At 44.9% G+C, this 72,089-nt stretch overlaps 2 protein-coding genes across 2 annotated transcripts in view; both read right to left on the reverse strand.

Moving 5' to 3' along the window:
* Window positions 1–4,836: 4,836 nt before the first annotated feature.
* Window positions 4,837–39,505, reverse strand: LOC309546549 (uncharacterized protein). Its single transcript, XM_082246298.1, has 5 exons — window positions 39,195–39,505; window positions 23,352–23,500; window positions 20,811–20,979; window positions 12,532–12,667; window positions 4,837–5,248 (listed from the first exon to the last, which is right to left on the reverse strand). The coding sequence occupies exons 1-5, from the start codon at window positions 39,241–39,243 to the stop codon at window positions 4,966–4,968; spliced, it is 786 nt and encodes a 261-aa protein (XP_082102424.1). The 5' UTR covers window positions 39,244–39,505; the 3' UTR covers window positions 4,837–4,965.
* Window positions 39,506–67,813: 28,308 nt separating this feature from the next.
* Window positions 67,814–72,089, reverse strand: part of CCNB1 (cyclin B1) — a gene marked incomplete at both ends in the record, with an annotated part of 16,757 nt that continues 12,481 nt past the window's right edge. The window contains 5 exons of the mRNA XM_082243133.1: window positions 67,814–67,915; window positions 69,296–69,406; window positions 69,692–69,832; window positions 70,177–70,413; window positions 71,383–71,541. Of these exons, the coding sequence (XP_082099259.1) occupies window positions 67,814–67,915; window positions 69,296–69,406; window positions 69,692–69,832; window positions 70,177–70,413; window positions 71,383–71,541 (750 nt within the window). The remainder of the gene's footprint in view (window positions 67,916–69,295; window positions 69,407–69,691; window positions 69,833–70,176; window positions 70,414–71,382; window positions 71,542–72,089) is intronic.

Here is a 72,089-nt window from a genome sequence, read left to right on the forward strand (position 1 = left end):
AGTTATAGTATCTGAAAACTATGGGATATTTTTGTTTATTGATTTATTGTTTTAGTAGTAATGGCGGTGATCAGCGACTTATAGCAGGACAGCGATATTGCAGCGGACAGTCAGACACTAATACAGTGATCAGTACTAAAAATATGCACTATCACTGTACTGTCTAATGACACTGGCTGGGAAGGTGTTAAACATTAGGGTTGATCAAAGGGTTAACCGTGTTCCTAGCCAGTGTTTTAAATTACTGTGGGAGGTACTTTTACTAGAGGAAGGCATGGATCCATGTCCTTGCTTTGCAGAGACAGAGGATCCATGCCTTCCCTCCTGTCAGAATGGCGATCTGCCTTGTTTACATAGGTAGGCCGCAGTTCTGCCTCTGTGCTGGATGATCAGTGGGTGCCAGTGGACATCAAGTCTGCAGTATCTGCAGATCAGCTCCTGCTGTGTATAATCACAGCGGGAGTGGGCTGCCGGCAGTGTGCATTTGCACCCCCTACCCGGACGTGTCGGATCACTTACTATTTACGTGATCCAGCGCAGTAGTGCCACCTTGCCGCTGTATATGTAAGTTATATGGTTGGCAAGTGTTTAACCACTTGCCGACCAGTCACTGGGACTGTACTGCGGCAAAGTGGCTCGATTCCGTCCAGCAATGTAGACCTACGTCGCTGGACTCCTCCCCCTGCAGGCGCGCTCCCGCTGTTTTCAGTCACAGCGGGAGTCGGGCCAGGGGAGATGCGGCGGCGATCGCTGCTGCTCTTTCCCGATCATCGGGGAATCTAGTCTGGAGATCCGCCTGCTTGTGTAAATAGAGCGGGGCGGATCTCCCAAGTGACAAACAGTGACAGATTGCAGTGTTCACCTCCCCCCACACACATTAGTAAGCACCAGGCATACATTAACCCCTCCCTCTCCAAAAAAATTAACCCCTTCCCTGCCAGTGTCATTTTTACAGTAACAGTGCATATTTATAGCACTGAATACTGTAGAAATGTCACTGGTACCCCCAAAAGTGTAAAAAATGTCAGTCAAGGGTCCGATCTGTCCGCTGCAATGTCGCAGTCCCACAAAAAAAAATCGCAGATCGACGCCATTACTCGTTAAAAAAAAAACACCAAAAATGACAGAAATCTTTCCCTTAGTTAGTAAACGCAATAACTTTTGCGCAAACCAATCAAAATATACTTATTGCGATTTTTTTTACCAAAAATATGTAGCAGAAAACAAATTGGCCAAAAATTTAAAAACATTTTGATTTTTACATTTTTTTGGGGGGGAATTTCATATAAAAAAATGTTAAAAATATTGTTTTTTTTTTCAAAATAAACGCTCTTTTTGTTTATAGCGCAAAAAGTAAAAATCGCACAGGTGATCAAATACTACCAAAAGAAAGCTCTGTTTGTGGGGAAAAAAAAGGACGTAAATTTAGTTTGGGTACAGCGTCGCACGACCGCGCAATTGTCAGTTAAAGTTGCACAGCGCCGAATCGCAAAAAGTGGCCTGGACGTAAGACAGCAAAATCCTCCGGTGGTAAAGTGGTTAAAGACAGAACTCTTGATCTACATACAGTGGGTACGGAAAGTATTCAGACCCCCTTAAATTTTTCACTCTTTGTTATATTGCAGCCATTTGCTGAAATCATTTAGGTTCATTCTTCTTCCTCATGAATGTACACATAGCACCCCATACTGACAGAAAAACACAGAATTGTTGACATTGTTGCAGATTTATTAAAAAAGAAAAACTGAAATATCACATGGTCCTAAGTATTCAGACCCTTTGCTCAGTATTTAGTAGAAGCCCCCTTTTGATCTAATACAGCCAGGAGTCTTTTTGGGAAAGATGCAACAAGTCTTTCACACCTGGATTTGGGGATCCTCTGCCATTCCTCCTTGCAGATCCTCTCCAGTTCTGTCAGGTTGGATGGTAAACGTTGGTGGACAGCCGATTTTAGGTCTCTCCAGAGATGCTCAATTGGGTTTAAGTCAGGGCTCTGGCTGGGCCATTCAAGAACAGTCATGGAGTTGTTGTGAAGCCACTCCTTCATTATTTTAGCTGTGTGCTTAGGGTCATTGTCTTGTTGGAAGGTAAACCTTCGGCCCAGTCTGAGGTCCAGAGCACTCTGGAGAAGGTTTTTGTCCAGGATATCCCTGTACTTGGCCGCATTCATCTTTCCCTCGATTGCAACCAGTCGTCCTGTCCCTGCAGCTGAAAAACACCCCCACAGCATGATGCTGCCACCACCATGCTTCACTGTTGGGACTGTATTGGACAGGTCATGAGCAGTGCCTGGTTTTCTCCACACATACCACTTAGAATTAAGGCCAAAAAGTTCTATTTTGGTCTCATCAGACCAGAGAATCTTATTTCTCACCATCTTGGAGTCCTTCAGGTGTTTTTTAGCAAACTCCATGCGGGCTTTCATGTGTCTTACACTGAGGAGAGGCTTCCATCGGGCCACTCTGCCATAAAGCCCCGACTGGTGGAGGGCTGCAGTGATGGTTGACTTTCTACAACTTTCTCCCATCTCCTGACTGCATCTCTGGAGCTCAGTCACAGTGATCTTTGGGTTCTTCTTTACCTCTCTCACCAAGGCTCTTCTCCCCCGATAGCTTAGTTTGGCCGGACGGCCAGCTCTAGGAAGGGTTCTGGTCATCCCAAACATCTTCCATTTCAGGATTATGGAGGCCACTGTGCTCTTAGGAACCTTAAGTGCAGCAGAAATCTTTTTGTAACCTTGGCCAGATCTGTGCCTTGCCACAATTCTGTCTCTGAGCTCTTCAGGCAGTTCCTTTGACCTCATGATTCTCATTTGCTCTGACATGCATTGTGATCTGGAAGGTCTTATATAGACAGGTGTGTGGCTTTCCTAATCAAGTCCAATCAGTATAATCAAACACAGCTGGACTGAAATGAAGGTGTAGAACCATCTCAAGGATGATCAGAAGAAATGGAAAGCACCTGAGTTAAATATATGAGTGTCACAGCAAAGGGTCTGAATACTTAGGACCATGTGATATTTCAGTTTTTCTTTTTTAATAAATCTGCAACAATGTCAACAATTCTGTGTTTTTCTGTCAGTATGGGGTGCTATGTGTACATTCATGAGGAAGAAGAATGAACTTAAATGATTTTAGCAAATGGCTGCAATATAACAAAGAGTGAAAAATTTAAGGGGGTCTGAATACTTTCCGTACCCACTGTATTTGTTTTCAGGATACCACAAATGGCAGCCTACATGTTTCTTTCAGTAGAGATTAGTAGTGGTTCCACTGTATGTAGGAGCATAGCCACCCTTTTTTTTGTTTGTTACCCAAATGCAGACTTGTATAAAGTACTCAAAATTTCTACTTGAGTAAAAGTACAAGTGCTCGATCAAAAAGTGACTTGAGTAGAAGTGGAAGTGCTCGCAGAAAAAGTTACTTAAGTAGAAGTACTAAAGTATTCAACATTTTTTTTACTTAAGTATTGCAAGTAGTTTTTTCAAAAAAATTGCTACTTAAGTACTAAAAGTAAAAAGTACCAGTAGTTTTGAAAAAAAATTTCTACTCAAGTACTGAAAGTAGAAGTACAAGTACTGTGTTATGTAGTTATTAACGAAAGAAGTCAAAAGTTTGAACATCATATTGTTTTTTATTATTTCAAATGATTTATTCAAATGATTAACCTGTGTTTGTTAGTAGTTTCTTGATGCACTTTAAGCGCTGTAGCACCATTTATTTGTTTGTTTCATATTTTCTTTTTATTGGAAAGATTTGGTATAGCAGCTTTTATTATACACAGCCTTTATTTTCGTATGCGCTGATTTACAAATGACATTATACACATTTTTTGAGCTTTATGCAACCTGCCATCTACTGTTCTGGCAGTGGTAATTTTTTTAAAAGTAACGAGTAACTATGCAGCACAAAAAAAAAATACTTGAGTAGAAGTATCGAAATCATCGAAAAAATGTAGTGAAGTAAAAGTAGAAGTAGGAGAAAAAAATTCTACTCTAGGAAAGTACAGATACCGCATTTCGGTACTTAAGTACAGTACTTAAGTAGTTCTACTTCGTTACTATACATCTCTGCCCAAATGGGAGAAGGAGAGGTTTGGGAGCACATGGAGGACATAGGACATGAAACACAGTAAGAAATTATTTCATAAAAAATTGATTATAGGGCCATTTAGTAGTGGCTATATATAGATTAGATATGGAGAATAAGGTTATTGTTTAATGCCTTTTTACTTTCAGGTTTACATTTTTGTATACCATTGACTTGTATATTTGTGCCTGAGAGAATAGTGTGTGTAGTCATTAAGGCCCCGTTTACACCTGAGCGATTTTCTGCTTGAAGCTTGTAGCTCTAAAGCACTCAATAAGCCAAATCCCATTTTATTCTATGGCCCCTGTTCACAGCTGAGCATTCTGTCACCTAAAGCAAAACGCCTGTCGCTCAAAAAAGTACAGGCGCTTCTTTTTGTTTTTGGCCCCTTAGACTTAAAAAAAATGCGTGACTTGAGCGTTATACGAGCATTTTCTGCTCCAATAGCAGCTCTCCACCCCCAATTTCCTCTCCCTATCCTCCCTCTAGTGCTTTCTATTGGCTAAACAAAAATACCTGAAGCTGTTAAATCCTTGTAATACACTTCTAAAACGCTTTAAAAATGCTTGTAAAAAGCTGCAAACGCTTTAAAAAAATGCTCGAAAAACACTAATAAATCGCTACGCCCAGTTGTGAATGGAGCCTTAAGGGATGGCAGCAAGATAACAAGTGGTACATGTGCAATAAAGAATTATTTATTTGTTAGAAAATAAGTATTCTTTTTCATGGCAAGCAAAAAGATACCATGTCCTGTATAAAAGAGTTGTGCTTGATGGACGTGCTGATGTAAAGTTCTTCAAGGATTATATAGCTACTAGGTTGTTATATATAAATCCAGCACTGCATTTTATGTCACATCTCTCCTTGGTACATGGATTCACCTGTATACAAGACCTAAGTGTGTATGTGTGTAAAATTTCCTGGATTTTTCCTCTAAGTAATCGACACTGAAGCCAAGGTCCATTACTTGGGAGCGGAGAGTCCTGTGGTCCTTTAGGTCAGACTCAAAGACGGTTTCTTGTAGTCGTCTCACCAAGGCCTGGAGTTCAGTGTTTAGGTTCTGCAGAGCTTCGTTTTCACTACATAGAATATTTCTCTCTCTGATGGCAAGGTCACGCTCCCATTTGGCTATAGTGATTTTCTCTTCAAGTTCCTTCAAGCTGTCAAGACACAGTTATACAAACATTATAAAAGTGCAATCTCCCTGTTGTGCTCCCCGCAATGAAGAAAAAAAAAAAAATCAGTATGTATTCCTTTTTTGTTTTTTGTTTTTTTTATTTCAAAGTGTCTTCGGCCAGGTTCCATGACACCATGGGTCCTCTTCACTCTTTTTTTCCTACCACAATGGGTTGAATGTAAATTATTTGAGTCCAGGGTGGGGTTTTAGGCTTAAAGCGGAGTTCCGGGCACAGATGTCATTTTTCAATAAGCATACCCCCGGGACAGTCAGGGCTAGCACATTCCACAATGGCTAGCCTCTGATCTGTCCCGGTTCGCACTTACCTTTTAGAAGAAATACTTACTTATAAAATTTCTTCCACAGCGTTTCCATCTCTCTTGTGGGCAGCTGAAGCCGGCGCGGTCCTCTTCTGCGTCTTCTTCCGCGTCTTCTTCTCCCAGAATGCGCCGCACCGGTCCCTCTCGTCACTTCCGGTGCGGCGCCGCATTCCTAAACAGCTTCTGGGCATGCCCAGAAGCTGTTTAGCAGGGGAATGCGGCGTCGCCCGGAAATGACGCGCGGGGCCGGTGCCGTCGCATTGATTCCTGGGAGCTATGACGTTCAGCTCCCAGGAATCATCGCGAGGCAGGAAGTGACGGGGTGAGCCGCGGCTCCGAGGGAGGAAGTACCCTGAGGTGAGTATTTACGATCTACAATTACAAGGTGAGTTTTAAAAAAAAAAAAACCTAACTATCCAATTCCTTTTCAGGTTATCCAGAACTAGCGGACGGGCACAAAAAAAAACATTGATTTTGTGCCCGGAACTCCGCTTTAATGCCCTGATCTTAGAGGAAGTGGAATGAATGTCCTGGGTGTCATTTAACCAGAGCAGGAGAGGTGAGACTGTAGGGCTGATTTTTTTAAATTTTAAAGTAGATCCCAAGTCAAATACCAACTGTACTTAAACCTGCTCCCACCCCCATTCTAATAGCTTTGACATACCGTATTTATCGGCGTATAACACGCACTTTTTCCTCCTAAAAATGGAGGGAAAAATACCAGTGCGTGTTATATGCCGATCTAGGGCGGGCCGGGCAGAGTATAAGGAAGGACGAGCGGTGTCTGTTATAGGAAGTCCCGCCTCCTATGATAGACAGCACAGTGGTCCAATGCAGGGACGTGGGACGTGTGACGTCTATCATAGGTAGACGCTGGGACTTCTGATGACAGCGGCCGCTCGTCCTCGCTTCCCCTCGGTCTGGCCCGCCCCCCTCCTCTGCTTCTCAGCGCTGCCTGGACTGTTTTTAAAATACCGGTATATCGCTGCAAGTACGGTGCATGGCTAAATTCTTAATAGCTTTTATTTTATGGACTTCTTCTTCCATGAGTTCTTGTTCCAATAATTGCACACAAGTGTATTGATTTTTAGATATTGGTTATACTATTGTCCTGGCAGTCATTTATGAATTGTCATCGGCACATCTAGCACAGTGTGCCTGGTTAAATATTAATGAATGAAGACTATATGCTTTATATCTGTAGGGTATATCCTCTTACTTCAGCTTGTTCCTTTACAGTGATTGTAAAGTCATATACAGTGCCTTGCGAACGTATTCGGCCCCCTTGAACTTTGCAACCTTTTGCAAGTAAAGGGGCTGAATAATTTTGCACGCCCAATTTTTCAGTTTTTTATTTGTTAACAAAGTTTGAAATATCCAATAAATTTCGTTCCACTTCATGATTGTGTCCCACTTGTTGTTGGGACAATTTATTCACAAAAAATTACAGTTTTATATCTTTATGTTTGAAACCTGAAATGTGGCAAAAGGTCGCAAAGTTCAAGGGGGGCGAACACTTTCGTAAGGCAAAGGGAACTCCTGAAATCTGTACACAGTGCACCCCTGAACCCTGCACTCTGTACACAGCGCACCCCTGAACCCTGCACTCTGTACACAGCACACCCCTAAACCCTTCACTCTGTACACATCGCATCCCTTAACTCCGCACATAACGCACTCCAGGTATTTATTGCGTGGCTGAGTACTGCACCTATTCTCTGAGAAAAAAAGCCGTGGATCAATTTATATAGTCTTACAGATAAAACCGGCTCTTTGAGGTCATTTATAATGCTGATGCAGCCCGTCATGAATTTGAGTTTGACCAGTGGTGGCTGGTGAAGTTTTAAGGTTGTGGGGCGCAAGACCCCGCCCTTCCATTTGACCCCTCCCATTTCTCAGAAGTCCCACCCCTTATAGACTCCTCTCATTTTGTCCCCTGTATTTTGCTTGCGTGAACAAATTCTCCCAATATATCACATATTAAGGGGTCCATCAGTACTAGTATATCCCATAATAGGGAGCAGGGGCCCTATTATGGGATATACTGTGAGAGACACCCTATTATGGGGTACACTGACTGAGAGTGACACAAACCCCACAGTACAGGCCCCCTAGCACAAACCCCACAGTACAGGCCCCCTAGCACAAACCCCACAGTACAGACCCCCTAGCACTAATCCAACAGTGCAGGCCCCCTAGCACAAACCCCACAGTACAGGCCCCCTAGCACTAATCCCACAGTACAGAGGGCGGCAGCGGGAGTCTGAGTCACTCTCGGATGCGGATGGGATGCGATGCGGAGTTGCTGACTCTCTCGCGCGGGCTCTCCTCTGAGTCCTCTCTGCTGGCGGGCGGAAAGCTCTCCTCTCTGCTAGCAGGCGGGCGGGACTGTCACACGCACTGCCCCCAAGCATTCACGTCACCAGGTCCCGGGAATCTTGTCCTCCTGTGTGATTGGTCCAGGCTGGAGTCTGGACCAATCACAGCCAGGACATCACAAAAGTGGGGAGTGTCGGAGCACATTGCTCTATGCCCCGATGACCCCCAGAAGGCCGTCAATAGGAGCCTCTACACCGCCGCACGTGGGGTGAAAAACCCCACACCCCCCCATACCCACCACTAGTCCGGCGCCCCTAGTGGGCTGAAAATTGTAAAATTTTTATATTTTTTTTATGCTTTTTTTTCTGTGGCCACAGATTGGGGGGGGGGGGTTGTTTTAGGTTTAAAGGCCACATTTTATTAGGAAAATGATGTGCATTTATTATTATTTTCACACAAGCCTGCAGATCATTGCACCCGTGATTAGTGTATCACGTGTGCATGGTCAGGCTCCTGCACACACTGCCTGCAGCTCTGTTGCCCATACCTCTGTGTGGGACTTTCTGTTACAGAGTTGTAGGCAGTGTGAATGGACTACAAGCGTGCTGATCAGCACACTCACGGTCCACTGAAACAACAAGTCCATCTGCCGCAGTGGCAGATGGGATTTGTAGTTTATTAATTCACAGACTGCTGTAATAGGAATGACTCAGCTGTGCAGGTGGAGCCCCGCACAGGGGCAACAATTTTCAAAATGTGACAGCTTGTTCAGGGAATCCCTGCCCACTGTCACAGGGAGGGTGGTTCTGACAGTGGGAATCAGGTGAATAGGAGCATGTGAAATGTTACACCCTAAACTTCACTTCTCATTGTTTGGTCGTATAAGTGTCCTTAAAATGGACATTTCACTGAAATTATTATTTTGGTCCATCCCAATCCATTGGTCCCCCGTCTCTTGGTTTTTTCCTTTCCCTGAATAAAGCTATCCGTGCCTTCATATGGAGCCATACAGAATTTATCAAACTTTTCTATCTTTACCTAAGAGCAGGGGTGGGTGGCTTTACCCTAGATGTTACTATATTTTCGTGCGGCCTCTCTGCTCAGAGTAGTTGACTGGTATCATGGTAACCATAACAAGTTGTGGACTCATTTAGAAAATGACCTTCTCTCCCTTGACCTTACATCCTTGCCCTGGACGGAACCTGGTCAGCAGCCCCCAAAAGACCTGTTACCCCTCACGGTTGCAGGTGTAGGATGCCTACTTACGTAATGGCTTACTCTCTTTCAGACCGAGCCCTTTGACCCCATTGTTTGGGCTGCTTCCTTTTCTCCGACTGCTACAAGCTCTCAATTTCTAAGCTGGCAGCAACAAGACTTTTTTGAGTCAAACCATTTGTGGTCAGATTTTCTAGGATACTCCTGACCTGTCATAGCTCATCATGTGCATGGTTAGAGTATACACAGTTAAAACATTATTTACTTACACTGTCATTCATAGACTTTCTGACGCAACACTTTACAGAATCTCTGCTATCCTAATATGATGACACACTTTCACAATTTCAGATATACCAGATCTTGTTGAAAGAATAATCCCCGAACCATCATCATCTCTTTCGAAATGGGAACAGGAACTGCAAGTATCGATGGATGCTATGGGCAAGGACAAAATACTGGCCATTTCATACCTTCTCATGCACAAGAGTGTAACTAGCATCATTTATCTAGGTGGTATTATTGCCCTACACTTTTGCATAAAATGGATTCATCTGTTCCTGAAACTTGGTGGTGATGTTTGAAGGCTTCTGGCACCATGACCCATATTTAGGGTACCTGTCCAGAATTCTCCCATTCTGGGATAAATTATTACACCAGTCTGAGAAACTGGTTGGAGATAAAATCTTAAACAAACCGTAGATTACTGTATTGTCCATATTACCATCTCCAATAAACAAATTAAAAGAAGCTTAGTTAGGCCCTTTATCACAGCCGTCCTTTCTGTGATATCCAGACATTGGCGACAGGCCAAGGTTCCATCGAAGGCAAAATGGGCTTATAAAATGGGAAAGATTGATTATGTAGAACGTATAATTGCGTGGGTTGGATATAAATCTGACTCATACAAACTTATGTAGATAGTATGGTCTAATTTTATATATTCCTCTGATTTGGGCTACTTTATCTCCACAAAGCTCCGAAGATCCAGTGACCTCCCGGATCCTCACATTGTTCCTTTTAATGATCACCCTTCCCCCATCTCCCCCCACCCTTTTTCTTTCTTTCTTTCTTTCTTTCTTTTTTTCTTTCTTTCTTTCTTTCTTTCTTTCTTTCTTTCTTTCTTTCTTTCTTTCTTTCTTTCTTTCTTTCTTTCTTTCTTTCTTTCTTTCTTTCTTTCTTTCTTTCTTTCTTTTCAGCTTGTTCTATTGAAAAAAAACCAGAAACACAACAATCTTGAAAGATTTCATAGGGCCCTATCATACGGACAGACCAATTGGGCCTGCCTGTCAGTTTTTCAGGGGGACTCGATCGGACTCTCTAGTCTCCTCTATAGAGCGTGGCTGTCAACGGACACCCGCTGACATCCGATCCAATCCTGTCCACTAAAAACAGACGGATGGTAAGGGCAGTCAATGTAAACAGACAGACAGTCTGTTAACATCTGACCGCCCATAGAGGAGAATGGGCTGCGTCTGTGTTCGCTCTGCATAAGCAGAGCAGACATGGATCCTCCTGCTCAGCAGGGATCAGCAGACACATTCGATCAGCAGACACATTCCCTGCCGAGCAGGCAGACTCTGATGGAGCCCATCTCATGTGTAAGGGGCCTTACTGATTATTATATGTTATCATGTGTTATGAATTTCCATTTGCCCAAATAAATAAAGATACATTTACGGTCAGCAACAGAATGGATGAGTAGAAGGCTACCCCTTAAATTAGTGGGCGGTAGAATGAATGTTCTTTTACATTTGTGGTCAATAAAGAGCATGTCGTACTTACACATAAAAAGACTGGTGCCAGTGGTTATTTACCTAAGATGAAAGAAGGCTCGACTAGTCTCACACCTCTGCCGCTCAGAGGCATAACTAGAACCTTCAGGGCCCCGGTGCAAGAAACCATGAAGGGCCCCCGGACCCCTGGCCGGGGCCCTTCCCTTCAAGCCTAGGGCTCTCCCCACTGATCCTGTGGCCCTTTACTCTTGTTGCGGGGCCCTTTATTACGGTCCCGCAGCGGGACCCTTTCACAAGTTCTGCAGTGGGCCCCCTTCCTGCCATCTTGGGGCCTCCCCACAGTGGTGGAGTTCCAGGGCCCGGTTGCAAGTGTGACTTTTGCGATCCTGGAAGTTCACCTTCTGGTGTCAGTAGTTTTTATTTTTTGGTATTTTAAATGTATTATTTTTTTTTATCATTTTACAGTATTTTATTTTTTTACAATGTCACTGACTATGACTCTGTCCATTCAGAAAAGGAAGGAGCTGGTAAATGACATACTTACTGACCCCTTCCTGGTTCTCTATTGTGACACATCCCCTGCAGCAGCCGGCAAGAGAGCGGGGGGGGGGGACCAGGGGAGCACAGTAAGGGGGGGACCAGGGGAGCACACAGGGGCCCAGAGACAGCAGAACACGAGTGAACTGTATAGGAGGAGTGGTGGGGGCCGGCATACAGAGGGACCAATCTCCTCCATTTTCCTCCTGCAGCTACAGGAGGAAAAAAGAGGACAGTGATTTCTCTACATGCTTCCCCGGCCACTCCTTCTATCCAGGTGTACAGGGGAGCCGCACAGGCCCCCTGGAGCATGGGGCCTGGTTGCAAATGCAACTCCTGCAACCCCTGTAGTTACGCCCCTGCTGCCGCTACTCAAGGAACCTCTAGAAACCATTGCAGGAACCCTAGTTGAGAAAGACTGCTCTAGACCAGCCTTTTTCAGCCAGGGTGCTCAGAAACCCTGGGGTGCCTTCAGGTTTCTTCAGGGGTTCCTTGGTCTGCCTTTTAGTTACACAAAGCCGCAGGATTTCATTGTGCACAATAATATCCTTCTAGCCACCGGCATCTTATCAACCAATGATGTCATTCATTGATAAGGAGGACATCAGGTGTCTGCACAGTGTCCTTGTTTGTCGTTCTCCGCCAGCACTGGGGTCACATTTGCTGAGTGAGGGAAGGAAACTGAGAAGAGAAATGTTGGAGTACTAGTCAGCATCAGTGTGCAAAGGTATATTTGCTTTAGAATAATAAGTCACTAACTTTGGTTGTTGCTGGGTTTTGGTTAGTTCATAGTTTTTCAATAATTTATAATGGGGTGTCTCGAGACACAATTTATAAGGGTGCCTTGATTTAAAAACGGTTGAGAAACTCTGCTCTAGACAACTGTGTATATGGAAAAGTGTCAGGCAATACTCAGACCCCACTTAAGTTATTTTTCATATTTGTGATATTTTTCCCTATGAATATTATAGAGCCCTCCCCCCAGGTCTTTGGAATTTCCACACCAATATCCAGAAAAGACTAATACAAAAAATATATTTGAAAATGTAATTTGTAAATGAAATGTCCTTTGGTGATGGTAAAGGAACACCTTCTGATAAATACAGCCATGGGAAAGATAGTTAACAACAAATACTTACTTGCTCATGTATTTGTTTTTCATCCTTTTAATTTTCTTTCTAAGCTGTTCATTTTCCTGCTTGATTGTCCTGTCGTATTCCTGATGTAGTAATATTGCTTCATTCATGAGTTGCTTACTTTGAGGAACTGGCATAACTGGGAAACCGTACATGAATACAAAGTTACATGTTAAAGATAACATTTCTGAAACCCTGAAAATCTCACCATTAGTACACCTACTAGAGCAATATGTACTAGGCCTGCTGAATATAATCGCCGAATCGATGCATCGCGATGCGACCCTTCACGATTCTGCATCGATTTGGGGTGATTGAAAAATCGATTACTAATGACGTCAGTTCTGGGGGCGGGGACAGAAGTGACATGGCGGCGCTGGCCGGGCTTGTGGAACACGGAGCTCCTCCTTGCGGCGCGGTAGAGGAGAGTGGAGCTATCGGTGCTCTCTCTGGCCCCGGAATACACACGGCATGTCCACTTAACACGCTGCTGCCCAAGGGGCGTGGCTTCCGGCGGAGTGAATGGCGGCTTTTTAGCTCCGCTCTGCTGGCCATCGGGGCACTGACCTCTTCTACGACCCCCTGACACCATCTACAGCCTCCATCTGCACCGCTCGGCTCCCCCTACCACCGCGGAACCGATGACTCGCCGCAAAAAGGACCCCGGTCAGCTAAACAAGCTGGAGGGGTTCTTCCTTCCGCACGGCTCCAGGCTCCAGAAGCATGGCTGCGGCGGACCGCACCATAATATGACTGCTCAACCACGGACATCTCTGCAGCTCTGCTTCCTGGTAAGTCGGGGCACTACAGGGCCCAGCATTCCTCCTTACCAGGGCCTGCTATAACTAGGGGGACTACTACAGACTCTGTACTGTAGTCCCCCTAGTTGTAGTATAACAGGCCCTGGTAAGGAGGAATGCTGGGCTCTGTAGTGCCCCTAGTTGTAGTACAGTAGGCCCTGGTAAGGAGGAATGCTGGGCTCTGTAGTCCCCCTAGTTGTAGTACAGTAGGCCCTGGTAAGGAGAAATGCTGAGCTCTGTACAGAGCCCAGCATTCCCCCTTACCAGAGCCTGTTATACTACAACTAGGGGGACTACAGAGCCCAGCATTCCTCCTTACCAGAGCCTGATATACTACAACTAGGGGGACTACAGAGCCCAGCATTCCTCCTTACCAGAGCCTGCTATACTACAACTAGGGGGACTACAGAACCCAGCATTCCTCCTTATCAGGGCCTACGGTACTACAACTAGCATCAGGTAACTCTTCTAACCTGATGTGGCCTGCTCTAAAGGGGGATCTATGGGGGGACCTGCTCTACTAAAGGGGATCTCTGGGGATGCTGGCCTGCTCTAAAGGGGGATCTATGGCGACCCTGCACTAAAGGGGATCTATTCCATAGATCCCCCTTTAGAGCAGGGTCCCCATAGATCCCCCTTTAGAGCTCAGTTCCCCTGGATCCCCTTTAGGGCAGGCCCAGGCTCCCCATAGATCCTCCTTTAGAGCAGGGTCCCCATAGATCCCCCTTTAGAGAAGGGTCCCCATAGATCCCCCTTTAGAGAAGGGTCCCCATAGATCTCCCTTTAGAGCAGGGTCCCCGTAGATCCCCCTTTAGAAAAGGGTTCCCATAGTAATCGTGATGCATCGCGGAATCGAATCGTATAGAATCGCGACCCTAATAATCGTAATCGCATCAAAACGTGAGGTAAGTGAAGATGCGCAGCCCTAATATGTACGGTATGTATGACTAACATAGGCCATGGACAGTGCACAGCCACCCACATTGCATTTTATACACATTATCTGTGTATAATAAAAGGTCCCAGACAGGTACTCTGCCTGCATATGCAATTCATCCGGGTTCTTGTAGTTGCAGCCCCTGCACAGTTTTTTCATCTTACTTGGTATTTAGTGTACTATATCTGTATTCCAGGTCTTCAAACCTAGAACCAAACTGCTAAGGCAATCATTTGTCTATTCTTTTAGTCAACAGAAGAAGGTTTAATGACACATAGTGGCTAATTTGACTCTCTCAGCCTTCTCTACCCTCAGACTAAAACTGGCCATACACACAGACTTTTTTTGTTCAGCCCATGGGCTAAACAAAAAAGAATCTAACAAATTCCTCTGCATTATACTGTGAGGATGGATGAGTTTCCTGCTGCAGCATCTGCTGCCAAAATGCCCGAGCAGCGGTTGCATCTAATTCACTGTTGCTCAGCTGCACAATTTTCCACTTGGCTGCTTACATTTCCCAATTGAAAGATGTCAGGCGGTAGGGTGGTGACGCAACCACTGACTGACTGAATTTCTGCCAACTCATTTGGAACCAGACAAAATTTGCACAGTGTACATCCAGTTTAGGTGTGCCTTCAGTAGCTATGATTTCTGATTCTGATAGGCAGTCAATCTGGGTGCAATGAAATAGCACAAAATAATTGGCTTAAACTTGAGGTTTACATTTGAAACCAGAAAATGCTCAGTTTACTCTGACCACAAGGGCCTGTGTTGATGGGCTTTTGTTGACAACAGAGATGTTTCTCTCCCCATCTAAGTCAATGGAAATGCAAAAGCAGCTTGAAGCAGGTCAGATGCAGGTCCCATACACCTGTCAATGAACTGTGAATGGTCTTAGAAGTGGTTCAAACTGATGTCAAATGCAAGAAGAATGCACCTGAAAGCACACTGTATTTGCCCTTTGACACAAGCCAAAAGCCCATCAACCACGGACCCAAAGCAGTTCTTAACAGTAGGAGGCTGATTCATGAAACAAAAATCAGGAAAATTAGATAAATTCCATAAATAAATACATTTCATAATATAATAATGAATAAATATATCATAATTTAAAATAGCTTAATTCAAAATTGTATCTGTAAATGTAGACTTATATTAGAATACAAAAATCTCATATACAAGAGAGGAATATAACAAATTTCTCCAAAAATATATTAATATAAATATATTATATTTATATATTTTTGGAGCAATTTGTTATATTCCTCTCTCATATATGAGATTTTTGTATTCTAATATAAGTCTACATTTACAGATACAATTTTTAATTAATCTCCTGATGAGTGGACAGAGAGCCACAAAATGCATAGAGCTTATAGATATGAAGACATACCATTTGGAGACTGACTATGTGCTGTCCATTATATATAATTTTTATGATATATTTATTCATTATTATAATATGAAATGTATTTATCTATGTCAAGTTCTCTATTTATGTATGTCTATATTTTATCTGGATTTTATATAATTGTGTCAATCATGAAATATCCAATAAATGATTCATTATTATTCTGTGACTCTATACAATCTTGATATTTAGTAAGTTACCTACCTCATATAAAGTCCCATGACCACTGTTTCTTTTCTGTGTGTTCAAGGAATGGAGGTTTGTCACCATGTATACTTCAGATCATATCTTTTTTACCTTTTATAAATTGGTTCCTAATGAGACTAACTTCAGAGACTTTTAGAAAGCCACATGTTCACTTGATGCTGCTGTAACCCCTGTTGCTACCCACACTGTTTTTGCCATATATACACCAACTGCACCATACTGATGTTAAAAGATAAGTATACTTAAAACCAAAGACTCAGTTCTGGATGCATTTAAGTATGTTAAGCCTCCGTTTCCACTGCCGTGGCTACGAAGTTGTGCTACTTCTAGCACGACTTCGTAGTGAAAGTAAACTGCGGCTTTCAGTGCGACTTGTCCCTCATTATAGAGGGAAGTCGTACTGAAGTCGGCTCAAAAGTAGTGCACAAACTACTTTTGAAGTCGCCGCAACTGAAGTCGCGGCAGTGAAAACGGCTGAATTGAAATCAATGGCTTTTGACTTGCTGTGCGACTTGACATGTGTCAAGTCGCACAGCAAGTCGCACTAGTGGAAACCGGCCCTAAATGTCTAGTGATGTGTTTTAAACACATAGTTCCCAACCAGGGAGCTCCCATATGTCCCCACTTAAACATTTCTGAAAGTGGTCTTGCTATACAGGTGCATTCTTATAAAATTAGAATATCATCAAAAAGTTAATTTATTTCAATTAAATTCAAAACATGATATATTTCAAGCATTTCTTTATTTTAATTTTGATAATTATGCCTTACAGCTAGTGAAAATCCAAAATTCAATATCTCAGAAAATTAGAAAATTACATAAGACTAGGGATGGGCCGAACATCCCCCTGTTTGGTTCGCACCAGAACATCTCGAACAGGGAAAAATTTCTAGCGAACACGCAAACTCTATTAAAGTCTATGGGACACAAACATGAAAGATCAAAAGTCCTCATTTTAAAGACTTATATGCAAGTTATTGCCATAAAAAGTTAGGGGGACCCGGGTACTGCCCTTGTGGACATGAAGCAATGCAAAAAAAAATTTTTAAATTTAAAAGAGCTGTGATTTTAATGATGCTTAAAGTAAACAATAAAAAGTAAAAATTCCTTTAAATATCATGCCTGGAGAGTTTCCTAATGTGCCTGTAAAGTGCTGCATCTTTACGATGTATGTAGCCAGCTACAGCATTACTGACATTTCTAAAGGAAAAAATGTTATGTAAACTTGCTTGCGGCTGTAATGAATTGTAGGCTCCGGGCAATACAGATGAAAAATAAATAAAAAAACTAGCATAGGGCCCAGTCCATATCAGGCCCTTTGGGTCTGGTATGGATTTCAAGGGGGAGTCTACTCCAAAATGTAAAAAAAAAAACAAGACACGTGGGGTCCCCCCAAAATCCATACCAGACCCTTATCCGAGTATGCAGCCTGGCAGGTCAGGAAAGGGGGGATAATGACCGAGCACCCCCTCCTCCTGAACCATACCAGGCCACATGCCCTCAACATGGGGGGGTGGGTGCTTTGGGGCAGGGGGGCTCAGCCCCGCACCCCAAAGCACCTTGTCCCCATGTTAATAGGGACAAGGGCCTCTTCCCGACAACCCTGGGCTTTGGTTGTCGAGGTCTGCAGGTGGGGGGCTTATCCGAATCTGGAAGTCCCCTTTAACAAAGGAGACCCCAGGTCATGGTCCCCCCTATTTGAATAGGCATGGGTACATCATACCCGTACCCATTCACCAAAAAAGTGTGAACAAGTAAAAACCACAGGAAGCAGTTTTTATTAAAAAGTAAAAAAAATTAGTGTCCCTCAATGTAAATCCATCAGCAATCACGGCGCCTGCCGAAACCGAACAATAGAAAAAAATGTTAAAAACGCTTCACCCCTTAAGAGGCTACCCACCGTATGCCCGATCTTCAGTTTTGACAGTTCTTTTATAGGTGAGAGGCAGGACCACCTGGCTACGTCAAACGGTGGCACCGCCCCTTCTGATGTCACATGACGTCATGTGACGCCAGAAGGGGCGGTGCCACTGGGTGACAAAGCCAGGTGGTCCTGCCTCTCGCCTATAAAAGAACTGTCAAAGCTGAAGATCGGGCATAAGGCGGGTAGCCTCTTAAAAGGCGAAGCGTTTTTTAATTTGTTTCTATTTTTCGGGTTTGGCGGGCGTCATGATTGTGACAATGGATTTACATTGAGGGACATTCATTTTTTTCTTTTAATAAACTTGTCAAAGTTGACAATAACTTGTCAAAAACTGCTTTGTGTGGTTTTTACTTTTTTATACCTGTAGCACCCTCCCAGGTAGGTGCTAGGCAAACTATAAAGGGGGGCCTTGTCTGCTTATCAGATGGGCCTTGATTGTTCAGCTAGGCTGTCATGTGTTCCTAGGTGTGCCTGTTGAGCTTGGGGAGTCTCCCCACTGTGTTCAATGGGGGCTCTCATTGGACAGCGGAGGAACCTTGACCAATAGCACACCAGGGCTTGTATCTATCCCAGAGGGCAGAATATGCTGCAATGCGTAATGGGATGGGGGTATAAGTCTGAGGGGAGCACATGAAAGCAGTGTCGTGAGTACTGTAAACTGCCCCGGGGTCTGCCTAGGATAGGGGACTACTCCGGAAGGTCAGAGGGATCCAGGAGCCAGCTAGCCTTTGTAGAAGATTAGAAAGGGGGTGCCAGTGTGAGCCCTGAAGAGTTAAGAGTTGCAGCAGTATTCACAGTTAAGCTACCTCAGCCGGGAGGGCTAAAGGGAGCAGTGCAAAGGACTTTTGTATCACTGGAGAGTGTAAGAAGTCAGTTCAAGTTTACAGACAGCAAGTCAGAGCTAAGTAGCGCCAATGGGCGTTGACCGGCATTCAGCCAGTGTCAAGTCAGCCTCAAGAGGCATTTTTCTCAGTGTCCCATTTTATTGTGTATAGTTAAACCTTAGCTCACACTTGGAGAACATGCTTAAATGTGCTGTTGTTGCTAGCGGTAACCCTGGCGGACCCACATCCAGCACAATGGTTGGGAATCCTGCTACATACTTTTTTGTTGAATGAGTAGGGGTACAATGTACCCGATATCCATTCAAATAGGGGAGGGGAACCGGGATTTGGGGCCCAGATTCCGATAAGTCCCTCACCCACAGACCCTCACAATCACAGCCCAGGGTTGTCGGGAAGAGGCCCTTGTGCCCATCAACATGGGGACAAGGTGCTTTGGGGGGCACCCCAAAGTACCCTCCCCATGTTGAGGACAAGCAGCCTGGTATGGTTCAGGAGGGGGGGGGTGCTCGCTCCTCCCGCTCCCTTTCCTGGCCTGCCAGGCTGCATGCTCAAATAAAGGTCTGGTATAATTTTGGCAGGGACCCCACGCTGTTTTTTTTTTTATTCAGTCATAAGGTTCCCCTTAATCACCTAAATACAGGGCACTTTCACCCCCTTCCTGCCCAGACCGATTTTCATCTTTCAGTGCTCATTGGCGTCTATGGGAAATCTTGGTAAGCTTGACATGGCACTGTTCCTGGTCTTTAACATTGGCATCTATGGGAAATATTGGTCAGCTTTACATGGCACTGCTTCCTGTCTTTAACATTGGCATCTATGGGAAATATTGGTCAACTTGACATGGCACTGCTCACTGTGTTAAACATTGGCATCTATGGGAAATATTGGTCAGCTTGACATGGTACTGCTCCCTGTCTTTAACATTGGCATCTATGGGAAATATTGGTCAGCTTGACATGGCACTGCTTCCTGTCTTAAACACTGGCGTCTTTGGGAAATTGGGAAATATTGGTCAGCTTGCTATGGCACTCACGAACCATAAGTGATAGGGATACAAAACTTGGGGAGCATGGGGAGGGGACCCAGGACTATAACATATCCATACATTTTAAAAAGTAAACCTGTATACTACACTGACTGCACTAAACTGACTGAATTCACTATCCACTAACTACCTGCCTAATCTCTATTGTCACACACTATACACGGCTGCCGTGTAAGCAGCTGCCTTATATTAATATTAATTTATTACAAATATTAATACAAAAATGTTGGCTTACTGAAAAGTATGTCCATGTACAGTATAGTATGCACTCAATACTTAGTCAGGGCTCTTTTTTGAATGAATTACTGCATCAATGCAACGTGGCATGGAGGCGATCAGCCTGTGGCACTGCAGAGGTGTTATGGAAACCCATGTTGCTTTGATAGCAACTTTCAGCTTCTCTGCTTTGTTGGGTCTGGTGTCTCTCATTTTCCTCTTGACAATACCCCACAGATTCTCTGTAGGGTTTAGGTCAGACGAGTTTGGTGGCCAATCAAGCACAGTGATACCATGATCATTAAACCAGTATTGGTATTTTTGGCATTTTTCCAGCAGGACATTTCTCCCCAAATCATCACTAACTGTGGAAACTTCACACTGGACCTCATGCAACGTGGATTCTGTTCCTCTCCACTCTTCCTCCTGACTCTGGGACCTTGATTTCCAAATCAAATGCAAAACTTTCCACAGTCTGTGATGTTTGGGGGAGCCATGTCATCTGCTGGTGTTAATCCACTGTGTTTTATCAAGTCCAAAGTCCGCGCAGTCTTCCACCAGGAAATTCTAGAGCACTTCATGCTTCCCTCTGCTGACCAGATAAATGGAGATGCTGATTTCATTTTCCAGCAGGACTTGGCACCTGCCCACACCTGGTGTTCATGAGAAACCATAAGATTTTGAATATGTCACAACATTCTGTCCAAATGACAATGCAAAGGCTACAGACAGAAATAAAAAATCTGATTGGGGTTTTAATAATTTCCTACTCTATTTAAAAAGTTTTTGGCTGTAAATACACTAAGTAATTTATCCAACGCACTTTTTTAGAACAGCATTTTTGGTAGAGGGAACCAATAATAACACACATTCTATGCAAAATGCAAAAACCTTACCTTCAGGTATCTCATGGGTTTTATTGTTTATTGCCTTTTGAAGGATATGGGCTAGGTTATGGTGATCAGTCTCATGTAGTATAGCACAGAACGTTGTGAAAACGTGGTGGTCTGCTCTTTTCAGTATATCAATTAGTTTGGAAATCTTCTTCTCTGGAGAGTCTTCTAGCTGCATTTTTTAAAATATTATATTTAATGTAAGAATGTGCATGCAACATTGCTGACAATTACATGGAATTTACTTGTAGCAAATGTAGATTTATTTAAACAACTAATACCGAAGTGCTCCTCAAGCTAGCTGACACCCTTATACAGTGGAAGGTAACTATCCAAGACCTCATTGTACATGGAGATTAACACTATTTTAAGACCTAATGTGTTTTGCTTCATACTTTTTCCATCAAGTGAGGGAGTTTGTTTTAAGTGTGTTGCATTTACTTGGTTTTGTCATTTTTGTTGTAGAGGGATATAACTTTAAACCTAAAAAGTCCACAAGATATAACTTATTGACCAAAAAAATAAAAAAACTGTAGACAGAACAGCAGCTTTATTCTCCACAGAATGTATTATAAAAACATGGTTGGTTAAACCTTTTAGTTTTGCATTTGTACCCTCTGTATCCCTATAGTCATGCCGTATTGTAATATATACAGTACATTTTGCCTGGACCTTAGTGGATTCTGTCATTTAATGCAGCCATTGTCATCCAGGCAGGGCTGGTGCAAGGATTTTTGACACCCTGAGCAAAACCTTATTTTGCAGCCCTTCCCCCTCCCCCATTGGCTCCACCCATCCCCTCCACCCATCAACAGGGGGTTGAGAGAGACAGTGGGGTAACAGAGAGAGGGGGCTGAAAGAAAGAGTGGGGCTGAGAGAGATATTGGAGTGAGAGAAACAGCGGGGCTAAGGGAGAGAGTGTGTGTGTGTGTGGGGGGGGGGGGTTGTTGGGGTTAAAAAAACAGTGGAGCTAAGAGAGAGAGGGGGGTAAACAGAGAGGGGGGCTGAGACAGTGGGGTGAAAGAGGGGGGCCATAGAGAGAGAGGGGGATGAGAGAGACAGTGGGGGTGTGAGAGGGGGGCTAAAAAGAGAGAGGTGGGATGAGAGAAAGAGGGGGCTGAGAGAGACAGTGGGGGTGGGAGAGGGGTGCTGAGAGAGAGTTAGGGGTGAGAGAGGGGGGGTTAAGAGAGAGGGGGGCTGAGCTAGGGAGGGAGGAGGGAAGTCTGGAGGGGGAGGGCTGAGGGAGAGGGGTGCTGGGAGAAAGAGGGGCTGAGAGAAGGAGGGCTGAGAGAGAGGAGGGCTGAGAGAGAGGGGGGCTGAGAGAGGGGGGGGCTGAGAGAGAGGGGGGCTGAGAGGGAGTAGGGTTGAGAGAGGGGGAGGGGCTGAGAGAGAGGGGGGCTTAGAGAGAGGGGGCTAAGAGATCGGGAGGCGAAGAGATAGGGGGGCTGAGAGATAGGGGGCTGAGAGATGGGGGGCTGAGAGGGAGGGGGCTGAAAGAGAGGAGGGCTGAGAGAGGGAGGGCTGAGATAGGGGGCTGAAAGAGAGGAGGGCTGAGATAGGGGGCTGAGAGAGAGGGGGAGGGGCTGGGAGAGAGGGGAGCTGTAAGACAAGGGGCTGAGAGAGAGGAGGCTGAAAGGGAGGGGGTGGCTGAGAGAGAGGGGACTGAGAGAGGGAGGGCTGAGAAATAGGGAGGCTGAGAGAGAGGAGGCTGAGAAAGGGAGGGCTGAGATAGGGAGGTCTGCGAGAAGGAGGGCTGAGAGAGAGGGTGGCTGAGAGTGAGTGGGGTTTGAGGGAGGGGTTTGAATAGGGGGGCTGAGCAAGGGAGGGCAGAGAGGGGGGGTTGAGAGGGGGCGCTTAGAGAGAGAGAGATAGCAGTGAGAGAGAGACCCCTAGCCCTGTCCCTATCTGCAGTCCCTCCACTCTCTCATTGTCCAAGTCTCTGTATGCAGATCTGAAGGCCAGGTCTGTGTATGATGACCGTACCTTCCATGATGCCAGTCTGTCTCTTTCTTGATTTGCTTTGATCCTTCCAGCAGCCTGCGCCTCCCATCCGCCCTCTGTGCCCCCTGTCAACCTGTGGTCTGGGCCTCACGATAGAGCACAGGGGATGTTTTAGGAGTCAGTGTTCTGGAGGCACAGGGTACGCTGTGCAGGTTTATAGAGGTTACTAGGGGTTCCTTGATGTGTGGATTATTTACCTAGGATTTGATGGTGTCTGCATAGTTCTGGGGCCATTGCCACTTGGCAGAGACAGTTAGATGACAGTGACAACAATGATCATTTTAGCTGTCTATAATGGTAGAATTCTGACTACCAATGTAAAAGGGACATGCTTTCCACTGGCCACCAATGCAAAAGGGGCATGCTTCCCACTGGCCACCAATGTAAAAGGGGCATGCTTCCCATTGGGCATCAAGGACTAAGTTTTAGCAGGGGTTCTCTGTGACCTGAAAATCATTTTAAGGGTATAAACAGTCACAAAACAGATACCATATGAGACAAACATTGTAACGTGGCGTGTATGTAATGGTTGAATGTCCATACCTCTAATAAACCTATCTGCTCAGTTGTCAAGATCCCATTTTCTTTAAGCCTTCTATAGACAAGAGAGGTGAGAGAAATGTGCTTCACGAGGACTTTGTGGTAATGCTGGAGAATGCCACTGTGGATGTCTTTCCTTCCAGCAGAACCCACTAAAATTCAATATACATACACAAAATACACACAGTAAGTAAGACTAGTAGACCGTGCAACATAATAATGAAAAAAATGCAGGTATATTTATCACAGAGATCTAAACAGTAGCTTGCTTATCTCTTACACTCACACTGACCATTTTTTTTAAGTACACTCTTATGTCCTGACTGCTGGTCAATAAGAATAAAACCATCCTGATATTTACTTTGTTGGAATAAATTAGCTCTGTGTCTCAGGTATAAAAAGAAAATTCTGTATTCTGCAAAAAAAAACTGGTTGATCGTGCTGCTCTCTATTTCCATCTTCTGTCCATGTCCCTAATTTAGCTAGGAATTTTGCAGCTGTGGAGAAAACTCTGCACATGCACATGCTTTTCTATGCTGAGTGTTTCCTCACCTATCAAATCTGAGCAGCCCATGTGACTATAGAGTCCCACATGTGGGTGTTAGCACAGTGGTAAATGAAAGCCCACTCCCTCCCCCATGCCTCCTAACCAGCTAAACGTAATGGGGTCAGGATATTAGATGTAGATTAATGGAGGATTCACTTCCCTCCTATTCTAAGACACAGGATGGAGAGGCGTGACAAAGCCTTTGACTGGCGGAAATCTGCCCACACAATGGTATTGCCAAAATATAACAAATGGTTGATGTCAAATATATATTTATATGACAATTTAAAACAGTTTATTGATATACATTGGATGGCCTGCTGCCATCCATGCTTTTGATGTCCTCAAGTCTGCTTTCGCTTCGGCTCCTATTCTACCTCTTCCCAATCCTAGTTTTCCCTTTGTCCTAGAGGTGGATGTATCTGGGACGGGAGTAGGCACCCTCATGTCTCAGCGTCGGACACCTGATGAACCCTTACTTCCTTGTGTGTTCTACTCCAAGAAGCAAAATGCAATTATGAGATTGGAGACAGAGTGCTCTTGACCATTATCCTGGCTCTCAAAGAGTAAAGACACTTGCTCGAATGTTCTGTGGTTCCAGTTCTCATTCTTATTGATCAAAAGAATCTGATGTCTCTTGGAGGCCAAAAGGCTCACACCCTGTCAGGCCAGATGGGCCTTATTCTTGTCTTGTTTTAACTATGTGGTCTCCTATTTGCCTGGCTACATGAATGTTAAGGCTGATGCCTTGTTTCGCCAGTATTCTGAGTTGTCCAGGGAGGATTCCGTGCTGACACCGGTCATACCGTCAGATCATATCCTGGCTGCCATCCGCACCAACTTAATCTCTCCTCTTGGGGAGCAGATCTTGGCTGCTCAACCTGATGCTCCCACAGAGAGACCCGCTGGGCAAATGTTTTTGCACCTGAGGGGTTGCGCACATAACCACGATTCCAAGACTGCCGGTCATCCTGGTAAGAAGCTATTTCCCGTCAGTTCTGGTGGCCGTCTCTCCGCACTGATGTTACGGCGTAAGTGGCTGCTTGTTCGGTCTGTGCCCAGAACAAATCTCCTCGGCACCTTCCCTTGGCCCTACTGCATCCCATTCCCAATGGGGAGAGTCCCTGGTCTCACCTGGCCATGGATTTTATTGTGGAACTTCCGGTGTCTCAAGGTTATAAGGTTATCCTCATGGTTTTTGACTGGTTCTCCAACATGTGCCACCGTGTTCCATTTAGGAGGCTGCCTACCGCTCGGGAGCTTGTCTTGGTGTTTGCCAGGGAGGTCTTACATTTTCCCAGGTTGCCTAAGGAGATTCTCGGTCTGTGGGTGCCAGTTTGTCTCTGTGTTATGGAGCACCTTTTGCGCCCAGTTGGGTATTCAACTTGCCTTCTCCTCAGCCTACCATCCGCAGTCCAATGGTGCCACTGAGCATTCCAACCAACCATTTCTCTGCTGCTATGCTATATCTCTGACCATTAGGACAAATTGGATTGATCTGCTACCCTAGGTGGAGTTTGCCAGGAACTCTGCCATCAACTCGCCCCCTGGAATGTCTCCATTTATGACTAATTATGGGTTCCAACCCGCTGTGTTGCCCAAGTCGTTCTCGCCACAGGACATTCCCGCTGTGGAGGATCATCTTCATGCCCTCCGTTTCTCTTGGTGCAGATTCAAGAGTCTTTACAGGTCTCTGCACAGTGTCAGAAGCTCCAGCCAGACCAGAGACGTTTATCTGCTCCTTGGTACCAGGTTGGGGCGAGGGTGTGCTTGTCGACCTGTTACCTCAACCTCAGGATGCCCTTCTGCTAAACTGGCTCCCCATTTGTTTGGGCCTTTTTGCATCCTCTGTAAGGTGAACCCAACGGCCTATGCCCTTGGTCTTCCTCCTGGCATGTGTATCTCCAATGTCTTTCATGTGTCACTTTTGAAGCCACTGGTTTGCAATCGCTATAATTGCTCACTTCCTCGTTCTCATCCCATTCCTGTGGACAATCATGAGGAGTATGGGATTAGCAGCATCTTGGAATCTCGTCTGTTCCGAGGTCAGGTTCAATATCTAGTGCACTGGAAAGGTTATGGTCCTGAGGAGCACTCCTGGGTTCCCTCCACGGATGTTCATGCACCAGCCCTTCTCCACACTTTCCATGCTCTCTTTCCTCAGAAACCATTTTTTTGCTCTGCGGAGGAGGGGCCGTTGAGGGGAGGTTACTGTCAAAGACTTACCTTGCCCTCCTGTTGGCAGCCATCTTGGACATGTGCAGACTGCTGCCTCTTTTAAACTCTGATTACATCATCACTTGTTTGCTGCTTGGGTGTTGCATAGTGATGATGCTGCACACCTGACTATATCAATCACTTCATGGGTTGCAGTCCTTGCCCTTGCGTTTGTGCTTCAAGGTGCATCACTGCTGGCAGTCTTCTGTTCTCTGTGTTCCTCCGTGTCTGACCGGGCTTAGCTGACAACTTTCCTGGCTCTCAACCCTGCATTGGCAGACGACCCTCTTCTGGACTTGACCCCTGCTGTTCCTGATCTCGTTCCTTTCTCTTGCTGTGCGTTTATTGTTGTTTGCTACAATAAACTACCTTATTTTACTTGCATCTCCTTGTGGTCTGGTTTCCTGACATCCTGACAGTTGGAGTCGGCTGCCAAAAACATAATTACTTACCAAAGAGAAACAGTTCTGCTTGCAATTATTACAATGCTAGTGCTGTTATCAGTGCTTAAAGACACATTATCCTGGGCGTTTTGACAGAGGAGTTGGACCCCAATGAGCTGGTCAACAGAAGAGAGATAGGGTATATTACAGACTGCTGAACTGTTAGGACTCTTTCACATGGGCTGAATCAGTTTTTCTCATCAAGGGATCCATCCGCTGATACCCTGCTGAGCTGAGCTGAGCAGAGCAGCTAGATGACAGGTCTGTGTCCGCTCTGCTTATGCAGAGCGGACATGGACACAGCCCACTCTGCTCTATGGCAGTCAGATGGAAATAGACCAGCTCTCCATTTACACCTGACTGCCCTCTGTTCCAAATCAGCCAGACGAAGGGGAACAAATACCCTTCCATTTGGTTTTAGTGGGTTGGTGGTAGCCTGTATACATCCAACTGCCTATAGAGGAGAATAGAGAGTCTGATCGGGTCTGTCTAAAAAACAGACAGACGGACCCGATCGGACCTCTCGTGAAAGGGGCCCTATGGTGGTGTAACTCTTCTTAGAATTGCCCCAGTATAGGGTCTAGGAGGTGTTGCTCTCTACTCCAATTGTTTGTTTTGCAGTATATTTCTTGCTACTGATTAAAGCGGAGTTCCGGCCACAAAATCGACAGTCGATTTTGGGCCATCCGCTTGCTATAGCTCACCTGAAAAAGAAATGGGTAGTTACGATTTTTTTTTTTACTTACCTTGTAATTGCAGAAAAATATACTCACCTTTCTTCCACTTCCTCCCTCGGCGGCCGCGGCCCGCACCGTCACTTCCGCTTTGCAATGATTCCTGGGAGCTGAACGTCATCGCTCCCAGGAATCAATGCGCCTGCACCGGCCCCGACGTCAGTTCCGGTGTAGGTGCGTCATACCTTGCTAAAAAGCTTCTGGGCATGCCCAGAAGCTGTGCAGGGATGATGCTGCAGACCCGGAAGTGACGACAGGGCCGGCGCAGTGCATCGTGGGACCGAAGAGGATGGAAGAGGACGCAGAAGAGGATTGCACTGGCTTCAAGCTGCCCACACCTGAGATGGGAGCGCTGGAGAAGAAATTTTAAAAGTAAGTATTTCTTCTAAAAGGTAAGTGCGAACCGGGACAGATCAGAGGCTATCCATTGTGGAATGTACTAGCCCTGACTGTCCCGGGGGTATGTTCATTGACATTTTTTTTCTGTGGCCGGAACTCTGCTTTAACTAATTTGCAGCATATTGTTCACTATTGTTTAGCTTTTTGCCACGTCTTTACTGTTGTTTCATATCTCGTTTGCTACCAGGTTCATATACTGTTTGCCACCAGGCACCACTCAGCCAGGTACGTCAGAGTGCAAAGCGCTATTTGCAGAGTCGTTGGTACAGAAACAGGGGACCCAAGAACAAGTGGCTCCTTCAAGGGAAAGTGAGGTATTACTGCAATAAATTGTTATAAGTTGTTTCTGAGCCAACAGCTCTTCTCCATATGAATATACATCTATAAATCATAATTATTTTTAAAAAAAAGAGGGTGTCCATAAAAATGTAATATTTATTAGGACCCCTTAGTGCCTACAGCACTTGTTATAAATATCACAAATCAGTTTTCTTTGAGTCAAGCAGAGATTTATCATGAAATAATTTGCAATGGTATACTATATTCTGAATTGTAATATAACTTTATCAGATTCTCTGTAGTAATGGTGAGAGAGATTAATTGTACTGTTAGCATGCCTTGCTTATTAAAGTAGGACTAAAGGCAAAACTTTTTTCCCCATTTTGGATAGAGTAAGGAGAGTTATAACTCCTTTCAGTTTTTGTTTTTGTCTCCCATTGGGGGAATTTCCCTTTACTTCCTTTCCCATAGCCAAAACAGGAAGTGAGAGGAAATCCTTCCAAAGTGAGGACATCCCTGAAAGGCACCAGAACTAATGTCCTCATTAGAAGATTTCCCCTTTATTCCTGTTCTACTGAAAACCCAAAATTTGTTATGTTCTTTAACGTTTACTGGCTGGGATAACAGTAAAAAGAGAGGATGGGGCAAAGAGAGCAATAAAAATCTGACAGATGTTCTAATCCCTCTCCACTCTATCCAAAATTTAAAAAAAAGTTTGTGCCGTTGTAAAGGTGGTTGGGGTACCATTTAGAATGAATGGTTACTGCAGCACAGTGGTGTGAACTGTTCTTAGAAATACGTTAAGATATGCATGTAATTCTAGCTGTATATACCCTGTTGTCACTGTCTACTTTATCAACATTCTCTTTTTCCCTGATATTAAAATTTGTTTATGTGGCTTTAAATCATATTCTGTTTATATTGCCCAGGTCTGTGACAGGTATGCTTTAACACTGTTATTCTGAATTCCGTATTCAAGAAACAGGCACACGTTGTTAGTAGTATTGTACCATGGAGTCATGTATACTGTCCCTAGTATTCTGTGAATTTTTGTGCAGTGTTTTGTCCTGTAGATATAATTTTTTTTTGTGTCTTATGTTTTTACCTCTTCCCATTTTCTCTTGTTGCTAGATAATTACAGGCTTCTTTTCATTGTAATTAGTAGCTTCAATCTATAGAACACAACCTCTACTTGTCATACAAGTCCTAGTCCTCCGTTAGGGTGGATCACACAGTACATACACCCTGCAGGTATCTGTGTAATCATGTAATGACTTTATGTTTGGATCTCCAAGCTTCATAGAACCACTGATCCAATTTACGGGAAATATATTTTACATTTTTATACATTTATTTATTTTTATTTTTTTCTTTGATACACTTTAGGCCTAGGGGTACTGCTGTGCTTTTTTTCACGGTCATAACTTTGACAACATGGAGTACTTTGCACTAAAGCTGGCCCTACATGGATCGAAATGTATCCAGTTTAGCAGGGATTGGATAAAGTTCAAACTATTAATTATGGATATATGTTTCCGCGCTATGGATCTAGCTGATATATAGCTGCTGCCCCCACCCTGACTGACCACCAGAGTGGCGTCTGTGAAAAGGGAGTAAGCAGGGAGAAAGGTGGGTGTTGGCGCTGCTCTAAGTGTTTCTCAGTGAATATGTATATATAAACAAGAAATGTGCTAATTAATCGGCGAAAAATATGTAAAAAGTAAAATATATATGTCATCCTACACATATATATCACCATAAAAATATATCATCATAAATACTATCCCATTTATATGTGTGCAAATGATTAATAGTGCAAAAATGCCAGTGTTTAAAACCACTAAGTGAATATAAAAGATAAGAGTCATAAATGAGTGAAAAAAAGTTCATACTGCTCTGAAAAATATTTCATAGATTGTGCATAGATGTTGTGAAGTCCTGTAAATAAAAAGTGTGCACTGCGTCCATAAGATTCCACTCATAAACTTTCTGTTCCTTCTAGTGCCACCGATGGGGCGCCTTGAGTGGTATTGTTATATTCAGATATATATTATAGCATGCAGTGGTCCCAGTGTCTTCACTTGTGTCCCCCCACCAGGTTTCTCACTCATTAGATATCCTACCCCTTGCAACAGGGCTACACAAAATATTGACACTTTGGGCCCAATTTGGACATTAAGTGCCTGTTCACATACGAGCGACGCTACTTCCCAGGGCGACCTCCGAGATCGCGGTGCGAGCAGCGCGCCGCGACCTCGGAGCGGCCGCCACGGACTTCATATCATTGAAGTCTATGGCAGTCGCCTCCTGGTCGCCCCAAAGAAGCTCCGGACCCTTTTTCTAAGTCGGAGCGACTTGTGTCGCTCCTATTAGAACGGGTCCGCAGCTTCCCTATGGAAGGCGACCTACGGCGACCTGTGAGGCGACCAGGTCGCCTCACAGGTCGCCTTAGTGTGAACGGGGGCTTACACTTAGAGGTGTACTGACTTTTGTTGCCAGCGGTTTAGACATTAATGGCTGTGTGTTGAGTTTTTTTGAGGGGACAACAAATATACACTGTTATACAAGCTGTACACTCACTACTTTACATTGTAGCAAAGTGTCACTTCTTCAGTGTTGTCACATGAAAAGATATAATAAAACTTTTTCAAAAATGTGTACTCACTTTTGTGAGATACTGTATATATCAATTTCACGAAAATCACATAATATATGCAGCAACTACCAAATAAATGATATAATACATAAACCTAATATAAAAGTGAACAGTGAAAGAGTTGTACACCACAGGGGCCTAATGTGGAGTGGTATATAAATTGTTTTATTGGCACTAAGTAAATCCACCTCCTATATATGTGCATAGTATTTTTAGAATCATTATATTAATTATTGGTCATTTATAGTAATTTTCATATTTTTTTTTCATGTTTGTATTTAGACATTATTGCTTAAATAGGCCTATTTAATTTCCTCTTGTGGTGCTATATTTATATATATATATATATATATATATATGTAATAGTTTTTGCCGATTCTTCTCCCGTGTATTTTATTATTTTTTTCTTAAAGATGTACAGCCAAAGCTCATTTGGCTGTATATCTCCTATGGCTCACAGGAGTGCAGTTCGTTCTGCACTCCTGTGACACATTTTTAGCATAGAGAGAGCTGAGGTCCACTCTCTGCTGACGTCACAGATGTTGGTCCAGGCACCCTTGTCATCACGACCATGGAGTCGGAGATCTGTCAGGTGCCTGGACTGACAGCCGGCTCAGCCTATCAGCAAACTGCTAAGAGCATGAGCCGGCCGCTCCCTGCCCCTCCAAAGCCCAGCACTTCTATGAGCGAGGAGGAGGCAGAGCAGAGAGCTGACTGACAGTGAGCAGCTCTTTGCTCGGGGAGCTTTCAGAACGGAGCGATCGGCGGTGTTCGATCGCTCGGTTCTCAGTGTAGAGGCGCCGGGGGACGGATGCTGCATCCACCTAGGTAAGTATACATGGGGAAAAAAATCAAAGCGGATTTCCACCCAAAAGTGGAGGTTCTGCTTTAAGGACTCCTCACCCCCTTATATGCCACATATGGCCTGTCATTTTTTGGGGGGAGGGGAGCAGGTACCTCGTTTTGACAGGTACCCAGCTCCCACTTCTGCTCGGAGCGCCGCAGCGCCCCGAGTGGAAGTTCTCCTCTCACCCTCCCTCCCTGCAATCTTCTTGGACACATCACAGGTCCCAGAAGATTACCGGCCATTGAGGAGGAGCAGTGCGCACCCGGCTGTAAAGCCAAAAGCTGTTAAGGCGGAGTTCCACCCAAAAGTGGAACTTCCGTTTTAGGTAGTAATAACCCCCTGACATGCCACATTTGGCATGTCATTTTTTTGGGGGGGGGAGCGGGTACCTAGTTTTGACAGGTACCCGCTCCCACTTCCGCTCAGAGCACTGCGGCGCCCTGAATGGAAGTTCTCCTCTCCCCCTCCCTCCCTGCAATCTTCTGGGACATGTCAGAGGTCCCAGAAGATTGCCGGCCAATCAAGACGCGCAGCGCAACTCGCGCATGCGCAGCGTGTACCCGGCTGTGAAGCCACAAACTGTCATAGCCAGGTGCCCACACCAGTGATGTCGGATCCGCTGAGACCAGAGGGAAGAAGATCGAGGCTTCAGGCGGCCGCATCGCTGGACCGTGGGACAGGTGAGTGAAAAGGCTGGAACTCCGCTTTAAGGCCAGGTTCCCACACTTGTGATGCCAGGGAGAAGCGGGGGGAGAGAACCAGGGGTTGGGGCAGCCGCATTGCTGGATCGTGGGACAGGTGAGTGTGTGTTTATTTAAAGTCAACAGCTACACTTTTCTCTATCGCTCATTGACAGACGTAGTCTTCTTGATTCTCAAGAGCTGGGTTATGTTGTCTCCGCAGGAGTAGGACTAGGCAGAATGACAAAACGTTCTGGCTCCACCTTAGGGGCAGTCCCTGAGGGTATATCCTCCCTCTCTCTGCTACAGGGAATCAGTTTTTTTCTGTCTAGTCAGGAGTAAGGACCTAAGTTCCTTGCTGGGATCTTTTGGTCCTGGCAAGACTTTTTTTCTTTAAGAAAAAGACATTTTTTAGGTAGTTTTCTCCAGTGTTTTTTTCCTGTGAGATCTTCAAGCAAAAATGCCGGACTGGGCGACACTTGTGGTCACCCCAGCCGGCCTACGAGCGCGCGCAGACCATGGCATTGCGTTTGGTCGGCCGCGACATATTCAAGTAAGTATGCGGGGCCGGGCGACGGGCTGGATGTTGAGATCCAGTGGTCACCCCGGTTTCTGCCTACGAGCGCGTGCAGACCAGTGCGCTGGGTCGGCCGCGACGGAGTCCCAGTAAAGGGACTGACTTTGCGAGTTAAAAGTCTCGCTTGGACGCCAGGTACCAGAGAGTCGAGGCGTCCACAAACCCCCACCCCGGTGGAGAGGGTATTGTGAAGAGAGGGTGCCTGTCGGTTCGGTATGGTGAGTAAACGTTCCCTTTTTTTCCTCGTTATGAGGCAGTATGTATTATGGGCCCCTCCATATATGGTCAGTATATATCTGATACTTACAAGTCCCCCTTGTAATACAGCATGTGTTTGTGGGAAGTGGACTTGGTTTAAGAGCTAACACTCTACCCAGCAGACTGTAATATTACAGCAGACATAGGAGGTATAATCCTACCTTATGTGTAAGTGTATCTTCTGTAGATCCATATTTCGCCTCTTAGCAGAGATGCAGGTGGATGTGCTGGGAAAACAATTTCGGCGGTCCGCCGCCATTTTGCCGTAGACCGAATGCATGTATGTCCTCAGGTCACGCCGGCCGCCATGTTTTTGGAGTCTTATGTCTCTTCTATGGGGGCGGCCATGTTTTGTGAGCCCAGCTACCTCGTGGAGAGCTGGGAACGCCGGAAGGCGTACACAGGGGGCGGAGCCACGCCTTCTACCCGGGAAAAAGCAAACAGCTCCTTCCAGTCTGTGTAAGACAGACGCTGACTGCAGTTGGTTGGAAACTGCACTGCATCGGTTGGTGAGCCTTGGGGGTCCCTCTCTCTCTCTGTGGGATCGAGAAGCAGGTACTCTGAGGGGCGCTATTGCGCTAGGGGGAGACACACAAAAAAAAAAAAAAAAAAAAAAAAAAAGAAAAAGTTTTTTTGTTTTGCTGGCAAAGGTGTCCTGTATTAACATGGACCCTGCCACTCATGTATCTCCTCCGGATCCCCTCGAGGGGTCTGCGGGATCCTCCAGCACCCCATTGACAATTGAATCTTTGTCAGCTATTATGGAAACTTTTGTGTCCCGGGTGGAAGTGGCTTGTCAGGGACAGGGCGCAAGAAAGCGACCCCCGCCTAACCCCTTATTATCTGAAACCTCGGATTCAGACTCTGAGCCTATTTCTGCAGTTGCAGGTACTTCATCTGGTATTGGTGTCTCGGGTCCTGTCTCTTCAGACAGTGAGGAGGATGTTTCGGCATCCGCCATAGCCCGAGAGGAAGCGTTGGTAAACGCACTCATTATATCTGTTCAAGAGACTTTAAGGTTACAGGGTATTCCATCAGAAATAGCTGAAACTGAGATCCCTTTTGGGACTAAAAAGCGCATCAAAGTGGCGAAGGTTTTTCCATTGCCCAAATGTTTTGGCAATCCAATCGAAGAAGAATGGCGTCTGCCAAAACGCACTTTTAATAGTTCTAAACGCATTGACAGGCGTTATCCGTTTGAGGAAACCCTTATTAAGAAATGGACAGAACCACCTGTGGTGGATTCACCTATTGCTAGATTGAATAAAGCCACGGTTATTCCTTTAGAAGACGCTCCGTCTTTTAAAGATCCAGTGGATCGCAAGATAGAAGCTATGTCTCGCACCATGTTTTCCTTGATTGGATCAGCTTTCAGACCAATAATTGCTATTGGTCTGGTTTCGCAGGCTGTAACTGAATGGACCAAGTGGTTACGCCGGGACTTAGAAGAAGTCCCTCAGGCGGTATCAGATTTGTTGGAACAAATGATACAGGGGTTACAGTTTGTATGTGATGCGGCGTTAGACGCCACTCCATTAATGGCGCGAGCATCAGTCTCAGCAGTGGTTCTCAGGCGTACACTGTGGCTAAAAGGTTGGTTAGCCGACCAAGGTTCCAAAAAAGCATTGGCTAATATCCCCTTTTCAGGAGAGCGTCTATTTGGAGCCAACTTAGATGAGATCATTAAGGATCTCACCGGTGGAAAAAGCACCTTTTTACCGCAAAATTTTAAAGGTAGAGGAACTCGTCAAAGACGAGGGCCTTCTTTTTCTGCTCACAAGAGGTTTTTTCGTCCAGCGGGTGAAAAAACTAAGTCCTCCAAAGCTCCTGCAGGAGGCGTCAGGGGTCGTTGGTCGGGCAAGCAAAAGCCCGCCCCCTCCAGACCTGAAGATAAACCATCCAAAGCCTGAAGGTGCGCCCCCACCCATAACTGGGGTGGGGGGACGTCTTCGCCGGTTCCCGGATCCATGGCTTTCCAGAATCCCGGACAAATGGGTTTGCGAAGTCATAAGGTCAGGATACAAGATCGAGTTTCGATCTCTCCCACCGGCGCGATTCTTCCCTTCCAATATCCGACTATCCGCAGATCGTTTAGAAGATCTGCGGAGAGCAGTCACAGATTTACTACAACAAGGAGTGGTAGTCCACGTTCCTTGGACAGAACGGTTTCAAGGGTTTTATTCAAACCTGTTTACAATACCCAGGAAAGAGGGCAAAGTGCGTCCAATTCTGGACTTAAGAGCACTCAATTCTTTCGTCAACATAAGAAGATTCAGAATGGAGTCCATTCGCACGGTAGCAGCCTTCCTGCATCCAGGGGATGTCCTAGCGTCCATAGACATCAAGGACGCCTATCTTCACATTCCCATTTTCGCAGGACATCAGCGTTTTCTACGCTTTTCCGTAGAGGAGATTCACTATCAGTTTGTGGCGTTACCTTTCGGTCTCGCCACGGCTCCGCGGGTCTTCACAAAGGTGTTGGCCCCAATGTTGGCACTTCTGCGCCAAAGAGGTATATCAATTCTAGGTTACCTAGACGATCTTCTGCTTCATGCAGAGTCTCCTCAGACCTTGCTACAAAACATAGAAATTACTATGATTTCTTTACAGGAATTCGGGTGGCTGGTGAACCAGCAAAAGTCATTTCTGGTTCCCACCCAGAGGCTCGAATATCTGGGTCTAATTCTAGACACAGTCAGGACAAGAGTTTTTCTTCCGGTAGGGAAACTCCGAAAGATTCAATCTGCAGTCCAGTTGTTACTGTCCAACAGCTGGTCTTCCCTTCGGACTTGCATGAGGGTTCTGGGGTTGATGGTGGCTTCGTTCGAAGCAGTCCCATTTGCCCAGTCCCATACCCGAATTCTTCAGCAAGAGATTCTTCTCAGATGGAATCGGAATCCGGAATCCCTGGACAATCAGATCCGATTGAGCAAACAGACCAGAGAGTCTCTGGTATGGTGGCTTCGGTCTCCGATGCTCAGCCAGGGAAAGTCATTTCTGCCAATATATTGGACGACAGTGACCACGGATGCCAGTCTATCCGGATGGGGAGGAATTCTCGGTCAGTTATCTGTCCAGGGACTTTGGTCCCCGGAAGAATCCAGGTTACCGATAAATGTATTGGAACTGAGAGCGATCAGACTTTGTCTGATTCACTGGACCGAGCAGCTCCAGGGCAGCTCGGTTCGGATCCAGTCGGACAATGCCACGGCCGTGGCTTATGTCAATCACCAGGGGGGCACCAAGAGTGTCCGAGCGGCCAAAGAAGTGGCTTGCATTCTTCGCTGGGCGGAACGATTTGTTCCAGCAATCTCTGCGGTGTTCATTCCGGGGGTGGAGAATTGGCAGGCAGATTATCTCAGCCGTCAGACCCTGGATCAGGGGGAATGGTCCCTCCATCCAGACGTTTTCCACCAGTTGTGCCTACGGTGGGGCACCCCGGATGTGGATCTGTTGGCATCACGATTCAACAGGAAAGTTCAGAGATTCGTGGCTCGCTCCCGCGATCCTCTAGCAGAAACCGCAGACGCACTGATCGCCCCGTGGGGGCAATACCAGCTAATATATGCCTTCCCTCCTCTCGCGTTACTGCCAAGACTTCTTCGCAGAATAGAGGAGGAAGGAATCCCAGTAATCCTGGTAGCTCCGGACTGGCCTCGTCGAGCTTGGTACGCCGACATGGTCAGACTGGTGGCGGACGTCCCGTGGAGACTTCCTCTCAGGGAGGATCTACTGTCTCAGGGACCGATCTTCCATCCTGCTTTACGATCGCTGGCTTTAACGGCCTGGCTATTGAGACCCAGGTGCTGAAGGACAAAGGTTTGTCAGCTTCAGTTATTCCTACTCTAGTTGAAGCAAGGAAAGCGACTTCCAGAAAGATTTATCATCGCACATGGAAGTCCTACATTGCATGGTGTGAACCTTTGGGGTTCCGTCCTCGGTCTTATTCGATTAGTCGAATATTGGCTTTTCTGCAACAAGGGGTTGAGCAGAAACTGGCCTTGAGTACTATCAAGGGTCAGGTCTCAGCATTAGCCATCTTCTTTCAGAAGCCTTTGGCTACTCATTCCTTGGTGCGGAATTTCATCCAGGGGGTGCGACATCTGGCTCCGCCAGTGCACGCGCCGTTACCCCCCTGGGATCTTAATTTAGTGTTGTCGGTTCTTCAGAAACCTCCCTTTGAAGATATTAGGGAGATTCCTCTACCCACGTTGTCCCAGAAGGTGGCCTTCTTGGTGGCTATTACTTCTGCACGCAGGGTGTCAGAACTGGCCGCATTATCTTGTCGTTCACCATATCTGGTGGTTCATAGAGATAAGGTGGTTCTTCGTCCGAATCCATCCTTCCTACCAAAAGTGGTTTCAGAATTTCATCTGAATGAAGAAATTGTATTACCTTCCCTGTGTCCTAAGCCCAGTCATCCTCGGGAGTTTGCGTTACACTCCTTGGATGTGGTCCGGGCGATCAGGGTATACTTGAAAACGACAGACTCGTTTCGCAAGACGGATTCACTTTTTGTGATCCCAGATGGACCCAAAAAGGGGTTGCCTGCATCTGCCGCGACCATTTCCAGATGGATCAGACAGACGGTAGTACAGGCTTATTCTATTAAGGGTCGGGAGCCCCCGTTCCCTGTTAAGGCGCACTCCACTCGGGCACTTAGTGCGTCATGGGCCTTTCGCCATCAGGCGTCAGTGGGCCAGGTGTGCAAGGCGGCTACCTGGTCGTCGGTGCATACCTTTACTAAACATTATAAAGTTGATGTAATGGCATCATCTGATGCCTCGTTTGGCCGCAAGGTTTTGCAGGCCGCAATTTGAGGAGACCAGTGGTCTACCTCGAGGGTTTTTTCCGTTGGAAAATTTTTCTTTAGTCTCATTCTTTGTTTATAATGAGCCTTTAAAACTTCTAGTTTGGCACCGGTTGGGCCTTCTAGATTGGATTTGATTTTGTCAATCCCACCCCTCATTTGTGGCACTGCTTCTGGATGTCCCAGCTCTTGAGAATCAAGAAGACTACGTCTGTCAATGAGCGATAGAGAAAAATGGATTTTTGTAAGAACTTACCGTAAAATCCTTTTCTCTTAAGCTCATTGACAGACGTAGTACCCGCCCCTCTATCATTGAGTTGGGTTGGGTTAAATTCTCTGTACTGCTTTAAACAGAACTGATTCCCTGTAGCAGAGAGAGGGAGGATATACCCTCAGGGACTGCCCCTAAGGTGGAGCCAGAACGTTTTGTCATTCTGCCTAGTCCTACTCCTGCGGAGACAACATAACCCAGCTCTTGAGAATCAAGAAGACTACGTCTGTCAATGAGCTTAAGAGAAAAGGATTTTACGGTAAGTTCTTACAAAAATCCATTTTTTGTAGCTGCTGACTTTTAATAGACACAAAAGGCTGGAACTCCGCTTTAAGTATTGATTTTATGTATGTTTTATTTTTTAAGAATTACTGTTTAAATTTGGGTATCAAACTCTTTTAGATAATGTATATTTGGTAGAGGCTGCATAAAGTTTGTGATGGAGATTTCTACAATAATGCACCTAAATCGCACTTCACAGATATCAGCTAGCCCTAACTGTGGATGTGGTCTTTGTTTAGGAAAAAAATTGTACATATTGTAATGCACTAGTTCTAGGCACAAAAGAAACCTGAATCAAAATTTTAAAGGCTTTCAAGTTAGTTGACTGAGTGATGGTAAGACCGAATTTCTCTTACGTCCTCTGACAGTCGCCGCCCACTCATACTGTCAGAGGACTCAGAGAAAGGAATTTTACGGTAAGATTTTACAAAGATTCCGTTATCCTGACAAACCATTTTTTCAGGATTTTTGCAAAAATATACAAACAAAATTCTATTGAAGTATGGCCAGCTTTGTATGTGTGTGAATAGATCAGATCAGAAGATAATAACTACAGAAAGAGTATATGACAATAATTGGAATTTTTGTTTGACTCGGAGAGGGACAGCATGTGTAGATGTTTGCAGAAGACTAAGATATTCCAAATAGCAAAAATATAGGTAGACCATTTCTTGTAGTGACAAAAGTCACTCTTCATTACAAGGATATATTGCTCAAAACAACAAAGTCCTAGGACTGCCTTATCAGTATTCATTGATCGATCATTGCCGCCATGAAAAAGGTACCCTGTCTGCTTTTGTTTTCAGAACAATCAACAACATTACTTTCTCTGTAAATTGTACTTACAAAACACAGGCTTCTCCTTAAAGCTGACCTTCTTCCGCAGGGTGCCCATGGTGTTCAAATGTCCATTAACAGATCATAGTCAATGGTTGTTTCGAGGTTTTTGCAAGAAATCCTTGTCTTCAGAGGATGTGTATTATCTAATGTTTTCTTTTATAAGATACATCACCAACAGTGTGTGTATATACATGATGCATAGTGGATGTCCTTATTGCTCAGTGTTTGAGGTCTTGTATTTCAGTAGCAGTGGTTGCTATGAGAGAGGGAGTACCTCCTCCACCTTGTAAAGAGCCTTTTAGAAAAAGTTGCCTAGCAGTTTTATCTCAAGCTTTACAAACTCTTTAATCTTCTCTTTGTTTGATCTTACTTCCTGGGGAGCGGTGTTATTAGCATGTATTTCATAATAGCAGCAAGGAGACTAATGGCCCGTACACATGATCCGAAAATCAGACAACAGATCATCCGTTTTTCTTTGCATGCTAGTCTCATATCGAAAATGAAGAGTTTATTGAAGTTACGAAAATTTTTGTATGACAGAATGAAAAAATCAGAAGTGTTGTAATGTATTCGTATTGTATTTTCGAACAACAACTGTAGTGATTAAACAAAAAATATTGTCGTGCTTGTCCGATTGGATAATATCAGATGAAATATCGTGATCGGCTCCCGAAAGCTCTCTCTAACAATCAGATTATCATACGATCAATTCGAAAGCCATATTTTTCATTTCATTTTCGGATTGTGTGTAGAGGCCATAAAGCCCAGGACACACTGCAAGTTTTTTTAACTCCCTGGGTTAAAGGAGAAAAATACCAAAACAAACGATGTTGGTGCGCCAATCTCCCCCGCTATGCTAATGTACTCTGACAGGGGGACTCCCCCGCCACAATACACTGGTCAGCACTCGCAGCCATTGGCTGCAAGTGCCGATTGGATGTTGGTTTTTTAGCATGTCCCTTCAAGAAAAGCCAGCCTGTCAGACAGACTTCTGTACACACTGTTATTATTATTATTATACAGGATTTATAAAGCGCCAACAGTTTATGCAGCACTTTACAATAAAAAGGGGGGCAGTACAATTAAAATACAGTACAATACAGAAGGAATAGGAGGGCCCTGCTCATGGAGCTTACAGTCTAAATGGAGGGGGAGGTGGTACAAAAGGTATTGGCAGCAGGGGATGATTGGATGAAGGGGACTCAAGTTCTTAGAGGTAGGGGTAGGCTTCCCTGAATAAGTGAGTTTTCAAGGATCGCCCAAAGGCTGACAGGGTAGAAGCTGACCACAATTACTGGGGCAGGGAGTTCCAGAGGATGGGAGAGGCTCTGGAGAAGTCCTGTAGGCGAGCATGGGAGGAGGTAACAAGGAAGCTAGAGAGCAGGAGGTCTTGGGATGACGGAGAGGGCGATTTGGGCGATATCTGCAGATGAGGTTGGTGATGTAACTGGGGGCAATGTTGTGGATGGCCTTGTATGTTGTAGTTAGTATTTTAAATTGTACACGACAGGGTAGGGGAAGCCAGTGAAGAGATTGGTAGCAGTCACGGATCGGTTTTTGGACAGTGTGTACCCAAAACAGGGACAAAAGTTTGAAACAAAAAGGTGGCATGATAACAATACACAAATCTACTTGTTCATCAAATATTCATGAGGCAACATACTGTATGTCTGTTTTACATATGTACTTGACATGATATTATATTTTCCACGTTCTTTCCTATACCCGAAATTCACTTACTCCTATAATACCCATACAGTGCCTTGAAAAATGATTCCACATTTTTTTCATGTTACAACCAAAAACATGTAGCACTGTCACAGGGCCGGTGCTTCCACTAGGCAAACTAGGCAGCCGCCTAGGGCGCATTGCCACCTTGGGGAGCAGCCATGAGTTGGCACTCTCTCTCCATCATGAATGATCCTTGTGAGCTGAGGGGAGGGGCGGCCGTGGGGGAGGAAGAAGGGGCAGTGGAAGATGCCAGGTGTCTTGGGCAGTGCGGAACTACCAGGCCCTGGCTTTCCACCACTGTTGGGAGGGCCCAGGAGGCAGGAAGTGAGTTCACCAGCATGCTGCCTGAATGATGATCCTCTTCTCCTCTGATGGGCAGCCGTTCATTTCCCTGGGTCAGTATTAAGCAGGGAGCTGAGCAGAGCTGAACCTGAGCCAGAGCTCGGCACTGGAGTGTGCCCAGAACAGGGGATTGGGGTCCCTGGGTGTTACATGGAGCATCCCTGGTATGAAATGGAATCGGGGTCATCAGGTGTGCCATGGGAAATCGGAGTCACCAGGTGTGACATGGGGGATAGGGGTCACCGGGTGTAACGGGTTTGGGGTCACCAGGTGAGCCATGAGGAATCCCTGGGTGTGCCATGGGGGAATGGGGTCCCCAGATGTGACACAGAGAAACATTAGGGTCCCCAGGTGTGACATGGAGAAACATTAGGATCCCCAGGTGTGACATGGAGGAACATCAGGGTCTTACATTGGGGTCACTGGGTATGACAGCATGACATGGAGGAATATTGGGGTACCAGGGTGTGACATGGAGGAACATTGGGGTCAGTGGGTATGACAGCATGACATGGAGGAATATTGGGGTACCAGGGTGTGACATGGAAAAACATCAGGGTCCCTGGGTGTGACATGGAGGGACATCAGGATCCCCGGGTGGGACATGGAGGAATATGGGGGTCACTAGGTATGAGAGCATAACATGGAGGAAGCATCAGATCAGGGTCACTGGGTATGACATAGAGGAGTTTTTAACCCCTTCCTTTTTTTTTCTTTTTTTTGGGGGGGGGGGGGGCGCAAGTAGCTGGTCTTGCCTAGGGCGTAAAATAGTCTAGCACCGGCCCTGCACTGTCACCGTAAAGGCTTGCTGTGTGATGACTTCTTAGGTCTTCCTCTGATTACCTGCAGACAGTCACTAGAGAATTTTTCACACATCCACGCTTACTCCCAGTTGCTTGGTCCTTATAAAACCAAATCCCCTGGACTGTTTATTATTTATTGTGGAGCTTGGATGGGAGAAGGGAATAGTGGGTTACTCCAACTGAACTATTCACAGAAGATGAGGACAACTCTCACTTGGCCTCCCCAGGTTATTTATGGAAGCAGACACACTGTTTTAACCATACTGCCACTTGTATGGAAGAATTAAGTCTTCTTGCTCTCTTCAGCAGTAGACTTGATGCAAACTACTTTCTCTTTGGGATGCTAGAAAGTGTCCCGAAGGGAATGTAGTTTGCATCAAGTCTACTTCACATCCTTGACATCCTTGACTGACACCCTTCCACTGACTCTTTTAGCTGAAGGGATGGTCCTCTCAGGACAGGCCCCATGACACAGATGTGTACTCACTGTAGGCAGATCCTTTCCAGTGTCTCCCTTTCAGTAAGCTTTGCAGGACATCTGGGTTCAGCACCTCCCTGATTCTCAGGACCTCAGGTTGACCACCTGAGGATGCACGGCAGCTTCTACAGAAGAGGGGCAACATCCCCCTCCCTCCGGGATCCCGCTCTGCAGCTGAAAGACCCCAAGCACATGTGCCCTTGGCATTTATACAGTATCCCAACATGCACCAAGGCATTTTCCTCTACCAATCACCAGGGCTGTAACAAATTCCTATGCACCCACTTGTCAGGTTTCCTCCCACTGTCCAATATGCCTTCTTATTGGACCAGTGTGCTGAGCTGCACCTGAGCACCATGAGCAGACCTCACTAATGGATCCTGCTCTCTGGTAGGCAGAGAGCAACATACATTTACCTGGCAATCTCTTTGGTAAGCAGAAAGACCTAAAAACGATACTCTCTCTCTCTCTAGCACCTACCTAGGAGGGTGCTACAAACGTAAATGTATTTTATTGGGATTTTCTATGGTAGACCAACACAAAGTGGCACATAATTGTGAAGTGGAAGGAAAATGATAAATGGTTTACAAATAAATATCTGAAAAGTGTGGCGTGCATTTGTATTCACCCCCCCCTTTACTCTGATACCCCTAACTAAAATCCAGTGGAACCAATTGCCTTCAGAAGCAGTGGTGGCTGTGCATAGGGGGCGCCACCCCCCTACCCCTAGAGGAAAGAAAAAAAAAAAGAAGAAAAAAAAAACGAACAAATAAAGTTTTGAAAAAAAAAAAATTACAAAACGAACAAATAAAGTTTTGAAAAAAAAAAAAATTGTGTTCGCCGCTACCCCGGCCTATGTGGTGGCTATGGGGGGGTGGGGTTTACGACCCAGAAGAGGCGCCGATTGGCTGCCTTCTGGGGGCGTAACCAGAGCGCAAGTCATTGCGCTTGGGCACCCCCACTTTCCTGATATCCTGGCTGTGATTGGTCCAGTCTACAGCTTGGACCAATCATCATCCAGGACATCCCATGGCCCCATGCTGACCCCGCTGACGTCGCGTGGACCGGCATTGCAGAGAGCGGAGCAGAGCGGAGAGGAGACCGGAGAAGAGGAGAGGGAGAAGCCGAGCCTCCAGGTAAGTGCACTGCTCTGTCGGGCACGCACGCATAGCTCTGCATTGGGGGACGTATACTTGTGGTCACTGCATTGGAGGCACGCACGCATAGCTCTGCATTGGGGGACATATACTTGTGGTCACTGCATTGGAGGCACGCACGCATAGCTCTGCATTGGGGGACATATACTTGTGGTCACTGCATTGGAGGCACGCACGCATAGCTCTGCATTGGGGGATGTATACTTGTGGTCACTGCACTGGAGGCACGCACGCATAGTTCTGCATTGGGGGATGTATACTTGTAGTCACTGCACTGGAGGCACGCACGCATAGCTCTGCATTGGGCGACATGTATACTGGTGGTCACTGGCTGCACTGGATGCACGCACGCATAGCTCTGCATTGGGGGACATATACTGGTGGTCACTGGCTGCACTGGAGGCACGCACGCATAGCTCTGCATTGGGGGACATGTATACTTGTGGTCACTGCACTGGAGGCACGCACGCATAGCTCTGCATTGGGGGACGTATACTGGTGGTCACTGGAGGCACGCACGCATAGCTCTGCATTGGGGGACGTATACTGGTGGTCACTGGCTGCACTGGAGGCATGCACGCATAGCTCTGCATTGGGGGACGTATACCGGTGGTCACTGGAGGCACACACGCATTGCTCTGCATTGGGGGATGTATACTGGTGGTCACTGGCTGCACTGGAGGCACGCACGCATAGCTCTGCATTGGGGGACATGTACGCTGGTGGTCACTGGCTGCATTGGAGGCACGCACGCATAGCTCTGCATTGGGGGACGTATACTGGTGGTCACTGGCTGCACTGGAGGCACGCACGCATAGCTCTGCATTGGGGGACGTATACTGCTGGTCACTGGCTGCACTGGTGGCACGCACGCATAGCTCTGCATTGGGGGACATATACTGGTGGTCACTGGCTGCACTGGAGGCACGCACGCATAGCTCTGCATTGGGGGACGTATACTGCTGGTCACTGGCTGCACTGGAGGCACGCACGCATTGCTCTGCATTGGGGGATGTATACTGGTGGTCACTGGCTGCACTGGAGGCACGCACGCATAGCTCTGCATTAGGGGACATGTACGCTGGTGGTCACTGGCTGCATTGGAGGCACGCACGCACGCATAGCTCTGCATTGGGGGACGTATACTGGTGGTCACTGGCTGCACTGGAGGCACGCACGCATAGCTCTGCATTGGGGGACGTATACTGCTGGTCACTGGCTGCACTGGAGGCACGCACGCATAGCTCTGCATTGGGGACATGTATACTGGTCACTGCATTGGGGACATGTATGCTGGTCACTACATTGAAAGGGGGCATTTATACTGGTCACTATATTGAAGGGGGCATGTACTGTGGGGTTTGTGCTAGGGGCCTGTACTGTGGGGTTTGTGCTTGAGTTGTTTGTGCGGGGTTTGTGCTGGGGGGGTCTGTACTGTGAGGTTTGTGCTGGGGGGGTCTGTACTGTGGGGTTTGTGCCACTCTCAGTCCATGTATCCCATAATAGGATGTCTCTCACAGTATATCCCATAATAGGGCCCCTGTTCCCTATTATGGGATATACTAGTACTGATGGACCCCTTAATATGTGATATATTGGGAGAATTGGTTCACGCAAGCAAAATACAGGGGACAAAATGTGTGGAGTCTATAAGGGGTGGGGCTTCTGAGAAATGGGAGGGGTCAAAATGGAAGGGCGGGGTCTTGCGCCCCCCCATCTTAAAACTTCACCAGCCGCCACTGTTCAGAAGTCACCTAATTAGTAAATAGTCCACCTGTGTGTAATTTAATCTTAATATAAATACAGCTGTTTTGTGCAGCCCTTAGAGGTTTGTTTGAGAACCTTCGTGAACAAAGAGCATCATAAAGGCCAAGGAACACACCAGACAGGTCAGGGATAAAGTTGTGAAGAAGTTTAACCCTAAAAATAGAAATATCCAGGTTTTCATTGCTCCCTTACAGCTTTCAGAGCTTAAGACCCCCAAACCATATATTTTCTGAAAGCACATGACCTATAGAATAAAAAAAAAGGTGCTACTGATTTTAACGGCCTGTGATATTAACACAAATGTTTATCAAAACTATATATTTGCTAAAAATTCTCTAAATTCATTTCTAGCAGATATAATCACAGCAAATTTCACAAAACTCCTGCTAAATTCCTACTAAATATAAAAGCTTAACCTGAATTGAGGTAATGAATAACAAATATTTGTAATTTTTAAATTACGCCTGTAGCACCGTCCTAGGTAGGTGCTAGGTAAAAGCATCTAATGCTCCTTCTGCTTATCAGGGGAGCCTGATCTATTAGGTTGCCTGTTGCATGTTTCCAGGTGTGATTCACTGGGTCTGAGGCAGTGTCCCCCACTGTATCCAATAAGGGAGCTTGTTGGACAGTGGAGGAAACCCAGCCAGTGACACGTTGGCTTTTTTGGGAGTCCCAGTGGGTGGGCACTCTTGCAGTGCATCCTGGGATTGCTCATAAAAGCTGCGGGACATGTGACAGGGTGTCTTTGGCGGGAAGCAGAGTCCCAGGAGGAGGCTGACAGCTGTCTCCCCTCCCATTGTATGAGGAAGGTGATCAAAGGCCTAGTGAACCAGGTGTAGAGCTGAGCTGCAGTGGATCCTGTAAAGCTGCTGGCAGAGTCTTCCGGGAAAAACAGTGTCCGTGAGTACCAGGGGACTTGCCAAAGGGTCAGCCCAGGAAGGGGGACCACTCCAGTGAAGTCAGAGGAACAAGGGGTAAGCTCACAGAGTGTTACAGTAAAGGGGGTGCTGTGTAGAACCCTGAAGGATAGGGACAAAGGGGGTACCAAGCAGGGCCCTGAAGAGTGATCTATAGTATAGTACAGCTCATCTTATTCTTCTTCACTTCAGTGTCAAGGTGAAGCAGCGGCCTTGCCGCATTCAGCTATATTTAGCAGTCTCAGCAATTGTGCATAGTTTATTCAGTTGGAGTATCCCAATCATCCCTTCTCCTATCCAAGTTCTCAAATAAAACAACAAAAAAAACAAAACCCCTGGACTGTTTTCTGACTAAGCCAAGCACTTTGAATATGCTATATTGTCAAGTTGCTGCTATGGGAAACCCAGGGGAATCCGTAACCAGCAGCTCCCGTGGGAGTAGTGCTACATTTGGGGGCTCGTCCGGGATGTCACCCTGGGTTACCGGCCCGGTTGCTAATGGTAACGACCGAAGAACACTTTCAAAAACCTAATTTTTTGCTTCAGAGACTGTGTTCTAATGCTCAATACAAGTGTGAGGTCTGCTCTACAGGAGATAGGGAAAGTGGGATGAAGCGAAAAATTGCACAATAATGGTTGCCCATGGCAACGGAAAGATTCCTCTCAAAATTGCAATCTGTGTATTCAAGCAGTGGAAAGTTTCTGTCTGCATCGCAAGCTGTCCACTTCCGTGATGTGCTGGATGGCGGGAGAAATGCATCTTTTTGTGACAGTGGGACATTTTTCGGATACAGTATGGTGGGCCTTGCTTGTACATGTGCTGGGAAGAGAACTGTTGGCCGTGCATACGACAGCGGGATAATTCTCCGGACTAGCAAAGAGGGTCAGTTGGCTCAGGGTGATGGAAGCGCAGTTGGAGCCCTGTTACAAGCAAGAAGAGTGGATGCGTATCAGGGAAGAGGAATGGTCCACTTTGCAGTGACTTTCATGTCGGCTGAGTGGAGAGAGAGCGGCATTGGAGGGGTTACTGCACCACGCAGAAAAGCGCACGCTGAAGAGTTCTGCCTAGTAGGAGGAGCCACCACCAGAAAGGAAATGTGGATGGAGACGTCGCTTGTACACAGCCACTCAGGAGTGAGAAGGGAAGTCTATAAATTACTTCCGCCTTTGGTTGTGGCTGAGAGGGAGACACGTGTGTGGAGGAGCAAGATGGAGAGTGCCAGAGCAAGTAGGAGTGCATCAGCGATTGATCCACCTGTTGGCGGAGAACCTGCTGGGCAGACCAGGGAGCAGACTGGAGAGCCAAAGACATCCACCCTGTGAGATACAGGGGTGCGGATGGTGCCCGACGGAAGACTGGCGTTATGCAACGGAGGAGGCGTGGAGCACTTGGACGTGGTATGTCCCCAGTGTTTGAATGTGACTATGCGGGTGCAGGTGTGGAGCCAGTGTGGGCATTGTGGCCATCTGCTGCGGGTGGAGAGGAGTGAAGGTCGGCCCAAGAAGTTGTGTGTGTCTTGGGAGACCGGAGTCATTCGGGCCTTGTCGGCTTTAGAATCGGGGCCTCTCCAGGGTCGTGGGAGAGAAGTGCTGAGAGTAATGATGCAGCTGGAGGCCATGCAACCTGTCGGTGGTCCAGTTTGCTTATGGAAGGAGACCCGAATGTCAGAGCCAGGATGCATGCAGGTAGTGCGGGCCGGGGAATGGCCACCTCATGCATTGAAAACTGCAGCAGTAGAGGCTAAGTCTGCTCCCATCAAACTTGAGGAGAAAAGATGGCCAGTGGTGACCAGGGCTGCTAAAGTGAGTGTAAGCAGTGAAGAAGCGGGGGTCCTTGACGTGGGGTCTCCTAGTTTCCTGAATCGATTTGGGTCCTTAGAGAAAGGAATTGATGTCTGGAGATCTGAAGATTAAAATGAGTGGTACTGGGGATCTGAGGAGCGGAGCAGTCCACCTTGTCCTGATGTGCTAGAGACACCAGATGAAGAGACTAGGGACTCTGTGGTGCGGGGAGAGCGTGCCAAGAGTCTGGTGTTCTGTGAGGCCTATGCCAGTTTTGGTCCCAGATGAAACCCCGCCAAAGAACTATGCCCAGCTCGGGACCAAAATGAGGCCTATGACTCTTTGATCAGACGGGAAGAGACCCCATTTTCTCCAGCTGGGAGAGGGAACCTGGAAAACCCTTCCCAGGTTCTCAAGGATGCAGCGGTGGCTGCAGAAGAAAGTAGCTATGGAATATGGGTATGATTACCCTTATGCTCCAAGGGAGGTCATGTTAGAGATTGAGGCAAAAAGAGAGTCCTGGTGTGATGAAGCCATATGGGACTTCCTGTTTGTCCCCAAATCATACAGAAATTCCTCCAGGATGGATCTCTGGAAGAACTTCTTGTCAGTCAAGACCCAGTGGAACCATGGGCGGTCCATCTACCTGGACCGAGTGGAGGTCCGCCGCCCAGATGGATCGGGCCAGGCCTGGTCGATCCGCATCAGAGATGACAACGGGAAGTTAGTAAGAATTCCCCATCCTGACTTCTATATCTAAAGAGAACTTTCAAGAGTTAAAGAAAAAATGGCTGGCTAGGCTATGTTTGGAACTGGACCGAGCAAGAATAAAGTTTTCTTCGAGTTCAGATATTGTTGGGGCGTATGTCCCCTTTCCACTACCCCTTCCCCTTCTATCTTTGAAGAAGGAGTTGGGAAGAATTAAAGGCACTAACAGCCTATGGACTCAACATTAGAGAGTTAGCCCTCTCAGGAGAACTTTTGAAAAGGAACTTTCAAATTGTTGTTTCACAGACCCTTTGGGTCATTGGGCCGGGGTCATGGATTACAAAAAGAGAGAAATAGACTTCTACCTCAAGGTTCCAGATGGACTTCTTGGGCCAATGGGCCGAACCTTGAACTTTGACAACAGCTGCCTAGGAAGAATAGGCAGCAAACAGAGAGTTTGGTAGGGGGTGCCCTGGTGTCGTTGGGGGCCCCTAAAGAGACTCTTTTCTCCCCCATGGGATTGTTGGGTTGCTTAGGCTCCGGAAATGGACCTCCTGTGGAGAGAACTAAAGTGGACTATAGTAGGTAGTTAGTGACAGGGCTCAGGACCACCTTGGAGGAGTGGACTGACCTTCGTGTCAAAACTACAGAAGAAGCTGACCATGTTAGTCAGGGATGTAGGATGAGAAGGTCGCCCCTGTAAGGAGGGTCTTCTTATCATTTTGAAGTTCAAAAAGTGATTGTGCAACTGTATACTTGTGAAGTGCCTAACCTTATCTTTCTCTTTTCAGGTGGTACAGACTTCAGCGATAGTTAGGATGGTATATCCACTCACCAGAGCTGGCTTTGCTTGGTGGGGGGTGCATTGCTCTAAATGCCCAGTGGGCGGGCACTCTTGCAGTGCATTCTGGGATTGTTCATAAAAGCTGTGGGGACATGTGACAGGGCGTTTTTGGTGGGAAGCAGAGTCCCAGGAGGAGGCTGTCTCGTTGAGAAAGGTGGTCATAGGCAGTCGGCCTAGTGAACCAGGTGTGGAGCTGAGCTGCAGAGGATCCAGTGATGCTGACAGTGGAGCTGCTGGCAGAGTATTCCAGGAAAAACAGTGTCCGTGAGTACCAGGGGAGTTGCCAAAGGGTCAGCCCAGGAAGGGGGACCACTCCAGTGAAGTCAGAGGATCAAGGGATCAGCTCACACAGAGTGTTACAGTAAAGGGGGTGCCATGTAGAACCCTGAAGAATAGGGGCAAAGGGGGCACCAAGTAGGGTCCTGAAGAGTGATCTACAGTATAGTACAGTTCATCCAACTTCATTCAGTTGGAGTATCCCACTCATCCCTTATCCAAGTTCTCAAATAAAACAACCAAAAAACCAAAACCCCTAGACTGTTTTCTGACTGAGCCAAGCACTTTGAATATGCTATATTGTCAACTTGTTGCTATGGGGAACCCAGGGGAATCCGAAATCAGCAGCTCCCATGGGAGTAGTGCTACATGCCTTTTTTTGCAAAATGGTGAAAATTGAACATACGCAAAAATGTAAAGAACCACATTTCTCTAAAAATCTGAAGGTTTTCATTGTTCCCTTACAGCTTTCAGAGTTTGGCAAACCATATATTTTCTGAAAGCATAGGACCAGTAGAATAAAAGGAAGGTGTTACTGATTTTAAGGGCCCACGATATTTGCGCAAATGTGTTTTTTTGCTAAAAATACACTAAAATAATTTATAGCCGATACAAACACAGCACATTTTACAAAATTCCTCCTAATTTCCTACTAATTTTAACCACTTTACCACCGGAGCATTTTGCTGTCTTACGTCTGGGCCACTTTTTGCGATTCGGCGCTGTGCGATTTTAACTGAAGATTGCGCGGTCGTGCGACGCCGTACCCAAACGAAATTTACGTCCTTTTTTCCCCACAAACAGAGCTTTCTTTTGGTGGCAGTTGATCACCTGTGCGATTTTTACTTTTTGCGCTATAAACAAAAAAAGAGCGTTTATTTTGAAAAAACAACAATATTTTTCACATTTTTTTATATGAAATTCCCCCCCAAAAAGATGTAAAAAACTATTTTTTTTTAAATTTTTGGCCAATTTGTTTTCTGCTACCTATGTTTGGTAAAAAAAATCACAATAAGCATATTTTGATTGGTTTGCGCAAAAGTTATTGCGTTTACTAACTAAGGGAAAGATTTATGTCATTTTTGGTGTTTTTTTTTTTTAACGCGTAATGGCGGCAATCTGCGATTTTTTTTTGCGGGACTGCATAGTTACATAGTTAGTGAGGTTGAAAAAAGACAACAGTCCATCCAGTTCAACCTATGATGTGTGTGTGTGTGTTTGCTTTTAACCATACATTGTATACCCCTCTATGTTGTGGTCTCTAAGGTGACCATCTAACAGTTTTTTGAAACTATCAATGCTCCCTGCAGATACGACTGCTTGTGGAAGAGAATTCCACATCCTTACCGCTCTTACAGTGAAGAACCCCTTACGCATTTTAAGGTTAAACCGCCTTTCCTCTAGTTTTAGTGAGTGGCCACGCGTCTTATTGTATTCCCTTACTCTGAATAGTTTGTTCCTTATGCCAGGGTCGCCAGTACAGTATTTGTACATTGATATCATATCCCCCCTCAATCTTCTCTTCTCCAGAGAGAATAGGTTCAGTGCTTGTAGCCTTTCCTCATAGCTGATGTCCTCCAATTATTTTTGTTGCCCTTCTCTGGACTCTTTCCAATTCCAGCACATCCTTCCTGAGGACCGGTGCCCAGAACTGGACAGTATACTCCAGATGTGGCCGGACCAGAGTCTTGTAGAGCGGGAGAATAATCTCTTTATTTCTAGAGTGAATCCCCTTTTTTATACATCCCAGTATTCTGTTGGCTTTACTTGCAGCGGCTTGGCATTGCATGCCACTGCCAAGCCTGTTGTCTACCAGTACCCCCAAGTCTTTTTCCATCCTAGACTCACCAAGAGGTTCCCCCCCTAGTGAGTAGCTTGCTTTCTGGTTTTTGGCCCCCAAGTGCATTACTTTACATTTTTCAACATTAAACCTCATCTGCCATGTAGTTGCCCTCCCCGTTATTTTGTTCAGGTCTGCTTGTAAGGTTTTCACATCCTGCATAGAAGATATTGGCATGCTTAGTTTAGTATCATCTGCAAATACTGAGATTGTACTCGATATCCCCTCCTCTAGATCATTTATGAATAAATTAAACAGGATTGGTCCCAGGACCGAACCCTGGGGGACCCCACTTTCCACACCCGCCCAATCCGAGTACTCCCCATTAATCACCACCCTCTGGACTCTCCCCTGGAGCCAGTTCTCTATCCAGGTACTCACCTTATGGTCCATACCTACCTTCCTTAACCGGTTGCCGACCGCCGCACGACTATATACTGCGGCGGTCAGCCCCGGCCAGGCAGAGTGACGTATGGATACGTCACTCGCCTGTCACTGACTTGCGAGCCAATTGCGGGCGGGCGTGTGCCCGCCGCGGCTCGTTCACAGACAAGTCAGTGCGTGTGACCGGCGGACTCGATGTCCGCCGGTCACACTACGATCGCTCCTGTGAAGGGAGAAAGGCGGAGCGGCTTATGTAAACAAGCCGCCCGTCATTCTCCCTGGTGTAAAAATGAAGATCAGACGGTTCTACTATGTAGGACCGTTGATCTTTGCTTTTACACCAATAGCAATGTCCCTGCACAGTTAGAATCACGCCCCTAGGACACACTTAACCCCTCCCTGTCCAATACAGTTAACCCCTTCCCTGCCAGTGTCATTTTTGCAGTAACAGTGCATATGTATAGCACTGATTACTGCAGTAATGTCACTGGTACCCCCAAAAGTGTAGAAAATGTCAGTCAAGGGTCCGATCTGTCCGCCGCAATGTTGCAGTACCGAAAAAAAAATTGCAGATCGCCGCCATTACGCGTTAAAAAAAAACACCAAAAATGACAAAAATCTTTCCCTTTGTTAGTAAACGCGATAACTTTTGCGCAAACCAATCAAAATACGCTTTTTGCGATTTTTTTTACCAAACATATGTAGCATAAAACAAATTGGCCGAAAATGTTAAAAAATTTTGATTTTTACATTTTTTTGGGGGGGAATTTCATATAAAAAAAATGTGAAAAATATTGTTATTTTTGCAAAATTGACGCTCTTTTTTTGTTTATAGCGCATGATCAAAAAATCGTACAGGTGATCAAATACCACCAAAAGAAAGCTCTGTTTGTGGAAAAAAAAGGACGTCAAATTCGTTTAGGTACAGCATCGCACGACCGCGCAATTTTCCGTTAAATTCACGCAGTAAAAAAAAAAATCGCAAAAAACCCCCTGGTCTTTTAGCAGCCAAATCCTCCGGGGCTTAAGTGGTTAGTTTGTACAGTAAGCGTTTGCAAAGGTCTTTGACACCGTTCCCCACAAAGTCCAGATACACCACATCCACAGGCTTACCTTTATCTAGGTGGCAGCTCACTTCATCGTAGAAGGTTAATAGATTGGTTTGGCAAGAACGATTTTTCATAAATCCACTGCGACATTGCGGCGGACAGATCGGACCCTTGACTGACATTTTTGACACTTTTGGGGGTACCAGTGACATTACTGCAGTAATCAGTGCTATATGCACTGTTACTGCAAAAATGACACTGGCAGGGAAGGGGTTAATTTTATTGGAGAGGGAGGGGTTAATGTATGCCTGGTGCTTACTAACGTGTGTGGGGCGAGGTGACTGAGTGACACAAGGACAGATCCAGGGTTCAGCTATGCTGTATTCAGTTCATAAACAACAAATATTTGTAAATTTTTAATTGCACCTTTTTGGGAAATGGTGAAAACTGAAAGTACACAAAACTGTAAATAACCCCATTTCTTTCAGAGTTTTTAAAAGACCCCTCAAACTTTACATTTTCTGAAAGCAAAGGGCCAGTAGAATAAATGGAAGGTTCTACAGATTTTTAAGGCCCCGCAATATTTTCGCAAATGTTTACCAAAACAATATTTTTGCTAAAAATGCACTAAAATCATTAACAGATACAAACACAGCAAATTTTACAAATTCAATGCTAAGTTCCTTCTAAATATAAAAGCTAAACCTGTATTGTACAAATGTACAAATACTTGGACATTTTAAATTGCGCTTTTTTGAGAAATCGTGAAAATCGGACGTATGCAAACATTCCCCTAAAAAGTTTGCATACGTCCTCCCTCCCCCAAACCATATATTTTCTTAAAGCACATGGCCAGTAGAATAAAAAGAAGGTGCTACTGGTTCTTAAAGCAGTGCGATATTTGCGCAAATACTTATCAAACCAATATTTTCACTAAAAATACACTAAAATCATTAATAGTGGATTCATACATAGCAAAATGTACAAAATTCCTACTAAATATAAAACTTTAATCTGTATTAAGTTAATAAATACCAAATATTTCAACAAATATTTGTATGTTTTAAATTGTACCTTCTTGTGAAATGGTGAAAACGGAATGTACGCAGAACCCTAAATAAAAACAATTTACTCTAAAAATCCAGAGGTTACCATTTCTCACTTACAGCTTTCAGAATTTGAAAAGTCCCCTCAGGCTTGGTTCACATTGGTGTGATGCGGGAAACTCTGTGAATACAGTGCGGGTTCCGGCATCGCACCTGAATCGCCGGCAGTTCACACTGCCCTCTGCGAACTGCTGCGGATGTCAATACAAAGTTAATGACAACCCCAGATCTGTTTGCAGATCGCAGTGCGAACTGTGATTTCAGGCAGGAAACTAATTGCATAGGTGTGAACACCATTCCGATTAGATTTTGGTGCGGACAAAAAAAAAAAAAAAAAAAAAAAAAAAAAAAAAAGGGTCTTGCACGAGTTTTTTCGAATTGCGATGCGAATTTAGCCATACAGTTTGTATGGCTGAATTCACATTGCATAGACATAACGTGATCTGCACAGCAATACAGTGAGAATCACATACGGCATTGTCTGGCATCGCATCAGTGTGAACTGGCCCTCAAACCAGATGAAAGGTAATACCCCTTGGTAGGTATAATTCTGCCGGCCAGTCTCCCTTCAATCTGCAAAGAATATACGAGCGCTCGGAAATACAACATCTAGACAGGTTAGTGTTTCAATGGTGTATTCGAATATATTTATCCTTACGACAGGTTATATACAGTACAAAAAGGGGATGTAACAATTAGTCTTCCCAGACCACTAAAAATACGTTATACAGTTACTTCATCATGCATAGAACGCAGGAAAAGTGTTCACAAAAGAAGAGACAAGGAATGTTTACATTCAGGAAGCAGCCCAGGAAAGACTGATTCTGAAATAATACACAGGACAGGCTTCTCTCAGTAAAACACAATCGAAGGAAACTTACAATGGAAAAGAATTGAAGGAAGCCCATAGCTTTGAGAATCAGCATCCTATAGAAAACCTAAACTCTTTAAAATAGTTACAGTCCATAAAGGGGGCCTCTGGATAAATGAATTTAAGCATGGCTAAATTAATATCACTTATATCAATCCTCTCATTTGTCATAAAATGACAATTATAAGTCTTGTTTCCAAAATGCATCATCTTGTGTTGCCTTCTTATAAATACATTGGCCCATTTTTACAAGCAAATATATAAAAAGAAGAAGAAGCAATAAACAAAAGTAACATTCCAGCTTGTCTGATCCATGATAATACAGATCCAAAAAAATCTCCAAAACTTCTCATGATACCTCGGCCTTTAAGGTGGTAGATACAGTTAGTAACAGTCCATACAAGGGAAAACACTGAAAATGAAGTCAGGTATCAGCAACCACAGTTTGTCTGAGTCCGGTGAAACTGGAAAAGTCATTTTCTACAGGGTCTGGGCGGTCTGCCCCCATCAGTACCTCCTTTCTTGCTTCTGGATTCTCCGGCTCAGGTCCTCTCCGCACCAACTTCACTCTAGTGGCATGGATCCAAGTAGGGCTGTGTTCGGTCAAAACAGCGGTCCTGGTAACTGCTACCACAGTGGTCTCTGGGCCGTAGGCGAAATCCTTTTGTTTCTTTCTTTTGGGCAGCAGCTTCATCACCACTACGTCTCCTCCTCTGAAAGGATGGGTATTTTCCTGTAAAGAGAAAAGAGAGGTGCGAGCAACTTTTTGTTCCGTACCACTTGATTCAAAGTTTCAATTACTCTTTTCTTAATTTGTCTTTATTTGTGCTATTCATTCTTTCCATTATACCTGATAATAATCTATCTTCAAGATTTTAACTAGTTCCTGGCATATTTTGGATATGAAAGCTGGAGCAATATTATAACTAATTCAAAGCAGGCATCCCCATCCAGGAATAAACTCCTGATTGAGAATGCACGCGACCGTGTGGGCATCTCCCTTTTTGTGGTCCTAAATGCTTCCACTCATCTGCTGAACACGTCCACTATTGACTAAAAATAACTCTTATTTCTTCCCTACTTTGGGCCTATATGTGAAATCTATTTGTAGAAGTGTGAATGGGGTTGATGGGTATTGGAGATGCTCATGTTTGGCCTGTTTGTTTGGATTGTTTGTTCCTAATACAGGTGATGCATCTAGCAACATATGCTTGCATTAAACTGTCAGTAATACTTCATATGTTCTTTCCCACCCCCTGTGTCCTATTCCATAATACTAGGCAATAAACAGTGGAGCGCTAGCTGCGGGGATACACACAAGAGCTCCCCTCTTTTAGAAAAAGGCTATTCACAACTTTTTCTAAAACATCACCTAAGTCCTTTAAAACCTGTTCTGTAGTATGTGTTTGTAGCTCTAATAATGTGTGATCTTGTGGCCTGGAGCAGGAAATTATCTACAAAAACATCTTCTGCTCCTTCTATGGCTGCCTATATATCATGTTGTGGTGTAACACACCCTTTAATACCAGTAGCCCATTTAAAACTGGGGCCTACCTAGGGCAAATGATGTGGCCATTCCTATTACCATCTCACAAGATGCTATGTGCTATGTTCAGAGTCACTTCAGGCATGCCTTTAGGCCTGGATTGCGACCATCTTTGGACAAAAACTATAGGGCAAAGTCTACCACCATACTCCTGGGCAAGTACACCTGTCATGGTCTTACAATTGTCCCTTGCATAAACACAAAACATTTTTCCATGATTTGGGAGGCCCAGTGCAGGCGCTACAACCATAGCATTTTTCAGATACATAAACGCATTCAACATTTCTTGTGACATTTCTGGACCTGTGGTTTGTCTCAAAATGTTATTATAGATAGGAGCAGTCCGGATCCATAACAAGCAATGATCCTGTGGCCGGCAAGACCCACTGTGGGCTGGCAAGACCCACTTCTTATATGACTGACTCTACTATCACCCTCTGTGAGAACAAAACCAAGGTAAACAACACTTTCCTGACACCACTGTCATAATTCCTGTGACACTATGTGTCCACATACATGTACAATTCTTCAATAAACTCACTCGCTCTGACTGGCCTCCACAGAGTGACTACATATGTCATGTACATATTGTAGCGGGACTGATCCATGAGCAGGTGTCCATCCCCTCTTGCGTGGTCTGGAGAACTATAGAACAGACAACCAAATTGTCTATTTAGCCCCTAAGGCATTTCTACACCAGGTCAGTTACCTGGACTGAAAAACAAGAAACAAAGATGGCTGTGTCTCCTTGTCCAATAGGACGCTTAAAAAAACCCACATTACTTAAACAAATCACTGTAAAGTGGGTAGCATCGGATGGTATGGCTGTCAGTAGAGATGGCACATCAGATACCACTTGCATGCTATGATCAGATAAAGAACTAAAAACTTTGTGGCTTAGTGACAATTTTCCAAAAAAACTTTTTGGCTTCATGCTACTCTAACAAAAATCTGGCCAGAGGTTCCCCTCTTTCAATAGAGGATAACCGTAAAAATATCATTCAAGAACTATAATCAGATAAAAGTTAATCTGATTTGAAACTTTTGGCTCTGTGCTAACAGGGTCCAATGGTCACACTAATTGCGGTAACTCTTTCATAAATTCTATAACTATAAGAAACAAAGATATGACATTTGAACGCTTTCTTGGCAAAGAGCCAATTTTCAAAATTTTGCAGGAAGGCTCCCCTTCACATAGGGGAACATTTGCAAAATATAATTTTATTCTATAATTCTATAATAAATGATCTCAAAATATCCTGCCGACAACGGCAATTAATGTTTTGCCTAATAAAATTGTGTTTTCTATTCACTATTATTACTCTTTCCAGAGGTTTCTATGTTTTATACACAATGTATAAATGGAAAACTCCAAAAAACTTAAAAAAAAAATAATTGCATATGTGTGGGAATGCTGGCACTGTTAGTTCTATAACTGTTCTGAATTAGGAAATGCTAGCTGCATTTGCAGAAGTGACCCCCCTCTTTTCCCCTCGCGTAAGGAAATGTAGTAGCTTAAAGCGTATATGATAAGGTCTTTAGAGAAGCAAAAATTTGTGCTTGTCTGACATTACGAAGAAAACTACACCTACCTTGGAGAATGAAACTGTGGGGTACAGGTGTGGTCAGGGGTATTGGGTATTTGTAAGGTAATATTATTGTAGGGGGGGGCCTATGTTGAAATGTCCTACTCTTTGATTTGCTTCTTCTGATAAGGCCTTTGGAAATGCGTGCTGACAGGCTGTTTTTCTTTAGACAGATCAAAAAGCCAGCCATATCGCTTTCTGTTATGGCTTTTTGAAAACCTTCCAAAGTTTTTGTAGCCCAATCAGAAACTTGCTGTTTTACAATTAACATGTACTGTGACTTTAAATTAACAACAAATGTTTGAATTATAAGACTGTGCTATTCAGCAGTGACACCTAACTGCCCAAAACTCACCTGTCTCACCTGTCTTCTGTCTATAGGCAATCACTGTGGACTATATCTATGTGTTTAAAGACTTTCACTTCTAATAGCTCTACATAGCTTTTTCCTATTCTATTGTACTAATACGGGGCATAAATAAACCAATTCTCCCCGCATGTTCCATGTACTTTACATTACAACTAAACATTTACTAAAATATTTACTTGTATCCTAATATCTCTAAGGCTGGCCACACATGTCCGGACAACTCTTTATCATACAATTTTCTGTTAGATCCACCACAAACCACATAATAAGAGGTCAAAATTAAACATATTCATTTGTATCCAATTAGGTAGACGTTTGTACTACATAGCTGAAGGTAAATTTCAAGAAAATTGTAAGAAAATTGTAAGAAAATTGTATCGTGTATGGCCAGCATCAGAAATAAACCTTTAGTATAAATTCACAAAACCATAAAAGAAATATGTCTCTAAGATTTACACATTCACTTAAATGTATCTGGGTCCTTAGACCCTCTTATGGTTAAAAAACATTCCTGAAAAGCCACTTGGTGTATGTATATTAAACCTTAAAATTTCGACTCTGAATTTCCCTTCTTGGAACAACCCAAAAAAAAAAACCCTTTCAGAGTCTTGACTGATACTCCCAGGTATAGTGGCTATCAAGAAGGTTTTCCTACCATTATAGACAAACAAACAATACACATAATAAACATTTATCTTGATTTGTCTGATAACCTACGATCGGTCAGTCAATTTTTACAGTAATAATGTGACTGTCGCTATCAGGAACAGTGTGTTATGTTATCAGTCCGCAGGCACAATTTTTACAAGTCATATATAATTATATATACACAGTTTCCATATATGTCAAACCAGTAATCATGACAAATAATTTCCTCTTATTAGACATAAAAGTAAATGAACTTAAATCTCTACACAAAAGTGACAAAACAGTTCATTTAACTTACCAACTGACATTTCATTCTTACAACAGTACAATAAGCAATATAATAAAAAGCACAATAAGAAAAAAAACATGCATAGCACTCTTAGCAGGTTGAAGGGAGCATTCCTACCACTATTTAAATTTGCCTAGGCTAATAATCTGTCTGTGAGCTACCTCAGCTCAAACAGCTAATAATCTATCTGTGAGCTACCTCAGCTCAAACAGCTAATAATCTATCTGTGAGCTACCTCAGCTCAAACAGACCTATTCTCCTGTGCTACCACAGCACTAGGGTTCTTAGAAATGTGCCTGCAATCAGGGTGTCATAAGACAGAATAGTCTCACTTACCTCTGATGGCAAAGTCACATCCCACTTCTGACACCAGTTCTGAAAGGTAATACCCCTTGGTAGGTATAATTCTGCCGGCCAGTCTCCCTTCAATCTGCAAAGAATATACGAGTGCTCGGAAATACAACATCTAGACAGGTTAGTGTTTCAATGGTGTATTCGAATATATTTATCCTTACGACAGGTTATATACAGTACAAAAAGGGGATGTAACAATTAGTCTTCCCAGACCACTAAAAATACGTTATACAGTTACTTCATCATGCATAGAACGCAGGAAAAGTGTTCACAAAAGAAGAGACAAGGAATGTTTACATTCAGGAAGCAGCCCAGGAAAGACAGATTCTGAAATAATACACAGGACAGGCTTCTCTCAGTAAAACACAATCGAAGGAAACTTACAATGGAAAAGAATTGAAGGGAGCCCATAGCTTTGAGAATCAGCATCCTATAGAAAACCTAAACTCTTTAAAATAGTTACAGTCCATAAAGGGGGCCTCTGGATAAATGAATTTAAGCATGGCTAAATTAATATCACTTATATCACCAGACATTTTCTGAAAGCACATGACCTGTAGAATAAACAAAGTGCTACTGATTTTTTGGGCCCCGCAATTATTGCCCAAATGCTCATATCGCTATTTTCACTAAAAATACATTAAAATCATTAATAGTGCACATAAACACAACATAACTTGCAAAATTCCTGCTAAATTACTACTAAAGCATTGTTCACATGTGGCATACTGAAGCGTATGCCCATGGAAGGCCATGTTTACCTGTACAGGAAAGGACAGGTGTTCCGTGCATCCCTGTACAAGCAGTCCCATTAATAAAATAAGGAGTCTGTATAGACTCCTTATCCATTCATAAACTGTCGGTGTGAGTGTTTACTATGTGATCAGCTGAGCTGTCAGTGGAGACAGGAGCCATCGTCAGCGATGGCTGCCTCGGTTCACTGCACTACAGGGAGAAGGCTGGTAAACACAAGTATACAACGCCCGCCCCCCCCTCAGCATGGCAGCTGGTTGGACACATTGCCGGTCAGCAGCTGTAGGCGGCGGGAGGGACAAGGAGGAAAAGAGAGGGAAAGGGAGGGATGCTCCCGGGGGGGGGGCTGTGATTGGATGGGGGGTGCAGGAGCTTGTACTGGGGGGGGGGATTGGCCTGCCAGGGGGGATATTCTGTGATCCCCCCCAAGCCCCAGAAGCACCTGAAGCTGGTGGGAGCGGCAGAGGAGGGATGCCGGCTTCTAAAGGTAGCTGCAGGGGATCGAGGCGGATCAGGTGTGGGGGGGGGGGGATCAGTGCTGGGGGCAGGAAGAAGGGGGTAGGAAAGGAGGTGTGGGGGGGGGGGGAGAGTCATTTTAGGTGACGGGGAGTGGAGGGAGGTGGAGAGGCTGGGGACAGGGAAGCGGCGGCATGGTGGGGGGGTTCAGTCACATTTTAGGGTAAATATTCTAATCAGCGGATTGTTAATCCGCTGATTAGAGTTATAGAATTGTTCACCAGAGTCTGCTGAACACTTCTGTTATACGTTCATGGTCATTGAGGTGACAAAGAACTTATAGCATGGGAAGAAATAAGGTCCGTACGGCCCTAGCTAGCTGCAAGCAGTGCTGTAGGTCTGTACGTGGTACGGATCTGGCAGTGAAAGGGTTAAAGCGGGTCAGGTTATAAAAAAGTATTCCAAGCTTTGAACATCTCATGGAGCACTGTTCAATCCATCATCCGAAAATGGAAAGACTATGGCACAACTGCAAATCTACCAAGACATGGCTGTCCACCTAAGCTGACAGGCCAGGCAAGGAGAACATTAATCAGAGAAGCAGCCAAGGGGCCCATGGTAACTCTGGAGGAGCTGCAGAGTTTCTCAGCTCAGGTGGAAGAGTCTGTCCACAGGACAACTATTAGTCATGCACTCCTCAAACCTGGCCTTTATGGATGAGTGGCAAGAAGAAATCCATTGTTGAAAGCAAGCCAAGAAGTCCTGTTTGCAGTTTGCAAGAAGCGATGTGAGGCACACAGCAAACATGTGGAAGAAGGTGCTCTGGTCAGATGAGACCAAAATTTTACTTTTTGGCCTGTAAGCAAATCACCATGTGTGGCGGAAAAATAACACTGCGCATCACCCTGAACACACCATCTCCACTGTGAAACACGGTGGTGGCAGCATCATGTTGTGGGGATTTTCTTCCAAGCTACAATGGAATGCTTTAGATCAAAGCATAGTCATGTGTTAGAATAGCCCAGTCAAAGTCCAGACCTGAATCCAATTGAGAATCTGTTGCAAGAGTTGAAAATCCTGTTCACAGACACTCTTCATCCAATCTGACAGAGCTTGAGCTCCAGTACACACGGGCCAAATGTTGGCCGGTTTCTGCTGAACCAGCTGATGCCACCTGTCATGGGGCCCGTGTGTACTAGACTTTAGGCAGAGGAAGCATATCTGCTGCCTCCAGCATTGGAACAAATTGTTATCAAACAGATTTTAAACATATTTTGAATACCAATTGTTTCTTTTTCTACAGGCATAAGGATTGAAGCTTTGAGCCAGGATGGGTATGTAGATGGCTTACAGTTGGTCCCTTTGCAACATTTTTTTGTTTTTTGGTTTACGGCCAATATATGTTATCAGGATGAAGTCATGCACTCCAATAAGTTTGGGTTTTGGATAGAGGGGGAAAGGTTAGACACCTTAAAAAGTTTTATTCCTGTGTCTCGATGGGGAAAGTAAAAATGAGGGGAAATCCATAATGTTGAGTTTTCATAGAAACCGCGGGGTGGGGAGGCGGTGTAAGTCTTCCAATAGGGATGTCTGTTCTAGTGACAACCAGAACAGACATCAACAGGCCTTTTGCCGAACAGCCAAATTTTCAGGGTGTTTGCCCTGACGAATACCCTGCAATGCACTAAGTGCATTCTGCGCCCTAAATGGGTAAAATTTTACCCAATCAGGGTGCATTTTAAGCTGGATGTTAAGGAGCAGGGCAGGAAGTACAGCAGGGCCGCGGCTTTCCCAACAACTGATGAGTCAATGGGTTTCCCCGCTGACAGCTGTTAATATAAAAAAAAGTTTTGGTAAAAAATAAAGAAAAAATGGCGTGGGCCCCTCCTCAGTCTATATCAGTCCCTTCGGGTCTGGTATGGAGTTGGAGGGGAACCCCATGGCAAAATGTTAAAAAGGCATGGGGGGGTCCCCCCCTCCCAAAATCCATTCCTAACCCTTATCCGGGAACGCAGCCTGGCAGGAAAGGAAAGGGATGAGCAATTGACTTCCCTCCTGAACCATATCAGGCCACATGCCCTCAACATTGGGGGGGGGGGGGTGGGTGCTTGTGGGCTGGGCTCTGTCACATGATGTCAAAAGGGGGCAGTGCCACCAGGTGATGTAGCCAGGTGGCCCCACCCCTTGCCTATATAAAAAATGTCAAAGCGCAGAGTGGGCAGGCGACGGGAGGCTTTCCAGGAAGGGACAGGGTTTTTCTTTTATGTTTCAGGTCCGGCAGGCACCATAATGGACGATGGATTTACTTCGAGAGACGCTATTAATTTATTTTGTCGTGTTTATTTTGTACACTTTTTTGGTGAATAGGTAGGGGGACCCGATATCCATTCACATTGGGGGGGGGGCAGGATCTGGGATCTAAAGGGAACTTCCAGATTCCAATAAGCCCCCCTTCCCACAGACCAAGGTTGGTGAGAAGAGGTCTTTGTCTCCATCAACATGGGGACAAGGTGCTTTGGGACAGGGGGCAGTCACCCCCCCATCTTGAGGGCATGTGACCTGGTATGGTTCAGGAGAGGGGGGCTCGCTCGTATTTTTTTATTGATACATGTCTCCCAGGGCAATACCCAGACCCCCATAACCCTTTTGTGGCCAACTACTTGCATAGACGCCTTCAAAATGGGCACTTTTGATTTTTCCTGATTGGCTCCCATAGACTTCATTGGGGGTTTGCGTTAGAACATTTCCCCTGTTTAGGAGCTCTGCTGCGAACAGAACAGGGGGGGGGTGTTTGGCCCATCCCTATCCAAAACTAGATAATGTTTTGGCTATATAAGTGGTACATTCACTTTAATATAGATCATCTGCCAAACTTTAGTTTAGGATAGAATGAAGGAGGCCAAGAACCTGTGTCAGGAAATTGTTGTGGTGACACTTTACTATTTGGACAAGTAGAATCTACCAACAGAAATAGACGACATTTAAATCCTAAAAACACAATGTAAATGGTGTTGTTGCCTGGCTTTTAATGGCATTCCTGCCAATTCTAATAAAACAGGGATGCCCAATTCTGAGTTCAGTTTGCAAACATTGCCCCAAAGTGCAAGGAAACCCACTGAATTCTATGGGGTGAATTTTTTTTTAGAATACCAAAATTTTGGTATTTTAAATTCTGTCCGTTTGTAGAGCTTAAAAAAAAAAAAAAAAAAAACACACACACACACGATTATGCAACAGAAAGGCACAGGAAACCAGACATTAAATGGAAGACATGAAATGCAATGGCAAAGTATATTTAAAAAAAAAACCACCACACATTCTCCACAGAACTGACCCTAACAGCTTCAAAATATGTTGGCAATATGGCTGCTGCAAGCCCATCCTTTAAAGGAATAGAGTACCCAGCCCGTATGTATGTATATACACACACACACACACACACACACACACACACTTGGCTTTTGATCAGGGAAATGACTATGTACTGCATTATAGGTTATTTCATGTGGTCAACCTGCAAATCTCTCAGCCACAAGTTTGTGGTTTGCAAATCCCAGGGCTTTGCCACTGAACCATATTAGCAGAAAACATGAACCTCATCCTTGAGTGGAAAAAAAAAGTATTAAGAATCACCCTAGATATGCATCATGCAATAAGATGGAGGATGCCACAGAACATGTGATCAGAAGGCCATGTTGCAATGATATGCATTTAAGTGACACATTGATGATACTCTGGTATGTTTGTTATATGTACCGTTATGTACCCTAAAATGAGTGCATTGTAGACATTTAAAACTCTAGCCATGGTCTTCAAAGACTTCTGATGAGGCCCAGTTGTAAAATGACAGAGTCAATAATATTCTAAAGTGCAGTTTAAGGAACACCCATCTGAGAGTTCAGCTACAGGTCCCAACCATCTCGAACTCAACTCCTTAACTCCTAGTGTAATGGAGTAAGAAGTGGCTACAATAAAAGATAGCATTCCAACAAAGAGAAAAAAAACCAAGAAATAAAAAACCAAAGACACCCAGACACATTATAGGCCCCTTATATTTGGCGTCAGGGCTGCTGTTAGAAATCGCAGGGCCCCATACAGACTACATGGCAGGGCCCCCTCAAAGAAAATATTCAGCTAAAATTACAACAAAATCACTATTATCAGACACAAATATAACATAACTCACAATAAAAAAAAAGTTAAATAAAAAAGGATGAGAAAAATAGAGGCTGGGCAGTTGGAGCTCAGTGATCAGAGAGAAACAAGTTACAAATAAACTCCTGAGCAGAGATAAGTGCTGGGAGGGGGGGGGGCCCACACAAGGGAGGGGGATTAGTGAGGGACGACTCTTTCTCAGCAGATAAAAGCTGATAGCAGGGAGAGGGACAGATCAGGTTCAGGTGCTTGAGGAAGATTTCTGTATTTGTTGTTCATCACTAATCCCCCTCTGTGTGGGCCCCCCCGTGTGCTAGGGCCCCCTACAAGAGGGCTGGTGGTCCCCCCCCCCTATCAGCAGCCCCGTTTGGCGTATAAATTAGTTTTGCTAAATATGCCTATTTTCAGAGAATGAAACCTTGTCCTATGGTAGATGTACCCAGGATAGATAGGACTTGGAGGGGGTTTCCCCTGAAGGAGCTTCAAAAAGCACTGCGGCACAACCTCACACCTGTGTGTGGGGGAAGGGGGGCGTTGGCTCTGCAACATTCTCCCCAGGGAGAAAGTGGCCGAGTCTTCGCCATGCCATCACAACTATTAATAGGTAGGGATGTATATTTAAAAAAAAAAAGTTCTGATGATCATAGGAAATATTTACTATGCTCCATTAGTCAGCAATATCTAGGTGGTGTATGGTCATGTTTTCACATTTCAAAATGCAGCCGCAGTGAAGTCACAAGGTGCATTTGCACCATGCAATTTCCCTGGTGTTCCTGCAAAATACACTGCAAGTTGGAGATGCATGGGATGTGCTGTTAAGAATAAATGGCAGCATTGCTCGCTCTACAGGAGCAGCACAATTTGCCTTGTTGGTGCAGAACAGCTGCGATACCCCCACCCACAAGTGTGACCCTAGGCAAAAAAATAATATTTGACCTGGAGTGAAAACTTCCTAACAGTTTTGCTTCAATTTGTACAGATAAAAAATGGTTCCCCAAATCCTTTATAAATATCCCCTCCCCAAGTCATTTGAAGACCCCTCCAAGAACTTTCAGGGACCTACCATAATGCAAGATTTGCAACATTCCTATCTGGGCATGATAGCAAGTCAATCATTTTCTTTAAAGGGCATTGCAAAAGCAGTGCTAAACAGCGATAGCTACTGTATGAAAAGGGTTGCTTAACTGTCCAAACATTGATCACTCTTGGTGTGTAAATTGTCCCAAAGTGGGAAAGATCTCTGCAGTGTGAGAGAAGTACAATGTCTCACATTCTAGTGCCATCTGTCAGTGTAACCAACATTCTGGTTAATAGCATAGTTCTAATTAGTCTCATCACATCAGTTTTAGTTAGATAGTTCCATTTAAAATAGTGCCAAGGCAGAACCAAAAAGTCTACTTGCCTCTCCATCAAGGTGCTGGGATGTGCCAGTCTTCATTGGGCAGCATATGGATCATTCCTGTGCATGCACACAGATCTAGTCATAGATTGAAAGTTCAAACTGGTGGCCCAATTTCAATTTACAGTCATTGATAGCAGTCAGCCCTCACTGCTGCACTCAACACCTCTCCCCCCCGGGGTTAGGATTCCCAGCGCTGGGCAGAAAGAGCAGCTGCCCTGGGCAAAGCATGCATGGTAAGGATGGGGCACCATAAGTTGCTTCTACTAAGGCTGACAGGAGGAGTAGTGCGAGTGGCATCACTACTTCTGTCAGCTCAGCACTGACAGTGGAAAGGAGAGACCCGGGAGGTATGAGCTGTTCTCTCTCCTCCAAAGTTGCACATTGTGGGGGGGGGGGGGGTGTAATTTGGCATCTTTGCCCTGGATAATCTTGTCCCAACACTGAGGATTTCTATTAAGGTCTACTGAATTACCACCTGCACAAGTTTGTGGATTGATGGAGAGGAAGCCCAAGTGGCAGCAAATATAGCAGACATCTGACTAAGCCAAGCCTGCCCGCCCCACTATGTTGAGTCTGTTAGAGCTGACCCCCCCCCCCCCCCAAATAATCCTGTTGCTTTGCTTAAGCATTTGTAAGCTAGCTAGAACCCACTAGACAACTCATTTTAGTACAGTAAACGCAAGCTCTTGTCAAAACAGCCAAATAGGTTTATTCTGGTAAACATTCACAAGAGTACAATACTTCCAACTAGCTTTGTCAACATTTGTTTCTGCCGCCGTGTAAAGGCCTGGGGGTTGGGGGGGGGTTGTTCTATTTGGCACACACTTGAAATGGTGTTGCAATGAGGAAAGTTTTACATTTTTGCTGCATTGGCATCATGCCATGTAGATAGCCTGTACAGCATTTTAAAAAAAATCTGCAGCCACACATTTTGATCGAGTATTTATTTAAAAAAAGTTTAAAAAGTTAAGAGCATCAGTTTACAGGTGCGTGGTTCACAATCAACATTCTTCAGCATACATTTTTGGCAAGTTTCACCATGAAGTCTGAATTGAGCTGTGGTAAACTGCTGATCCTCATTTGCTGGCTTCTGGCATATTTGTCTCTGACCGACTGCAAGAGGGGAAAAAAAAAAAAGTTAGCATAACACTGTACAGTGAAGTCAGTTTTGAGATTAATACACAACTAAAGGTTTAGACTAATACAGGAGGTACCAAATGCAGTTAAGATGCAAACACACCATCTTCCTTGGCTGAACCAAATCCTTTTCATCTCCCCATCTCAGTGGGAAGTTTCAGCTACAGAAGGCTAGCACTCCAGAAAGTGGTAGTCAGGGCTAGGTGCCAACTGACAAGTTAAATGTCTTAAGATGAGAAATATATATATATATATATATATATATATATATATATATATATATAAATATAATCCACTACAACTCCTGCAGCTTTTCTTCATCCTACTGTAATGCAGGGAGGCACAGCCTACAAGAGTGGTAACGGCTCTAAGTGCAGCATTGTTGACAACACAGGAATCTGAAGTCAGTGGAATTCTGCCAGGCTTAGATGTGGGACTGCAAAGTATTGTAATTGTAAACCAGGAAACCCCAGTTTATACCATATGTGCATAAATACTAGCACATTATGACATACAAAGCCCCTCAGCAGCATGCTGTCAGTGCTGCCAGGGCTTCCATCTGGTCTTGCACTGGATTCTTAGGCTCCAACTATTTAAATTGCTGGGGCTGCAATGATGTCATGCACATGGGAGTTGCAGCATAGTGCTCTGCATGCAGAGAATCAATGAGCAGGTGACATCATTGGCTATTGTCAATGTGACTCCAAGGTGCATGTCTAGGAGAGATTAGGAAAGGCTGGTTGTAAGCGTACCTGTAGGTACAAGTTATAGACTAGTTTTGGGGGGGGGGGGGGGGTATAGTTCATCCCATGCTGGTAGGTTATTGGTTTCTGACCAAGTAGGCCCTTGTATGCATGCACACATAATGCTAGGAATCAGATTTATGTCCTATACTGGCAGGAAAGGGTGCTAATGGTTCCCCTTTGTCATGCCAACTATAAGCAATGTGATACTGCATGTGTCAGCACAGCTGAAACCTAACCTAGCTCAGCAACACAACCACAGTAGGAAGGCAAGATGTTATGAAGAGCCTTGCAACCCCATCCTATGGCACACCAGCACACTTTCCTATCCAGGGAGATGGGTCTTACAAGCAGTTTCTCTCCCCAATGCTTTGACTCCCAAACTACTCCAGTTTGAAACATGTCTATGTTTAGAGCTAGGTAAACCACATGACGATATGTATAATCCTGCCAAATGTGCATTTTTCTACTGGCCAGACATCCAAGAATGCAAAAACAAAAAGCATAAATTGCCAACAGTCTGAATGTTAACCAGTGTTATCTGAAGCCAGCTACTAAACCACTAGTAGATAAGGCACAAAAACATTACTCAATCCACCAGCTGTAAGCTTACCATAAACTTTGTGAGCCCCCTGTTAACGTTCAGGACATTTTTGGCCAAGTGCTGCATGACTGGGATGAGACTGCTCTCACTGTAGGCCATATAGTGTTGTAGAGTTGGAGTCTGCAAAAGAGAATTTCCATTATACACAATGCAGTTTTTGAAAGGCAAGCATTTCACCAGGGACTAGCACTTGCCATGCCCCACCTATACTACTGATATACAGTCTCACAGTGTAGCCCAAGTTTAGGATGTTAGTGGGCACCATGAAGTCTGATCAAGAAAACCTACTATGTACCCTAATGAAAGCTGATGGTGAGACTGTAGTGAGTCATATGATGCATTTACATTGAAGTTGACCACCACCCCCCCTAATAAGAAAAAAATAAATAAAAACCATGAACTTACCCATTCCCCTCCATCTATAACCTTCTGAGATAGGCAAAAAGCTGCAGCTGCTACTTGTGAAGGTGGGAAATGCACCATTCCATAGTCCAACATAGCCAGTTCTGTTAGATACTTTGCCAGGGTATGTAAAGCAGCATTTGCCTATGGCAAGAAAAAAATCAAATTAGGCAACCAGAAGCCATTCTATTAACCACATTTCCTTGACCTCTGCAAAATGCATTCCCCCCCCCCCCCCACCACCACTGTAAAAAATACTAAGGCTTGGCATTAGGGTCATTTCCAAATTCCACAAAACCTTCCTGCCCATACAGAAGTTAAAAGAGTCGAGATACGGAGGAGTGCAGGATTGAGTTTTTTGCCATTACATTGATGACTTCAGTGAAAGTCAAGTGGCCTAAATCTGTATGGATAGATATCTACATTAGTCTAGGGTAACATGTCAGACTTAAGCCCCCAAAAAGTTATAAACACTTATTTAGCCTTACCTCACCAATCTTTGATGCTCTCCTTAGAAAGTGAAGTGGTAAAGGCTTTCCAATTTCAAACTTCAATACACTTAGAATCTGCATCTCCATGTTTCTGATCTGGCCCTTTGAATAGGTGTGATCAGTAACATATGAGAAGTCTCCAATGGAGGGACAATATATCTCTTCATATTTAGATGCAATGAACATAGCAGTCACACCAGCAAGCTGCAGCATTTTCTTTGGCACCGGGTTTACCTATAGTCAAGCAAAGTAGGTCAAATTAGCATGTCAGTCAACAGGTCATAATGCTGGCAATAGGCCATTGAAAGTGTAGCTGCTGATGGCTTCTTAGGAGTAGCTTGGTGAAAACTGATGTGTCTAACCCATTAGAGAACAAAAATTGGTAAATTTGGTCCACTCAAATTCATGAAGTGTGCAGGAAATGTTAGCCTCCCTCCCAAGTAGACACAAGCCATCAATTCAACTTGCTTGTGCCCACCCAAGTTCCCTAAACTAATCAAACTACCTAGGGGCTAAACCCATTCACAAGTTTGTTTTATTGAAAACCATGGGAAAGCACAGCTAGCCTGCACCACAAAATAGTGGTTACACTGCACCTAAAGCACAGTAGGTCAGTGTGGACCTTCCTTGTTCTGGAAAAAGACCTGCAATATGGCTTTCCTTCCCTTTCAATGATCACTGCAAATCTAGAATGAAATAGAAAAGGCAGACTGCAAAACACACATTCTACCCCCCTCTCCACCATCCAATACGAAAGGCCAAGTCAGCATAAGGTCTCATGAACACAGCAACTCTTAAGCTCCTTTTAAACACCCCCCCCCCCCCACCCACATTAACCCAATTGTCTTAAATGGTTTGACACTTGTTTGCATTAAGGCCTTAAACTTTTGCAATAACCTATCCAGTTTAAGAAAGAACCCCCAAACTGTTCCTCAGATTTTTTAATCCTGCCTGGACCAACACATCAATGCACAAACCCTACACAAGGTAGGAGCTTCTACTAAGGCCACTTGCTCATAAACCTTCCTTTATTCCCACTGCACAGGAAATCCAGATATGTGGCTCCAAGGGTTTCCAAGCTACAGTCCTTCAGCTGTTGAACTGCAAGACTGACAGCCAAAGACATAGTAAAATAGCTGGAGAACCCTGCTCTAGATGAACACATGAACTGTAGCCATAGTGACAAAGTCTTTACATGCTCACCTGTAAAAATCTGTCCAAAATTGAGACAGCCATAAACATGGTCTCCTGAAGCAGCTTGAACCGCATGTGAAGTTGTACCAGCCAGTCAACGAGGATTGCCCTCATATTTCCAGTTATCTCTTGACCTTTGAGGTAGTCAGGTTGGACTGCACGTTCAGCCTACACAAAAGTAAGAGTTAAGTATTGACTGAAAGCCGATCAGGTTTGATGCCAGCTCCATTTAATGTAGTTCAACTGATTTAATGTTTATTACCCATGCATGGCTTCATAAAAAGTCAGTTATAAACCTTAAAAACTTGTAATATTTTGCTTGCTGTATGTACATGCCCTGAACAGAGTAACTCTTACTGGTAACATCTTTTGCAGTAGTCTTTCAGAACAGCCTCCTTTGATAGGCCCAGGCTCCTTTCTCAGGAAACCTCGACCCATTCACACAGATTTAAGCACCCCGTTAGCTGGCTCCCTTCAGTTCAAGAGTACCTCCAGCCAGCTGGGGAGACTAACATACCAATCTCCCATCTTCTATCCAGACTGTCAGGTGGGCAATGGTGCCGTCCTGAAAGACTACTGGAAAAGATGTTACCGGTAAGAGTAACCCATTTTTCCCCCCCTAGAGTTTTAGGACAGCTGCCTTAGAGGATAAGTAGGTACTTACCCCCTTAGGGTGGGACTACCGCTTGAAGGACCTTGTGCCCAAAGCTTGAAAA

Source organism: Pelophylax lessonae (genome assembly GCF_965119305.1).
Source record: "Pelophylax lessonae genome assembly, chromosome: 1".
Lineage (NCBI taxonomy): Eukaryota > Metazoa > Chordata > Amphibia > Anura > Ranidae > Pelophylax > Pelophylax lessonae.

Bases quoted from the DNA above. Each gene is read 5' to 3' on its own strand.
- LOC309546549 (XM_082246298.1), bottom strand. From the start codon at position 39,243: ATGGGCACCCTGCGGAAGAAGGTCAGCTTTAAGGAGAAGCCTGTGTTT. The intron at 23,501-39,194 runs GTAAGTACAATT...ATTGAATTTTAG, and splicing joins TAAGGAGAAGCCTGTGTTTT to TGGGTTCTGCTGGAAGGAAA. The intron at 20,980-23,351 runs GTATGGACATTC...TAAAAAATGCAG, and splicing joins AGCAGATAGGTTTATTAGAG to CTAGAAGACTCTCCAGAGAA.